This window comes from Crocuta crocuta, unplaced genomic scaffold, assembly GCF_008692635.1.
Source record: "Crocuta crocuta isolate KB4526 unplaced genomic scaffold, BGI_CrCroc_1.0 scaffold108, whole genome shotgun sequence".
Lineage (NCBI taxonomy): Eukaryota > Metazoa > Chordata > Mammalia > Carnivora > Hyaenidae > Crocuta > Crocuta crocuta.
This window is the reverse complement of record NW_027532825.1, coordinates 9,787,336-9,859,424: the sequence shown is the minus strand read 5'-3', so window position 1 is coordinate 9,859,424 and position 72,089 is coordinate 9,787,336. Positions and strand designations below refer to the sequence as shown.

Genomic DNA, 72,089 nt, shown 5'->3' with positions numbered 1-72,089 from the left:
GCACAAGGGGATGGCCCTTGGTGTGTGTGGACCACACGCTGGCCTCCTCCCACAGGTGGCACTCTCTTCATGCTAAGGGGCGGGGGAGGAAAATGGCACTAGCCAGCTCCTTTGTTCCTAGAGAGGGGTCTCTGTGAATGTTGCCTCTCAAGGATGCATTCTGAAGAGCAAATAATGTCTCCATTGTATGCCTCCAGTGCTCTTCAGATCACAGTTCCCACCTTGTCATTCCTGGGGTTGCCTGCCTACCTTCTCTCTAGGGGCAGTGTAGTTCCCTCTAGGGTCTATCCCAACTGAGCCTGCTGACCTTTAAAATTCCAGGCTTTAATCCCCACTGGGTGTAAGAATTCACGAATTTCAGCCCCTCTCATTTTCTAAGCCAATGGCTTTGGGGAAACATTCTCCTTGTGCAATCCCCCGTGGGCTCCTCTGTCTCTCTCGCCCTCCTCCATGACCACGGTTCCTGCCCCCCCACAGCATGCATGATCCGTTTCTCCCCTAAACTGTATCTCCACACTTCCTACCCTCTGGGTAGGCTCCATTCTCCTTTTAGTTGTGGAGTTTGTTTTGTCAGTCTTCAGGTTGATTTCTGGGGTATTTAGGATGATTTGATAGTTACCTAGTTGTGTTTGTAGGATGAGATCATCCTAAGGTCCTCTTAGTCCACTGCAATGTCAGTCTCTGGTTTTTGTATATAGATTTTATATCCTAAAACTTTACTGAATTTATTTTTCAGTTTTAGCAGTCTTTTTTCTCATACCATAGTAGTTTCTTATGGCGTCTCTAGGATTTTCTATAAGTAAGATCATGTCACTGCAGTCAGGGACCATTTTACTTCCTCCTTTCCAGTTTGGATGATTTGTATTTCTTTTATTCATATCTGATTGCTCTGGCTAGAACTTCTAGCACTGTGTAGATTACAAGTGGTAAGAGTGGGCATTCTTGCCTTCTTCCTGATCTTAGAGGAAAAGCTTTCCATTTTTCACCATTGCGTATGATATCAGCTATGGAATTTTCTTATTCACCTTTCATATGTGGAGGTCCTTTGCTCTCCCACAACTTTTCAAACATTTGCTGATATATTTGATCAGCTAGTGCACATTTCCTGGCATACAATCAGCATTCATCACTGCTGAAAGTTTTAATGACTCTCTGTGTTCCACTTATCACCAGTGATGGGGTCCTCGTTGCCAGCTGAAGAGAGTAACCTAACTCCAAAACCCCACTTTTAAAAGTTTATCTATTTATTTTTGAGAGAGAGAGAGAACATAAGGAGGGAGGGACAGAGACAGACAGACAGACAGACAGAATCCAAAACAAGCTCCAGGCTCTGCACTGTCAGCACAGAGCCTGACATGGGACTCAAACTCATGAGCTGTGAGACCATGATCTGAGCTGAAGTTGGACACTTATCCGACTGAGTGACCTAGGTGCCCCCAAAACCCCACTTTATTGTTCACTTTTTTGGTCATTCAGGGCAATAACTCTCACAGGTGGAAGTTCTCCATACAGCAGTCTCTGAGAAAAGTCTAATGGACAGTATGTTTATTAAGAATTGACATGTATGGGGGCGCCTGGGTGGCTTAGTCGGTTAAGCGTCCAACTTTCGCTTAGGTCATGATCTCGCGGTTCGTGGGTTCGAGCCCCGCGTTGGGCTCTGTGCTGACTGCCAGCTCAGAGCCTGGAGCCTCTTTCAGTCTGTGACTCCCTCTCTCTCTGACCCTCCCCTGTTCACGCTGTCTCTCTCTCTCTCCTAGAAATAAATAAAACATTAAAAAAAATTAAAAAAAAAAAAGAATTGACATGTATGGAAGAGGGAGAGAAGTGGATGTAGATAGAAAGATAAATCGAGCTGCAATGCAGACTCAGTAGTCTCGGCCTTTATCCCACAAGGAATAAAATGACCAGTCACAGTTTTCTTGTGTTGAGTCAAGGTGCCTAATCTGTCATTAGATAAAGAGCCGGAAGAGCATGTCTTCAGGCCAGTTGTGTGGGAGCCCGACAGTGACCACAAGAAAGCCTGGTTAGGGACGCGGAGATGTGCCTGCACACGGGGCTCCCTGCCTGGGCAAAGCATGCCTGCAAACGGGGTGCTCTGCCAGGAGGCCTGCACACAATATCCAAGTTTAATGGTCCCCTCGCAAACGAGGGAACATGCCCTCCTTAGAAATAAGGAGGAGGCTGGAATTGTGAGCAGGCCTCTTAGTAAACATGTTGTGGTCGCTTCCTCCCTTTGCTCCCCCCTGTCCTTGAAATGTGTTTGGCTACTTGCCCTTAATTGGTAAAGGAATGCATCTTGTAGATTTCAGTTTGTATCCAGTTACCGGGGTATAAAATAAACCGCAAGAGGGGCTTGCGTAGAATTGTTCCTCCGGCCAGAGTTGTGTCTGTGTCTGTCTTTTGTGTGTGTCTTGTCCTTTGTGTCATTTCGTCCGCAACAAGTTGGCTTTCTGCAGTTCAGGCGATCACTGAAAGGTTTAAAAGCCAAAGTCTGTCTTCTGACAGCATCCCCAGTCCCCAAGCCAACAAGTACTTCCTTGAAGATTTTTGAGTGACACATCCATGCTACCAGACAGGACAGTTACTCCTACAAATGAAAATAGCTGCCAGTCATTCTTCACTTGGAAAGGGCTTGCCATGTTCTTCAATATAGATCATTGAGACTTCATTGTTTCCACAGTTCTTCAATGTCATTTTTTTTTAAATGTTTTTATTTATTTCTAGGAGAAAGAGAGAGACAGCGTGAGCAGGGAAGGGTCAGAGAGAGAGGGAGTCACAGACTGAAACAGGCTTCAGGCTCCGAGCTGGCAGTGAGCACAGAGCCCGACGCGGGGCTCGAACCCACGAACCGCGAGATCATGACCTAAGCGAAAGTCAGACGCTTAACCGACTAAGCCACCCAGGCGCCCCTCTTCAATGTCATTTTAATGTAATTTTAAAATTGAGATTTTGCAGTTTATCTGATGTTGCTTGGGCAGAAAGTGTGATGTTTCATAGCATCGACAGCCTAATCAATGGTGAAACTATTCCAACCTCTGAATTCTTAATTTCAGTTATGTGTCTTTCAGTTCTGGAATTCCCATTTGATTATTCTCTGTAACATCCAGTAGGTGCTGAAATTCATTATGTTGTCATTTAATTTCTTGAGTGCATTAATTACAACTATTTTAGTATTCTTATCTGAGAACTCTAACATTTAAATTTTCCATTCAGATATTTTCTTTTCTTCCTTCTTTTCAGTCAAATCAGTTTATTCTTTATCCCTTCCCCTTCCTTCCAATTTCTTTTTCTTTTTTCCTTTTTTTTTTTTTTTTGGCATGGTGAGTTATTTTTGGTTGACTACTCATTGTATATGGTATATTGTCAAGATAAATTGAGGCTCAATGATATCTTCATCTAACTAGGACTTTCTTTTGCTTTTGGTGAACAGCTGGAGGAATAAAGTTCACATTGATCCCAATAGAGATTGAACTCATTCAAACCCATTTTTTGTCAAGACTGGGCAATTTATGATTCACTGTAGAAGTAGCTACACTTGTGTGATCCCAATGGAATGATCAGATCTCTTCTTCCTTTTTGGGCTTGTACTCGAATGTTTATATCCAAGGCCCCTGAGCCTTTCAGAAATTCTACTCAGCTTCTCTCTCTTGTAAACCATAATTTTCTCAACTTCTAGACTTGCAGCTTTTTAAAAAATCAGTAAAAGCTCCCAGCTAAGAACAAGAAATAAAAAATGGTGCCAAATGTCAGTTTCAACAGCCTCTTTCCCTAATTTATAGAATCTTACCTCCTTCATTCTCACTGACTTGGTAGCTCTTTGATACCTTCAGATGGTGTGTGTGTGTGTGTGTGTGCGCGTGCGTGCGCGCATACATGTTTACTTCTGTTTGGCTTTTCTACACGTTGTCAGAAAGAGGGTGGGTTTACTGCACGATAGTTCATCATTGTCAAAAGCGCAATTCCAAGCTTTTGCTATATTGAGTTTATGTTTTTAGTAATTGTTTTATAGCACAAAACAGCCCCAAGGAGTTTCCTTCCATTCTTTGAGTTACATTTCTATCTCCTGGACTGGGTTTGTCTTTGGTAAGGAAGAGTTGAGTTTTATCTTATTATTTTCTGTACTAGGTTTACAGTTACTGTTCTGTTTCTTTTATCTTAATTATATCTCTCTGACCTCTCTCTGACATCCTATTCCCTCTGTCATAATGTGAGTGATTTCTTTATTTTCTTCCCATTGTGGGGAACACCTTGTGTTCTCTTAAAATTTCAATTTGGGGGCGCCTGGGTGGCTTAGTCGGTTGGGCATCCGACTTTCGCTTAGGTCATGATCTCGCGGTTTGTGGGTTCGAGCCCCGCGTCGGGCTCTGTGCTGACTGTCAGCTCGGAGCCTGGAGCCTATTTCAGAGTCTGTATCTCCCTCTCTCTCTGACCCTCCCCTGCTCACGCTATCTCTGTCTCTCTCTCTCTCCTAGAAATAAATTTTAAAAAATTAAAAATAAATAAAATTTCAATTTGAAGCCTGACCAGTTCATGTTTTACTTGCTTTTTTTAAAGTGAGAAGTAGCAAGATATGGAGAAGAGTATAGAAGCAATCCTGTGCAGCCTTTGTTTAAATTCCTCATCTCTTAACTCATTCATTCATTTGATTTTTTTTTTCATTATTAATTATGTACCAGGCACTAATCTAAGTGCTTGGGATTTATCAGTGAACAAAGCATACAAAAATATCTGTATTTATGTGTTCTGTTTTAGTGGAGGAGAGGACAATAAATACTAAAACTAATAGATAAGCCCATTAGAAGATGATGGGTATGATGAATACATGAACATGGGTAGGAGAAAAGTATTGAAAGTGCAGGGGATGGGAGACTGGCAGTTGCCATTTTGACTTTGGTGATTAGTGTGAGTCTTACCAGGAAGGTGAGATTTGGGCAGACTTGAAGGAGGTGCCTCTTGGGTATTTGAGAGAAGGTATTCCAAGTAGCAGGAGTGGCCACAACTAAATATAGTCAACTGATCTTGCTTTTTTTTATAAGAAGATATATATATTATTTTAGAGAAAGTATTTTAACAGGGGAAAGGGGCAGAGAGAGAGCGCGAGAGAGAGAGAAAGAGAGAGAGAGAATCTTAAGCAGGCTCCACTCGCAGCACAGAGCCTGACTTGGGGCTCAATCCCACGACCCTGGGATAATGACCTGAGCCAAAAATTAAGAGTCAGACGCTCAACCGACTGAGCCACCCAGGCGCCCTGCAACTAGTCTTTGATAAAGGAACAAAGGCAGTGCAATAAAGAAAAGATAGTCTTTTCAACAAATGGTGCTGGCACACCATCCACATGCAACACATTGTATCTACATCTGAACCTTAAGCAATTCACAGATATCAACTAAAAATAGATCACAGACCTAAATGTAAATGTAATCCTATAAAACCAGACAATAACAGGAAAAAAGCTTGATGACCTTAGGTATGGCAATTGCTTTCTAGATAGAACACCAAAGACAGGATCCATGAAACAAATGATTGATAAGCTGGACCTGATTAAAATGAAAAACTTTTGTTCTACAAAAGATGATGCCAAGGAGAGGGGCGCCTGGGTGGCTCAGTCGGCTAAGCATCCGACTTTAGCTCAGGTATGATCTCGTGGCCTGTGAGTTTCAGCCCCGCATCTGGCTCTGTGCTGACAGCTCAGAGTCTGGAGCCTGCTTCAGATTCTGTGTCTCCCTCTTTCTCTGCCCCTCCCCTGCGCTCTCTCTCTCTGTCTCTCTCTCTTTCTCTCTCTCTCTTTCAAAAATAAATAAAAAAACAAAAATAAAAGATGATGCCAAGGAGAAGGAGAAGACAAGCCACAAACTGGGAGAAAATATTTTCAAAAGACTTACCTGGTAAAAGACTGTTAGTCAAAATACACAAAAGCATCTTAAAATTCAACAAAATATAAAGCAAACCTATTAAAAAATGAGCCAGTGACGTTGACAGAAGATAAACAGATGGCAAATAAGCATATGAAAAGATGCCCCACATCGTATTTCATCAGGGAAATGAAAATTAAAACAAGATACCTCTACACGCCTATCAGAAAGGCCAAAATCCAGAACGCTGACAACATCCGATGCTGGCAAGGATGTGGAGTAACGAGGACTCTCATTTGTGGCTGGGGGAAATGCAAAATGGTACAGCTGCTTTGGAAGACATCTTGGTGGTTCCTTTACAAAACTAAACACACATTTGCCATACAATCCAACAGCCGTGTGCCTTGATATTTGTGAAGACAATGGAAAACTTCTATCTGCACAAAAAATGAACACTAATGTTTATAGTAACTTTTTTCTTGGGGCGCCTGGGTGGCTCAGTTGGTTNCTCTCTCTCTCTCTCTCTCCTAGAAATAAATAAAAATATAATAAATAAATAAATAAACATTAAAATTTTTTTAAAAAAAGTAACTTGATTCATAATTACCAAAACTTGGGGGAAAGTAAGATGTCCCTCAGTATATAAATGGATAAACTTTAGTACGTGTATACAATAGAATATTAGTAAGGACTAAAAAGAAATGAGGTTATCAAGACCATGAAAAGACATGGAGGAATGTAATGCATATTACTAAGCAAAAGAAGCCAATCCGAAAAGCATACCGGCCTTATGATTTCTGGAAAAGGCATAACTATGGAGACAGTAAAAAAAAAAAAAATCANAAAGAGAGTTTTTAGAGCAGTGAAAATACTCTGCACGATACTGTAACGATGGATACATGTTGTTGTGTTTGTCAAAACCCATTAAGTATGTAACACCAAGAGCGAACCATACGTAAACTGTGGACCTTGTGTGATTATGATGCATCAGTGTAGGTTCATCCACTGAAACAAAGGTCCCACTTTAGTGGGGGATATTTACAATGAGGGGGCTTGCATGTGCGAGGACAGAGGTTTATGGGAAATCTCTGTAATTTGCCCTGAATTTCGCTGTGAATCTAAAAGTACTATAAAAAATTAAGTACTAATTTAGGAATAGTTAAATGATAAGAAATATTGGTGAATATGTGGATAAATTAGAACCTTCTTACACTGCTAGTGCGAATGTAAAATGCAACAGTTGTTGTGCCCGATTCGCGAATCCCCAGAGACCCCCAAGGAGCCGACACCGATGCAAGTACAAAAGGGTCTTTATTACAAGCTCGAGCAGGGGCTCATCCACCTACCGGTGTAGTGGCAGCAAGGTGAAGCCCCGAACAATAACGAAAAGGGGTTTTAGGGGGTAAGGGTTGGGGGTGTTACAGTGCACACGTTGTGCGTATAGCATCATCACATAAGCACCAATTACAATTGTCNAGCGAAAGTCGGACGCTCAACCGACTAAGCCACCCAGGCGCCCCAGCCCGTGGTTGCTTTTAATGGAGGCCTTAATTTCAAAATGATGTTATTTAGGCTCTTCACAGCCATTTGGAAAAGGGCGTGGCAGTTTATCAAACTGCCAGATACCAGAGTATCATGTGACCTAGTAATTACACTTCCAAGCATATACCCAACAAAAATGAAAAAAATAGGTCCACAGAAAACTTTGTATAAACATGTTCATAGTAACATCTTTCATAGTAGCCTAAAGGTAGAAAGAATCCAAATGTTCACCAACTGATAGATGGATAAATAAAATTCAGTATATTCACACAATGGAATATCATTCACCCATAAAAAGGAATTACGTATTGATTCATGCTACCACATGGGTGTACCTTAAAAGCATTAGCTAAGTGAAAGAAACCAGACACAAAAGGTNTTAGTTTTGAGAGAGAGAGAGAGAGAACATGAGTGAGGGAGAGGCAGAGAGAGAGGGAGACACAGAATCCCAAGCAGGCTCCAGGCTCTGAGCTGTCAGCACAGAGCCTGATGCAGGGCCTGAACCCACAAACCGAGAGATCATGACCTTAGCCAAAGTTGGACACCTAACCAACTGAACCACCCAGGTGCCCCAAGATTTGTATACTTCAAATAGGTACATTGTGTGGTGTGTGAATGTTATCTCAATAAAGCTGCTACCAAAAACAAAAACAAAAAAACTTTCATAACATATTTAAACCAAGTAAACAGAAATACAAATGGCCTAGAGACACCTGTGTGGTTCAGCAGGTTAAGCGTCAGACTCTTAGTTTCAGCTCAGGTCATGACTTCATGGTTCGTGAGTCTGAGCTCCAGGTTGGGCAGTGCAGAGCCTTCTTGGGATTCTCTCTCTCTGCCCTCTCCCCCAACTCGTGCTCACTCTCTCAAAAATAAGTAAATAAAACACAAGAAAACAAAGAAATGCAAGTAGTCTATAATCCTATCACCCCAATAAATCCAGATGACATTTTTTTTAATTTTAAGAGAGAGCACAAGCAGGGGAGAGAGAGAGAGAGAGAGAGAGAGAGAGAATCTCAAGCAGACTCCNTGGGGAGGGGCAGAGAGAGAAGGAGAGAGAGGGAATCCCAAGCAGGCTCCATACTCATCGTGGAGTCCAACAAGGGGCTGAATCCCACGACCCTGAAATTATGACCTAAGCCGAAATCAAGAGTCCGACACTTCATCAACTGAACCACCCAGGTGCTCCACCCCGATGACATTTGTAGAATGAAATAATGTAGGTATGTGATTAGAATATTCAAACAATAAAGGCACAAAACAGTGAGAAGTATGTTACCCTTTTCCCTTTGCCAGCCGAAGTCCTCAAAAGTAACAACTATTAAAATCAATTTTAATCTCCACTAAAGTATTTTGCATATATACCAGCATATCTTTATTTTGCGCTTTGTTGAGGTATAATTTACAAGTAAAAATTATATGTACTTAAGACGTACAACTTGATGCAGTGATTGACATATACACCCACGGTAATCATCACATCCATCACTGACGTAATTACCACAATCTTTGTTTGTTTGTAAGGGAACACCTCAGATCTACCCTCCTAGCAAGTTTCGAATCCGTAATACAGTTTTGTTAACTACAGCCCCGAGGCTGCACGCCGGGTCTCCTGAACTTACTCGTCTTCCATAATTGAAACTTACTACGTTTGACCACAGTCTCCTGTCCCGCCTCCACTTCTCGTCCTTGGCAGGGACCGTTCCACTGTCCGGTTCGATGCGGAGGGCGGTTTCAGGGGCCACGTGGCGTGGACTTACGCGGTATTTGTCCACGGCTGGTGACTCGGCGTGGCATCCACAGGGCTCATCGAAGTTGCTGCAAGTGGCAGGACTTGTTTCTTCCTAGGGCTAATGGTCTGTGTGTGTGGGTGTGTGTTATACATAACAATTANGTGGGGACGGGGGCCCCGGGGGGCTGTGGCAGCTGGCCTCCGCCTCAGTGAAGGCTGCGGGGATTTTCAGTGGCAAAAGCTACAGGGTTGAGGGGAAGGGCTGCACATGGGCCGTGAGGGCGTTGGGGGTCCTCCGGGGAAGGCCCTGGGTGCCCCCCGCCCTGNTTCTACAAGCCTGCCCGTCCGTCCCCGCTTGCGGGAGCCCCGCTGCACCCTCTGAGCCCACCGCACAACTGGTCATTTCGGAAGACTCCCCAGGGTCACGACAGGGTCCCGCCGAGTGCAACGGACGCCTCGCAGAAGCTGAACGGTCCAAGCNGGAAGGCCCTCTTGTTCTCGCCTCGCTGCCGGCTCCTTGGGGGGCTCTGGGGCCTCGCGATTCCGGCACAGCGGAACTCCCGTCCAGGGAGACGCGTCTGCGGATCCCGGGCCCAGACTCGGGGTGCGGGTAAAGTGGTTCCTTTCTGCCCTGTTGTGGCTGCAGCTTCCATAGCCCGGAGCCCCGGCGGTTCGGTCCGCGGGTCGTGCGAGCTCACTGGTTTCCAGGGCACGTGTGCGCCCGCGGACCCTGCTCTGCACACCCTCGTGTTGACCGCACGAGGCCCCCCGACGCTCTTCCCGGTCTTCTCGTCCCCCCTGCTTGCCGGTCTCCCTCCTCCTGTGGCCCTTCTCACCTCCCGCCAGGAAGACACATTTTGTGCGAGTTTTTTCACTCACGCTTTGCAGAAAGCGCAAGGAAGTTTAAAACCTGTACGAGTTGGGGGGCGCCTGGGTGGCTCAGTCGGCTGTGTGTGACCCTTGAATCCAGCTCAGGTCATGACCCCAGGGTCATGGGCTGGAGCCCCGCACTGGGCTCCACTGAGCATGGCGCCTGCTTCTCTCTCTGTGTCTGTCCCTCTCTCCCTCTGCCCTCTTCCTCACTCGCACTCTCTTTCTCTAAAAAACAAAAATAAAAACTGTATGATTTTTTTTAAGCAGAAAATTATTCTATAACAATGTCTGGGTTTGTTCATGTAAAGTCGTTCAAGTTTGTTCCGATCACATAAATAACACCTTCTCATTGCAACAAAATAAAGCAATGTGTCACCATTTAATTAACGAAGATTTAATACACTGCTTACTGTATGCCAAGCTCAGTTCTAGATGCTTTAAATATTGGCTCATTTAATTAAATTCACATAACAGGTTTGTGAATTGGGTCTTATAAGTCCACTTACCAATGAGGAAACTGAGGCACCAGTAAGTTTCACAGCTAAAAGGGAGCTGAGGTGGACTTCGGATCCAGCCTATCTGGCTTCGGAGCCCATGCTCAGATCCACTGTGCTCTGTGGCCCACCCCGGACTCACATGCCCCTAGGGCCACTCAGAACCCTCATGTCCTGCAGCAACCCCAGTGACCTTTTGGTGATTATGCTTTCATGGTTCTTTTGTGCACATATTTATGAACATGTATATTTATAACTATACAATATACATACACATGCATATAAAATCCAGGAGGTTTTTTGTCATTAACTTTTACAAAAGTGAGATTGTATTATATATATATACATACATATACATACATACATATATGTGTATACCCACGCGCGCACACACACACACACACACACACACACACACACACCGTCTGCAGCTTGTGTCTCTGGTTTACCAGCCTCATGGAATTCTTCCGGGTCAACTAGTGTAGCTCTAGCTGATTGTCTCATACCTGTAAAGGATGCCTTGGTCAGATGTATCTCAATTTATGTAACCATTTCCCTACTGACGTGTACTCGCTCCCTTTCTGAGATTCTTAGTACTTACTACGAAGTATGTGAAACAAACATCTGAGTAGTATTTCTTCTTGCATCACTGCTCTTACACCTAGCGTTTGAATTTCCAGGTGTTCGGTGGCTGGGGATTTTTCTTTAACAGACGTTGGTAGATCGTTTTCACAAAAAAAGGCAGAACAGTTCACAGTTTAACCAGCAGCAAAGGAGCCTCCCCTTTTCCTGAGAGTAAAACACCAACTGTAGACAAAATGTCTTTTTTGTTGTTGCAGATATCATCAGTATCATCATGTAATACTTCGTGATTACTTTAATTTGTTTTCCCCTGGCTACTAGGAAGCTTAAAGACCTTTTGTTTTTGTTGCTCTTTCAAGCCATATTTGGAATTATTCTTCTGTGACTTGCCTACTGTCCATCTTTCTATTGAGTCGTGGTTTTGGTGTGCTTAATAATCTGTTAGAGCTGTTTGTACACAAATATACCCTTTAGCTATTATAGTTGACTCTTGAACAGTGTGGGGGGTAGGGGTGCTGATCACCATCCCCAACACAGTTGAAAGTCCACGTATAATTTAGACCCCCCCTCACAAAACCTAAGTACTAATAGCCTACTGTTGACCAGAAACCTTACTGATAACACAGTCAATTAACATACATTTTGCATGTTACATGTATATATATACAGTATATAATACAATAAAGTAAGCCAGAGAAAAGAAAATGTTATAAGCAAGGGGCGCCTGGGTGGCTCAGTCAGTTAAGCATCTGACTCTTGATTTGGGCTCAGGTCATGATCTCACCATTCGTCAGTTCAAGCCCCGCATCGGGCTTTGTGCTGACAGTACAGAGCCTGCTTGGGATTCTCTCTCTCTCTCCCTATCTCTCTGCTCCTCCCCCACTTGTGCTCTCTCTTCCTCTCTCAAAATATGTAAATGAGCTTAAATATTTTTTTAAAAAATCATAAGAGAATACACACTTACAATACACTATACTGTATTTACCAGAAAAAATCTGCATCTCGAGTGGATCTGTGCAGTTCAAACGTGTGTTGCTCGGGGTGAATTGTACAACCATTGCGGAAGTTCTTTCAATCCACAGTTTGTATGCTTCTTTTATATTTGTTACATTTTACATCTTAAATGTCTTAATGTTTATAAAGCCAAAAATATTTTTAATGTTTCAATAGCTTCTGAGTTTCCTGACTCTAGCTTCTGTATACGGTATCTTACATTTTCTTCCAGATTTTAGTGTTTTCTTTTTTACATTTAAGATTTGACTCTGTCCGGAGTTTATTTTTGTATGAGAGAGAGAAATCAAATTTATTCTTTTCCAATGCATAGCCAATTTTGCCAGTATTATTTATTAAATAATCATCATTCCCTGTTGAGTTAAAATGTGTTTATCACAGATCAATTTCCCACAGGCAACGGGATCTATTCGAGAGCATCTTGTCCTACTCAGTTCTGCCCATCTTGTTGCTATTCCTGTGCTAATACCAGGCTGCTTTTATTACAGAGGCTTCACTTATTTTAATATCTTGGATATTAAAGTTTTCTTGGATTTTTTTCTTTCATAGTTTATTGTCAAGTTGGATTCCATGTAACACCCAGTGCTCATCCCCACAAGTGCCCTCCTCCATGCCTATCTCCCCCCTTCCCCTCTCCCCCCTCCCATCAACCCTCACTTTGTTCCCAGCATTCAAGAGTCTCTCATGGTTTGCCTCCCTCCCTCTCCCCCACTATTTTTCCCCTTCTCCTCCCCCATGGTCATCTGTTAAGTTCCTCCTAACCCACCTATACGTGCAAACATATGGTATCTGCCCTTCTCTGCCTGACTTATTTCGCTCAGCATAACACCCTCAAGATCCATCCACGTTGCTACACATGACCAGACTTCATTCTTTCTCATTGCCATGGAGTATTCCATCGTATAGATGAACCACATCTTCTTGATCCATTCGTCCATTGATGGACACTTAGGCTCTTTGCATGATTTGGCTGTTGAGAGTGCTGCTATGAACATTGAGGTCCATGTGCCCCTATGCATCAGCACTTTTTGGCTTTTTTTGAACATTTATTCTTCCATATGAACTTTAAGTTCATTTAGTTCAAAAACTCACACACATATGAGGGTTCTAATTTCTTTTTTATTCTACATTCTTTTTAAAAATTTACTTCCAAGTTAGTTAGCATATAGTGCAACAATGATTTCAGGAGTAGATTCCTTACTGCCCCTCAGCCATTTAGCCCCTCCCCCCTCCCACAACCCCTCCAGTAACCCTATGTAAGTTCTCCATATTTAAAAGTCTCTTATGTTTTGTCCCCCTCCCTGTTTTTATATTATTTTTGTTTCCCTTCCCTTATGTTCATCTGTTTTGTGTCTTAAAGTCCTCATATGAGTGATGCATATGATATTTATCTTTCTCCGACTGACTAATTTTGCTTAGCATGTTACCATCTAGTTCTATCCAGGTAGCTGCAAATGGCAAGNCCATACTGTTTTCCAGAGTGGCTGCTCCATTTGCATTCCCACCAACAGTGCAAAAGTGTTCCTCTTTCTCCACATCCTTGCCAACATCTGTTGTTGCCTGAGTTGTTAACGTTATAGCCGTTCTGACGGGTGTGAGGTGGTATCTCATTGTGGTTTTGATATGTAGTTCCCTGTTGATGAGTGATGTTGGGCATTTTTTCATGTGTCAATTGACCATCGGGTTGTCTTCTTTGGAGAAGTATCTATTCATGTCTTTTGCCCACTTCTTCACTGGATTATTTGTTTTTCCAATGTTGAGTTTGATAAGTTCTTTATAGAGTTTGGATGCTAACCCTTTATCTGATATGTCATTTGCAAATATATTCTCTAGTTTTGCTGATTGTTTCCTTTGCTGTGCAATAGCTTTTTATTTTGATGAGGTCCCAATAGTTCATTTTTCTAATTTCTATTTTATTTTATTTTTTTTTAATGTTTTATTTATTTCTAGGAGAGAGAGAGAGAGACAGCGTGAGCAGGGAAGGGTCAGAGAGAGAGGGAGTCACAGACTGAAACAGGCTCCAGGCTCTGAGCTGGCAGTCAGCACAGAGCCCGACGCGGGGCTCGAAACCACGAACCGCGAGATCATGACGTAAGCGAGAGTCGGACGCTTAACCGACTAAGCCACCCAGGCGCCCCTCTAATTTCTATTTTAATGGGAGAATTCACACTTCATGATATTAAAATATCACATTCAGGAACATGGCACCACTTTTTTTGTGTTCATGTTTTCTTTTGTGCCCTCATTTGGCACTAACCCCCGTATGCCCTCCTACGATGCCATGAAGGGTAGACTTATCCAAATACTCACCTGAGATAACCCTGCAATAGGAGGAATTTGCCAAGTACTTTTGCATCTGTCCATGTGTCCCTAATGGTGACTTTAGCTGATTTTATCATACACTCTCTGCCTCTTCTAAGATGCTTTTACACATTCTCATCTTTTAAATGGCTTCTTGCTCCCAATTCCATTGTGTTTGTATGGAGGCAGCTCTGGGGTGTGTGATTTCCCACATCACCAACAACGCTCTCACTCCAGTTGAGCGTCCTACAAAACCAACCCAATTCTGACACTATCTTCACAGAGATAGCATCAGAATCCATAGGTTAAGGGTTTAGCTTACAAGACTGCCCTCTACTTCGAAGTTTATTTGTTTATTTATTTATTTATGAGAGAGAGAGAGAGAGAGAGAGAGAGAGAGAGAGAAATCCCAAGCAGGCTCCACACAGTCAGCTCAGAGCCCAATGTGGGGCTCAGACTCACAAACAGTGAGATCACTACCTGAGCCAAAATCAAGATTTGGATGCTTAACCAACTGAGCCACCCATGTGCCCCAAGACTGCCCTCCACTTTAGATGCCAATGGAAACTTCCTGAGCTTGTCAATATTGTTTCTGACCAACCAGCTACAAATCAGAGGTTCCCACAACCCTCTTGGGTTCAGTTAATTTGCTAGAATGTCTCACAGAACTCAGAGAAACATTGCACTTACTGGATCATTGGTTTATTATAAAAAGATATAACTTGGGGTGCCTGGGTGGCTCAGGCACGTCGGTTAAGCGTCCGACTTCGGCTCAGGTCATGATCTCATGGTTCGTGGGTTCAAGCCCCGCATCGGGCCCTGTGCTGACAGCTCAGAGCCTGGAGCCTGTTTCAGATTCTGGGTCTCCCTCTCTCTCTGCCCCTCCCCAGCTCGTGCTCTGTCTCTCTCTCTCTCAAAAATAAATAAACGTTAAAAAAAAAAATTTTTTTTTAAGGGTATAACTCAAGGACAGCCCAGTGGAGGAGATGCACAGGGCAAGGCATGTGGAGAGGTGGGGTGGAGCTTCCATGTCCTCTCCCCGTGTGCCATTCTCCCCAAATCTCTGTGTGTTCACCAACCCAGAGTGTCTCTAAACCCTGTCCCCTTGGGTTTTTGTGGAGGCTTCTTTACATAGTCATTATGGGTTAAATTATTGACCATTGGTTATTGACTTAACCTGCAGGCCCTCTCCCCTCCCTGGAGATGCTGGTGGGAGGAGAATGAGTCTGCAAGTTCCAACCATCCAGTCACATGGTTGGTTTTCCTGGCAACCAGCCCCCATCCTTAGGTGGGATCCTAAAGTCACCTCATTAAAGTAACAAGAGATGCCTTTGTCATTCTCAGCATTTAGGAAATTCCAAGAGTTTAGGAAACTGGGAGTCAGGAACTGTGGAGGATAACCAAATATACATTTCTGATTATAAATCACAATATCACACGTTTTTATAGTTTTAGGTGGGGGGTATGCCTTCCTTCTGGCATCTTCTCTAAATCCTTAGAGCTCACCCAGCTCTCTCCTGGTCCTTGCTGTACAGTCAGTGACCTCCAACTCTTTTATTTTTTTTTTAAGTTTTGAGTTTATGTATTTTTAGAGAAAGAGGTGCAGAGAGAGTGGGAGAGAAAGAATCTCAAGCAGGCTTTGCACCATCAGCGCAGAGCCCAACACGGGACTCGATGCCACAAACTGTGAGATAGTGACCTGAGCCAAAATCAAGAGTGGGAAGCTTAACTGATTGAGCCACACAGGCGCTGCATCCCCAACTCTCTTACAGCTTCCTTGCAGTGCATACTGCAAGCCCCATAGTGTAGTTGCTCACATGCCCAGCACTCTCTGGGGAGCAAGGCAGAAGCTCCAGCCTTGTCGTAGGAAGCTACTTCTAAAGGTCCTTGGCCCAGATCCACAAGAGGCTTGGGGAGTGGAATGGCTCTGACCCGGCAGGCCTCCAGAGGGATCCTCCCCCCACCCTCTGGGGTATTATTCCCACTGTGGTCCCCATGGTCCCATGGGAAGTTCTTACCTGGATCTCTGGGATCCTGGTTACTGAGCTGCCACAGGACACTGACAGCTGCCATTCACTGGCTCCAGGGTCCTTACACATCTGTCCCCCAATTTTTTTGACACTAATGCATTTTCTGAGTGCATTTCTGTTTTCCCTAGCGCGTCAAACTTTGGCCTCTTGTCAAGCCTTTTCACTTCTGGATCTGTCACTTGAGAAGTGCGTCAAGCTAAATTAAGAATGTCCTTGCTTTTTCTCAGTGCACACTCTTTACAGAGAGGAGAATGATCTTCTATTGTATCATGTTTTCTGAGACACACATAGCTGATGATCCGAATGGTCCTTGAATCCACGCAAAATACTAAGGACCCACGTGCAAATGGATTAAGGATCTGGGATCACAATCTCCCCATGCTTCCAGATTCCACTCTACCCCAACTTTTGAAAATAAAATAATTCAGCCCCACAAGGGTCCATCAGCTCTGTAGGCTAAGAGGGATTTGGTTTCTATCTACGGTGTGTTCAGAAGAATCCGCAGAATGTCAAGACTCAGATGAATATACTCACCCAAGAAGGAAGAAGCCTTCAGAAGGGGCAGATTTGCAAACAATGGTTCCCTCCCTACCTGCCTGCACTGTCCCAGATGTATGTCAACAGCCTTCCCATTAAGAGTCTTTCTTAATTCTGGAAGTTGGCAGGCTTTCTCCCACCAGTTATCATTTGTTCCTTTTGTGAAGTACAGTATGCTTCCTTTTTTTTTTTTTTAATGTCTAAATCCATGTTCTATTGAAAAAGTTGATAATCATGGCACAGCATTAATAATCTCAGGCTGGTTCCTTAGCTCTTCTGCCCCAGTTTCCTCATCTCTAAAATTAGGATAAAGATAGTACTTCTTTCCTAAGATTATATTAAGGATTAAAAGAGTTAATATATATAAATAATTGGAGCAGTGCGAGGACCATAATCAGTGCTATATAAAAGTGGTTATCCTCATTTTGATTGTCACTGAGTCTCACCCTTACTCTCTTCTTTACTTTTCAGCCTCCTAACCCTCATTTCAATTTCCCTCGGTTCCTGTTGCCAGCATACCTCCTTTGTGGTCTTCAAGGGAGTGGATAGAAAAGAAAGATCTGTTTGTAGAACTGAGAATAACTCATGGTCCTCAGGAGGTCCTTTATATTCAGAAGAGCAGGCATTGCAACCTTTAAAGCCTATCTCAAAGGAATGGACTTGCACCCAAAGCTTATACAGATGAAGCCCCTATCCATGCAATAATGTTTTAAATACCTTCACATACATAACATAAACATAAAGGTTTATGTTACCCTTCACATACTGTTAGCAAGAGAAGCTTCTAAGCAAGAGAGGAAGATGATGGGAGGCTTTCACGGCTCCTCTTAAAGAACAGTTTTCCTATAATCCTCCCGTGGGCATCCAGCATCCCAGTCTTTGGGGCTATACCAGCCCCATGTCAGTAGTGTGTACAGTGTGTGACTGCAGTCCACACCTCACTGGAGATTAGCCATACAACAAAATAAAAACACAAAATAAAACATCCCAGACCCCCAATAAAACAAGCACCCAAATTACTGAACATTTACATAGGAAGTAAGTGTATATCACACTACGTGCCAATCATTAATTCATTTATGATTATACACTCGTGCTTTTGTTTTCAAATTTTTATTTAAATTCTAGTTAGTTAACATACAGTGAAACATTGGTTTTAGAAGTAGAATTCAATGATTCATCATTTACATGTAACACCCAGTGCTCATCACAAGTGCCCTCCTTAATGCCCATCACCCATCTAGCCCATCCCCCACCCACCTCCCCTCCTCAACCCTCAGTTTGTTCTCTATCTTTGAAAGTCCCTTATGGTTTGTTTCTTTCTGTCTGTCTTTTTCCCTCCTCGCATATGTTCATCTGTTTTGTTTCTTAAGTTCCACATATGTGTGAAATCATGTGATATTTGTCTTTCCCTGACTGATTTACTTTGCTTAGCTTAACACAGTCTAGCTTGATCCATATTGTTGCAAATAGCAATATTTCTCTTTTTTTAAGTTTACTTTTATTTATTTTGAGAGGTAACAAGCAGGGAAGGGGCACAGGGAAAGGGAGACAGAATCCCAAGCAGGCTTCATGCTGTCAGCACAGAGCCCAATGCAGGGCTTGAACTCACAAACTGTGTGATCATAACCCAAGCTGAAATCAAGAGTCAGATGCTTAAGCAACTGAGCTACCCAGGCACCCCTGCAAGATTTCATTCTTTTCAATGACTGAGTAATATTCCTGTGTGTGTGTGTGTGTGTGTGTGTGTGTGTGTGTGTGTGTGTACCACATCTTTACCCATTCATCAATCAGTCGGTGGACGTTTGGACTCTCTTCATAGTTTGGCTATTGTTGATAATGTTGTTGTAAACATCAGGGTGCATGTACCTCTTCAAATCTGCATTTTTGTATCCTTTAGGTAAATACCTAGTAGTGCAATTGCTGGGTTGTAGGGTAGCTGTATTTTTAATTTTTTGAGGAAACTCCACACTGTTTTCCAGAGCAGCTGCACCAGTTTGCATTCCCACCAACAGTGCAAGAGGGCTCCCCTTTCTCCATAGCCTCACCAACACCTGTTGTTTCCTGTGCTCTTAATTTTAGCCATTCTGACAGGTGTGAGGTGGTGTCTCATTGGGTACACACATGTTTTAAACAGATATTTTTGAGTGCCTCCTCAAAATAAACTCACCTCAGGGTATCAGGCACTACCCTGGCACAAATGACACACTGAAGCAATAGTAACAAGTGTGGTTCTCTGGGAGAGGCAGTTAAGAGTCTAGAGGGAGCCCCTGAGATTGACCACATTATCACACTAATTAACAGATGCACACTTTCAAGTTTAGATAAGTGCTCCGGCAAAAGAATGTAATATAGAACACCGACGTAGGCTTAGAGGAGATGATAGCTTTCTCCGAGGAAGAGATACTTGACATATAAAGAATGTCTGGAGCTACCTTAAGGAAAGAGAAGAAGAAAGAACATTCTATGTAACAAGGCTGAGATGTACAAAGGTCTTGTGGCCGGAGAAAAGATGGCCAGAGAAACAGGCACGAGGCTTCTGTGAGACAAAGATCACTGCCAGAAGACCAGAATCAGGGGGAAGAGCCTGGGTTTGGTCTTAGACGTGAGGTGCCTGAAGGGCCTTTGACACCAAAGGATGACATTCAGTAGGTAGTTGGATATATGTACCCAGAACTCAAAGAAAATGTTTGAGCCTGAGATAGAACTGGATAAAAATAGCTTCGAGATCGCAGTTAAAACTAATGAGCTCGGATAGGGATGTCGAAAAAGAAAGCATATATTGAAGAAAAAAAAAGACCTTGGCCTTGCAAACTCTCGATATAATGGCTGAGTGGAAGATGAGTCCACAAAGTAGGGCTAGGGAGGGGCCGACAGCGGGTAGAGGGGAAAGCAGGAGAATGCGGCAGCCTCGAGGGCAAAGGAAGAGTCACGAGGAAGCCAATGTGGTCAATAGGTTCAGGGACACTGCTGGATCCTGCGGTCAGACAGGGTCTGTCTGAACGGCGTCCGCCATTGGCGCAGGGAACATCAGTGCTGACCTTATCGGAGCCGGCTCAGGGGAGTGACTGGGGAGCAGTAATGTGGGAGCGGGACATCCAGCCTGGAATTCCCAGAGAAACTGGGAATTAAGACGACAGAGGCAGAAAATACAGACTTCTCTTTTTCTCTACAGTAGAGCTTATTTTCTATTGTGAAGTCAATATATGCTCATTGTAGACATCCTAGGAAGTACAGAAAACCAATGAAGAAAAAGGCATATTAACCTATCACCCAATGACAATTATTATTAATATATTTAAAAGACAATTATGGTTAATAATACATTATTTCCTTTTGGTTTTTTATCCTATGCAGAGGTGAGATCACACTATCCAGAAAGGCAAGATCTGAGATTGCACATTTAACGCGTTGCAAATGTTATGATTCATTCAGAGGGGGGGAAATGTATGGTGTCTTACCTCTGAAGTTGAAGACCCCCTCTGGCTCCCTAATGTCATGATTTAAATGAAAACGCAATATCAGACATTCAACTACTTTCTAGAAGAAAACAGTGCTCTCAATTTTTACTGCCTAACGAAGCAAAATATTCACAGATAGAAAATACAGACATTTCTTTCAAGAAGGCTGGTTACGAAATAAAAGTAAAATGTGGTGGTGGGATAAATAAGGATTTGTGATTGAGAGGTTTTGTTTTGTTTTGCCTGTTCTTTAATGTTCTTTGTTTTTGTTTTTGTTTTTGTTTTTTGAGAAAGAGAGAGCGCGAGCACACAAGCGCGACAGAGAGAGAAGAGGATTGAGGATCCAAAGTGGGGCTCGAACCCATGAACCATGAGATCATGACCTGAGCCAGAGTCAGATGCTTAACCAACTGAGCCACCCAGGCGCCCCAGTTTTGTTTTGCCCTTTCAATTGTGAAGAACTCATATACACAAAAGAACATCTGTAATGTGTGTGTGTATTTTACAGAATAAAATAGAGGTGCCTGGGGAGCTCAGTCAGTTAAATGTCCAGTTCCTGATTTCAGCTCAGGTTAAGATCCCAGAATTGTGGGATCAAAGCCCACATCAGCACAGAGTCTGCTTAAGAGTCTCTTTTTCTCTCCCTGTGCCCCTCTCCCTTGCTCTCTCTCTAAAATCAAATAATAATAATAATAATAATTTTAAAAAGAATAGAATAAACAAACACCCACGGACCCACACCCACCTTCAGAAAAAGAACATTATCAGAATTTAGAAGCCTGTGTTTTTCCTCCCTAGTCACACCCTGCTGGAGGGAAGGTAACATTAAAGACCGAAGAGACTTGAGCACATTTCAATGATGTTGGTAAAGGTCTAGTTGGGAAGAGCTGGTTGGATATGCAGAGGGAAAACAGGTATTTTTTTTTTAAGTTTATTTATTTTGAGAGAGAGAGAGAGAGCAGGATACGGGCAGAGAGAGAATTCTAGCAGGTTCCACACTGACAGTGTGGATCTCGACACGGGTCTTGAACTCATGAACCATGAGATCATGACCTGAGGCAAAACCAAAAGTTGGATGCGTAACTGACTGAGCCACCCAGGCTCCAGGAAAAGGGGTATTTGGTAGTGTGATGGCAGGAGCAAGTAGGGCCCCAGGCCCGGGAGAAGGGGTGGCCAGCTGCAGGGCAGGAGCACTCTGATGGCTGTGGGAGCGCTTGGGTCCCGCAGGTTGGGTACCAGGCAGCTGAAGGAGCTCCTGTCTGGTGGCTTCAGGGTTCCCAGTCAGATGAGGAGTGGGCTCATCTGAAATGAAAAGCCTTCTCAGGAGGATGAGGGGCGATTTGAGATAGTCATTGTTGAGAGCAAGAGAGTGAGTAGATGGGAGCAATGTAATAGCATTACTGGTCAGTGTTGGGGCATCTTTGAGGCAGTTCGAGGCTGCTCGGGGAGGCTGAGGAAGTCTTCTGGAAGGATCATACTTGCAGAGCTTGCAAACGCTAAGGGAGGAAGGAGAAGGAGGCGGAGAAAGCATCCCAGGGGCTGGGCCGGATGCTCAACCAACTGAGCCACCCAGGCACCCAGGAGTGTTGCCTTTTTAAAGACCATCTGGCTCTCCCCTCCTTCATTCGGGTGTCGGTTTATTTTCACCCAGATTGCCGGGCAGGGCTGCGGGCAGAGGTGCCCATTCCCTTTGAGCCGCTGTCTTCCGCTGCCCATCCACCCTATTGTGCCAGCCCTCTGTTCACTCCCGCTCCCTCTGGGTCTCTCTAGCTACGTTCTTCTTTCTTGACAAACTGCCCGTAGATACACCGGTCACGTTGGTTGAAGTGTGTTTAATTATATGGATGTCATGAGTTAAATGCCAGGCTAACGGTTTCCTATATCTGCCCCCCCACAGACCCTGCGCCAGAACTGGGCCCACAGGGCTGTGCAGCAGGAGGGAAACTGAAGTGACACTGTACTAAGAAATGAGGGAAAGGACAGTATTATGAAGCATTCGCCAAGGTGTTTCCTGTGCGTCCCTGTGCTCTCTCATCCCTGACCTCTAGACGGGGGTCTAGACAGGGCCTCTGTTGCTACAGGGCAGAGTCGTCACCACAGAAACAGCAAGGCAAGGCATCAGATTCTTTTTTTTTTTCTTCAATTTTTTTAAAGCTTATTTATTTATGTTTAAGAGAGAGAGAGAGCAGGAGAGGGTCAGAGAGAGAGAGAATCCCAAGCAGGCTCCGAGCTGTCAGCACAGAGTCCAACAAAGTTGACACTCAACTGACTAAGCCACCCAGGTGCCCAGAAATTTTTTATTGGGGTGGGGCAGAGGGGCAGAGAGAGAGGGAGGGAGAGAATCCTAAGCGGGCTTCATGTTCAGTGCAGAGCCCATCAAGGGGCTCTATCTCAGGAACCGTGAGACCATGACCCAAGCCAAAATCAGCAGACGCTTAAGTGGCTGAGCCACCCAGGCACCCCTAAGGCATCAGATTCTTAATTCTAGTCTTAGAGTAACTTGTATGCTTTCTGTAACAGTTGAAAACTGCCTTTTTGATGCCTCTTTTCTTCTAACATTGGGATAAATCTCTAAAGCCCTGATTCTTTCTACTGTTTCCTGCTCTTTCAACCAGGCCCGGCTGAGACAGAAATCTAACCAGCATGTACACTGTCTGCTTCCTCATTAGTACATGTGCGGCTGTGCAATAGGCCAGACTATTTTTACTCCTTTTCTCTTTACTTTTGCACTTAAACATTTGTTTTCTGACCACGATCGTCCATAATGCACCTTCCAGGGTTCTCCACGGTAAAGGATATGAATGCACCAAGTTCTGAGTCTATTAGAACATCTGTTTGTCAAATAAACCATGCCCACCTCTACCCCTCCACCTATCACACTGAGGCATTTTTGCCCAGGAAACACCCTCCCACTACCCGAACATCTAACCACAGCTAGGACTACATTGCTGTGGTCCTGCCTAACTTGTGTAACTGTGCTTTTCATCCCTTTCTTTTCTGGGAGTCCTATAAGCATAGTGTCCAGACATACCTAGACTTTTTTTCTCTTTTTATTTTTTTAATGTTTATTAATTTTTGAGAGAGTGAGAGAGACAGAGTACACACAGGGGAAGGGCAGAGAGAGAGGGAGACACAGAAGCCAAAGCAGGCTCCAGGCTCCGAGCTGTCAGCACAGAGTGTGATTCAGGGCTCGAACTCATGATCTGTGAGGTCATGACCTGAGCTGAAGCCAGGCACTCATCCAACTGAGCCATCCAGGCACCCTAGAATTTTTCTGCTAGCGTTTGAGTTTGCAAAAAGTATGCATTAGTCAGGATAAGTCAGGTTATGCTACAGTAACAACAACAACAAAAAAACCTTAGAGACTTATAATGCTAAAGATTTATTTTTGACTCACATGACCTGTCTATTATGACAGGTTGCTGTGGGTTTGCTCTGTGTCATCTTCACTCTGGGACCAGGCTAGCGGAGCCGCTTCGGCCTGAAGTACTGGCAGTTGTGATGGTAGAGAGAAGAGAGACATGGAGAATCACACACTGGCTCTTACAGCTTCTGCTTAGAAGTAACGCACATTTCTTCTGCCCGTGTTTCATTCTTCACCACAAGTCACGTGGCCACTCCAGGCTTCCACCGCGGGAGTATCTAATGTGCCAGAAAAGCACATAAAGAAGGAAAGCTAAAATATTTGGCCAAGAATAAGACAATCTATCAGAGTCCTCTGTAGTTCAGGATGACATATTGCTCGTATAACAAGGCCATCACGCATCCTTATCTACTTGCTGAGAAAACCGTTTCCATCATTCACTGTAATTGAAACCACAGCCCGGATCATGAAATACTGGACACAATAATGTACATATAATTAGCTGTCCAACGTTGGGGAGAAGGAGGAGGTGATCCAAGAAACAGCACAAGCCACGTGAAATCAAGATGCTGGTCTCATCCCGGTTCCCTTCTGGGAACACTCTAGATCTGGGAACACTGATCCACGGCCACCTGTCTAGGCCTACAGCTGACGAACCAACGCCCCCAGCATCACACGGCGGGGAGCCCTGAGGCATATGCAAGCAGATGCTTTTGGCAGTTAAAGTTGCTATAGCTGTCCTGGCCGAGACACAGATGAAAGAGGAACACAAGCTGTGATGGCGGAGCAACATGCCCTTCCTGCTGCCCCAGAGCCCGTGTGCAGCTCTGCCTGTTTTGAAGTCAGCCTTAAGTGGAACTGGAAGGGTCTCATTTCCCAATAATCTCGTACCAGCCTCGGCTGCCCCATCAGCGTCGACAGCCACACGAAGGGGGTAGCTTTTCCCCTGGAACGTACCGGCCTCGGAATGCTGGCTCTTGACAGTGTCCTCCCGAGGCTGGACACCAGCACCTTAGGGTTCACAACCCGCTGCTCCTGGCTCAACAACCAAATGGGGAACATACCAACTTTATAAATAGCTAAGCTTATAATTTATTATCTAAAGAAGAATAGACTGAAAAGGTTTGCTAAGAATGAATCATAGAACTTGAAATATTTCTTTATGGACCCTTAGCTGGTTTTATTATGTTGACGGGCTTATAAAGGAATTCTATAAAAATTCCTTTTAAAAATGCTTTTGGGGCACCTGGGTGGCCCAGTGGTTTCAGTGTCCGGCTTCAGCTCAGGTCATGATCTTGCTGTTTGTGAGTTCAATCCCCGCTTCGGGCTCTGTACTGATAATTCGGAGCCTGGAGCCTGCTTGGGATTCTATGTCTCCCTCTCTCTCTGCCTCTTCCGCACTCGCGCTCTGTCTCTCTCTCTCTCAGGAATAAATAAACATTAAAGAAAAATGTATGTTAAAGCAAATTTATAAAAACTCCTTTTTTATTGATTCTTTAACCATTTGAAATGACTTAAGGAAAATAAATATTCTGGTACATATTACCTTACTTTAATCTGCTTCTCCACATATCTGTTTCTCTGTCACCAATATTTTTCTGAAATACTTACTTTTTAATGATTTAAATGTTTTTCACAAAATTAGCAGTAAACTTCAAATGCACATTTTTATAAAAGGTTAATAAATTTAAAATCATTCACATCCCTATTTGATTCTTCTCTGCATACAATAATATGTATTTTAATTGAGAAGTAATAGCTTTACGGGTATTAATATGCCAAATGAGTACCAAAGAAACTTAAATGGAGAATATGTTCATTTCAAATTTTTCATGTTGAAATGTTTAAATAGGGACAGCTGGGTGGTTCAGTTGATGAAGCATCCAACTCTTGATTTCGTCTCAGGTCATGACAGTTGTGAGAGCCTGCTTGGGATTCTCTCTCTCCTTCTCTGTCTGCATGTCCCCCACTTATATGTACTTCTTCTCTGCTCTCTCTCTCAAAAATAAATAAACTTTAAAAAGAGAAATATGTAAATATTTCAGCCTAAACAGTCATATAGGTCTTGACTTTTGCTTCCATATGAAGTATCTTTCATTAAAATTTTTATTTTGTGGTGTGCCTGGGTGGCTCAGTTGATTAAGTGTCTGACCCTTGATGTCGGCTCAGCTCATGATCTCATGGTTCATAAGTTCGAGCCCCCATTGGGCTCTGCACTGACAGCATGGAGCCTGCTTGTGATTCTCTGTCCCCCACCTCTCAGTCCCTCTCCCATTCACACTTTCTCTCTCGAAATAAATAAATAAATTTTTTTATTTTGCATTTTTAAATAATAGTGAAATACACATAAAATATATCATCTTAGCCATTTATAACTGTAAAGAACATTCATATTGTGGCATTAAGTACATTCGGGGCACACTGTTGTGTGACCATCGCCATCAACAGAACTCAACTCATTTCAGCATGCAAAACTGAAACTATGTACTGTTCTGCAAACAGCTCCCCATTCTTCCTTTCCCCAAATCCTTAGCAACCACCATTCTACTTTCTGGTTCTACACATCTGACTCCTCTAGATAATATCACACAAGCAGGATTATACAGTATTTGTCTTCTTGGGACAGGCTTACTTTGCTTAGCTTTATATCCTCCAAGTTCATCCATGTTGGAGCAAGTGTCAGAATTTCTTTCGTTTCAAAAATGGAATGATAGTCCATCGCATACATGTTCCACAGTTTGTTTACCCATTCATCTGTCAGTGGACATATGAATTGCTCCTGCTTTTTGGCTATTGTGAATAATAATGCTGCTATGAGCATGACAGTGAAATCTTTTTAAGTCCCTGCTTTAAATTCCTTGGGATGTACACCCAGAGCTAGAATTGCTGGGCCATATGGTAGTTCACCTTTTCATTTTGGGGGGAACCGCCACATTGTTTTCCACGGTGGCTGCACCATTTTGCATTCCTGCCAGCAGTGGACAAAGCTTCCAGTCTCTCCACAGCCGTGCCAACACCTATAATTTTCTGGATTTTTCTTCTTTTCTGTTTTTCATAGCTGTCCTAATGGGTGTGAGGTGGTATCTCATCGTGTTTCGGTTGGCACTCCCTAATGATGCGTGATGATGATCATCTTTTCATGGTCTTATCTGGCATTTGTGCATCTTTGGAGAAATGTCCATTCAAATTTTTTACCCATTTTTTTTTAAAGATTATTTTTAGAGAGACAGAGACAGTGGAAACAGGGAAGGGGTAGAGAGAGAAGGAGTGAGAGACTCCACAGCAGACTCCACACTGTCAGCACAGACCCTGGTGTGGGACTGGAACTCCTGAAACCACAAGATGCTGACCTGAGCTGAAACCAAGAATCGGACGCTGAACCCATAGAGCCACCCAGGTGCCCCTACTCGTTTTTCAATTGGGTTGGTTGTTTGTGTTATTCTTGTTGACTTGTAAGAGTGCAAGTGTAGTTTTCAGACTACAATTTAGATTACATTAAAATCTAAAACCTCAAATGCTGAGATTTGGGGGGCTACATTTGCTTAATACTCTGAACAAACTGCAAACCAACCTCGGGTTACTATGTTACAAAAAGTTGAATACCACTTGTACAACACTGAACTTGATTTACAAATAATCCTTCAAAGGCTCAAACATCTCTAGACTCCAGTTGATGACAGGCAGCAAAGAGATTAAAAATTTGAATTGCTCCCCAACAAATAAGAGCCTTGGGCAAGATGGCTTCCCTGGGGAATTCTACCAGACATTAATTACAGAATTAATATGCATTCTTCTCAAGCTATTCCAAAAAATAGAAATCAAAGGAAAATTTCCAGACTCATTTTATGAAGCCAGCATCACTTTGATTCCCAAGCCAGATAGAGACCCAGCAAAAAAGAGAACTACAGGCCAATATCTTTGATGAATACGGACGCAAAAATCCTCAACAAGNCTGGGTGTTATATGTAAACCAACTTGACAAAAACTATTTGTAAAAAAAAAAGTTTTTTTAATTAAAAAAAAAAACCCAAAACCATTCAAGTCAAGTGTGGCCTGTAAAGAAATTTAATGGGACCTGGCCAATGATAGATTACAGGGAACTCAAAGTCACTCTACCCATCCTTGCCATGGTACTCAATATAGTATTTTTTTTTTCATTTATTTATTTTTGAGAGACAGAGCATGAGCGGAGAGAGGGAGAGGGAGACACAGAATCTAAAGCGGGCTCTGGGCTAAAACTCGTGAACCACAAGATCATGACCTGAGCCGAAGTCGGCTGTGTAACTGACTGAGCTCCTCAGGAGCCCCCCAGTATAGTCCTTTTTTTTTTTAACTTTTAAAAAAATGTTTATTTCTGAGAGAGAGAGAGAGAGAGAGAGAGAGACGGCGTGAACAGGGGAGGGTCAGAGAGAGAAGGAGATACAGAATCTGAAACAGACTCCAGGCTCTGAGCTAGTTGTCAGTACAGAGCCTGAGGCAGGGCTAGAAACCACAAACCATGAGATCATGACCTGAGCCGAAGTCGGACGCTTAACCAACTGAGCCACCCAGGTGGCCCCAATATAGTCCTGTTTGAAAATCTCACGATACGCAAGACATCGCTGTGTACAGGGTCTATCTACTGCCTTCTCCAGCATTCCATTAGGACTTGAATCCCAAGACCAATTCACTTTCACGTGGGATGGGAGACAATGGACTTTCCAGGGGTTGCCCCAAGAGTGCTTCTACCGTACCACAATTTGTCAAGGCATGATAGCCAGGGATTTGGAAAAATTGAGATTTCCAGAGAAAATGGTGCTTTATTGTTCTATCGATGTCATGTTAACCTGTGATATATTCTTTGTCTCCTGTAGCCGCGTCCTTACGGGCAGACTTAAAGTAATGAGAATGGGAGGTAAACACCAACATGATCCAGGGGCAAGGTCAATAGTAAAAGTTGTGATGGTAAAAGACAAAAATGATGCCATAAGCAATCATTGATAAGATACCGCAAGCCTCTCCAGTCTCTAAAATGGTAAGGAATTACAGGCTTTTGTGGCTGGGTGGGTTATTAGAAACTTTTTATTCCCCATCTAGCACAGATACTAAGACCTTTGTATGTCTTGGTTAAGAAGGGAATCCATTTTTTAAAAATTTATTGTCAAGTTGGCTAATATACAGTGTATACAGTGGGCTCTTGTATTTGGGGGTAGATTCCTGTGATTCATTGCTTTTATATAATACCCAGTGCTTGTCCCAACAAGTGCCCTCTTCAATGCCCATCACCCATTTTCCCCTCTCCCCCAACCCCTCAATCAACCCTCAGTTTGTTCTCTGTATTTAAGAGTCTCTTATGGTTTGCCTCCCTCTCTGTTTGAAACTATTTTTTCCCCTTCCCTTCCCCCATGGTCTTCTATTCTCAAGTTCCACACATGAGTGAAACATATATCTGTTTTTCTCTGACTGACTTATTTCACGTAGCATAGTACCCTCCATTTCCATTCATGCTGCTACANCCAAATCCCCGTCCGCGCGCCCCGCTGAAGTTGCCTTATACACAGCGTCCCAGGCAACCCCCTCGGGCGATTCCAGGCCCCCTGCGGAGCTCTGGGGGCGGAGTCAGAATCGCTGCTTCCTTCTCTGGGTCGGGCTGGTGCGCATGCGCGGGGCTTGCCTGCCGGGTGCTCTGAGCCGGATTCCGCTGGAGTGAGGAAGACCGGGTCCCTCTATGGCTCGTCACCCGAAATACGAACTCGCAGGCAAATTTCCCAGTTTTTAGCTCTTTGCCTTCCCTCCCAGAGCCCCAGGCAGCCAGGAGCGCGGACGCCCGGGGTCCANGTAAGGTTTCCAATGGCTTCAGATCTTTTCTGTGTGATGTATGGGCGCGAGTGCAATTTCGGAGCTCCTTACTTCTCTGCCATCTTGCCCCCTCCTCCCCCATCTTCTTTATCCATTCGTCCATTGATGGACATTTAGGCTCTTCCCATAATTTGGCTATTTTTTAATATGCTCCTAAAAAATTGGGGTACATGTGCCCCTATAAATCATCACTCCTGTATCCTTTGGATAAATTCCTAGTAGTGCTATTGCTGGGACATAGGAAAATTTTTAATTTTTTGAGGAACCTCCACACTGTTTTTCAGAGTGGCTACACCAGTTTGCATTCCCACCAACAATGCAAGAGGGTTCCGACTTTTCCACATCCTCACCAGCATCTATTGTTTCCTGAGATGCTCATTTTAGCTGCTCTGACAGGTGTGAGGTGGTATCTCGGTGTGGTTTTGATTTGTATTTCCCCGATGAGTGATGTTGATCATCTTTTCATGTGTCTGTTGGCCATCTGGATGTCTTCTTTGGAAAAGTGTCTATTCATGTCTTCTGCCCATTTCTTCATGGAGTTATTTGGTTTTCAGGTGTGGAGTTTGGATACTAACCCTTTATTTGATATGTCATTTGCAAATATCTTCTCCCATTCCATCAGTTGCTTTTTAGTTTTGTTGATTGTTTCCTTTGCTGTGCAGAAGCTCTTTATCTTGATAAGGCCCCAATAGTTCATTTTTGCTTTTACTTCCCTTACCTCCAGAGATGTTGAGCAAGAAATTGCTGCAGCTGAGGTCAAAGAGGTTGTTGCCTGCTTTCTCCTGTAGGGTTTTAATGGTTTCCTGTCTCACATTTAGATGTTTCATCCATTTTGAGTTTCCCTTTATGTATGGTGTAAGAAAGTAAAAAGAGAAGCCATGGGGTTTGGGGTGCTAACTAACCAGAGGCTTTAACACCCAAAACAGTAGTAAAACAAGTAGAGATCCTTGTTATATTAATGCCAGATGTGAGTTGTGAATTAGATGCAAGTTCATTTCCAGGTGGAGTTGGCAGGAGCTTGTGGCCATGACTAGATGGAAAATCAACTATAGATCTTTCCAGACGTTCAGTAAGAATCTGTTCTCCTTATAAGATGACCCCATTGGAAACACTAGTTTTATTACCAAGGCTGTGAATGGAATGTTCTATTTGATAGAGATGCATGTAGGCTCACATATGAGTAGACAGTGTTTAGGAATGAAGGTTGACTTTATGAAGCCAATGAAGCCCCATGGTAAAAGTCAGCATAGTACTTTGATTACAGAGTTCCAAAAGGTTCACTTACCAAGTAAGCAAGGAAGGCCACTTCCTGGCAGGCTCAGGAGCCTGAGGGTGTCTTGATTTCCAGAAGAAAGGAGGCAACCCAAATCTATAGGTATTGCAGGTGAGTCTGAAGGCAAGTATTTGGTTTGGCTCTTAGCCTTGGAGGGCTGTTGCTAGAAGCTCAGTCTAAAATTCCTTCTGAGAAGTTCCAGCAAAACAGATCTAAAAGAACCTACGTGGCCAGTCTCTATTCTTCCTGCACTTCCACAAATAATTGGGCTGTTTGTTAAAATTTGACTTGTGTCATAAACCACTTCATCTTAATCTGGCTACCTTTGGAAATGAAGGTGATTTGAGGAAGGGAAAAATGGTTTCAGTGACACACCTTCATGGATGTTCGACTCTCGTTGTCATTAACTGTCCTTGAATGTTTTACCTATAAAACTAAGCTGGATCCTGAGCTCTTCCAGTTTCCCTGCATCTCTGGCTGATTTTCTACCTCATTGCTTACACACTGTAGGCCTGACTTCGAAAGCCCACCTGCAGAACCATCGCCTGTGATGAGACCACTGTTGAACTGAACTGACCTGAATGACCTTGTTATGAAATGTGGAATAAGATCCTGTCTAAGCCTATACACCAGGGATCCAAAATCATGGCTCTAACGAAGGACGGGGACTCAGCTTAGTACTAGGGAGTATCTGCCATTGGATGCAAGGCAGTTTTATTTCTCATATCCTGATCTACAGCCCTTTTCACTTTTTTTAAATTAAATGTTTTTTTTATTTCTGAGAGAGAGCGTGAGCGAGCAGGGGCGGGTCAGAGAGAGGGAGACACAGAATCCAAAACAGGTTCCAGGCTCTGAGCTGGCAGCACAGAGTCCGACACGGGGCTCAAACCCCTGAACCGCGAGATCATGACCTGAGCTGAACCCGGACGCTCAACCAGCTGAGCCCCCCAGGCGCCCCTCTACAGCCCTTTTCAGCAGGAAGTTAGCGAGGGCGGTTCTTGTCTCTGCTTCTCAAGAATAAGGAATGGCAAAAAGCCAGGGAGGTATTGGCTAATCTGTTGCTGCTTGTGTTGCTGCTATGGCCTAGGGAGGCCAGTCCCCTCCCAATGTCTGGCCCGCTGGGACGTCTTGGAAGAATGGCATGTTAAGATTGTATGGGGCGTGAAGATGGGGAGGGGCTGGCGCGTGGGAGTGCTGGGAGTGCTCACTCCGTCGTTGACTCTCCGTCTTGTTCGTACCTGCATGGCGACCGCCCTTGGGGCCACGTGCTGCAGGCCCCATGGGGGGTAACGTGCACCCTGCCCGGAATGCAGGCAATGTGGGGCACAGCAGGTCCCACTTCAGGTGTTGAATAGGAATGACAGGTGGCACCACTTGAGAAAACTATGACCTCCTCTCCGTGCCCCCCTCTAGAAAAGCTGGGGATTAATGGATGGAGAAGAGGGGCGGGAGCACCTGGGCGGCTCAGCCGGTTAAGCGTCCGACTTCGGCTCAGGTCATGATCTCACAGTTCATGGGTACGAACCCCGCAACGGGCTCTGTGCTGACATCCAGCTCAGAGCCTGGAGCCTGTTTCAGATTCTGTGTCTCCTTCTCTCTCTGTCCTCTCTCAGCTTGTGCTCTGTCTCACTCTGTCTCTCAAAAATAAATGTAAAAACAATTTTTAAGAGGGGTGGAACTACATACCACCTGAATCCCCCATCCACCTGACCCCTGCCTGGAGTCAGTAAGTTACCATGAGTAAAGCTCTGTGAAAACGGCATGGGGTGGCTTGCTTAGTTTCTCGGTGTTTTTATTTTTAAAAAATTTTTAAGGTTTAGTTTTGAGAGAGACACACACACACAGAGTAAGTGCGGGAGGGGCAGAGAGAGAGAGAGAGAGACAGAATCTGAAACAGGATACAGGCTCTGAGCTTTCANCCCATAAACTGTGAGATCATGACCTGAGCCAAAGTCGGATGCTTAACCCACAGAGCCACCCAGGCACCCCTTCATTTTTCGGTCTTAAAGGGCATTCTCATTCTGGAGGGCATGTTTCTGACCCTCCTCCACCCTCCAACTACAGTTACAGCTCAAATTTCTAAATCAAATAGCTTTTAGTAGTTTCTAATACCCAGCAGTCTCTCTAACATAATTACATGTCTTTGTGGTTATATTTGGACAGTCTCTACAAGTGTTATTTGTAGAATTCTCTCCAAATAGCTGAGTCCTCCATCTATTTTTAGTTGCTTTCTTAATTTAAATTCAGGACCAAAGCCAGCAGCCAATGTCCTGCTGCAGTATATAGTTTAAGAATGACTTCTAATTATTTGTTGGCTTCTCTTAGGGGAAAAAACCCACCCCAAAACCTTGTGAGGTGTCCCTTATCTAGATTAGTTGGAACTGATGAGAAGCATATGATCCTCATTCCCCGAATCCTTCACTTGGGAGAGGGGCTGGCAGGTGACTGGTAGATACTGTCTTTCTGAGTAGAAGACACTGAACAAGGCAGACCATAGCTGTGGAAGCATATGAGCATCTGGAGACATGGGGAGAAGCTAAGACAGACCCTGGGCATTGAGTAGTGAGCAAAGGCCTTGAAGCCAGAAGACCCCCAGGTGGGGGAAGGTGGGCAAATATCTTCTTTCAGACTTTTTGTTCATCTCTGAGAAGGATTAATAATCTCACTTTTCCAGAGTTGGCCAGGAGTGGAGAGAAAGAGGGATAGGGAGGGAGGGCAGGTGTGGTGGCTGGAGCGAGCATACCCCAATCACTGTGATTGACTGGTGACAATACATCCGGGTCCTGGAGTGTCACCCTGCTCCCCGCAGACGTGGGGGTGGAGCAATTTTCTGAGCACATTGGTGGGTTTTTTTCCCCCAAAAAACTCCTTCTGAGGCATAGCCCATATGTTCTGTGGTTGATTTCTTTTTTTTATTTGTGAACATGTAAACATTTGGGCACCTCCACCACATTACCACGAGCGCACTGTTTGCCTCGTTGGCTGAACACAAGCTGTGGGTTTCAGTGCTCATCTGGTCCCCTTGGCTAGGAAGATGACTTTCATGCCACTTAGAAATGGTTGACATTTAAATCTTAGCAGCATCTATTGGCACACTTTCAGGTGACTTTTGGAAAATTGATTTAAATCCAATTTGTGTGTGTGTGTGTGTGTGTTTTCCCCCTGAAAGGAATCCGAAGACGTGATTAACAGGGGCTACTTTTGCGTGATGGGGACATGGGGGAAAAGAGGTGTGACTGGCAGCCACTAAGATGATGCCACCTCCTGGTACTTAAATTACCTCCTCTTGAATGTAGGTTGCTCTTGCTGACTTGCCTCTAATGAATAGAATTCAGAAGTGGGGGATGTCCATTCCAGGATTAGGTTATAGAAAGACTGGCTTCCATCTTGGGTGTCTTTTGGCCTCTCTCTAGTCTGTTCACTGGAGGGGAGCTGGCTATTATGTTGTGAGCCGCCTTATGCACAGTCTCAGGCGGCAAGGAACCAAGGCGTGCCAGCCTCCAACAACCTATGAGGAGCAGGGGCCGTTGGCTCATTGTCGCCCACAAGCGAGTGTGCTCTGGAGTCCCTCCTTGCATGGAGCAGTTACAGGAGACTGCAGTCCCGTCAACAGCCAGACCTGTAGACCACCAGCTGCACAGTGCCTAGATTTCCAACCCACAGAGACAGGGTAAATGTTTTGTTTCAAAAGCTGCCTCATCTGGGGTTAATGTGTTATGCAGCAAGAGATGGCCAATACAGGAAGAGAGGATGGAGAAGAATTCTACGAAACAGCTTTACTTTTTATTTTATGCCTTCTGTACTGTATGAATTATGTATTTGTATATGTGTATTTGTATTTAAAATACCGGCAACAGGTGCTATTTAGGCAGGTAGATTATGGCAAATCCTGTAAATTGGCTCACTCAACACAAACTTGAACACCCCCCGTTACCTTCCTGCACTACAGAAGCTGGAATTTTTCTTAAAGTAAACCTACATTTCCCAGACCCTCTCGCAGCTGGTCCATATGTGTCCTAGTTTTCACTATGCAGACATCCAGCCTGTGAAAAACCAAGAAGAAAAACCATTTGTACATTTTTGTGACTTGCAATTGCAAACGGAGGCCCCTTCTGCCAAACTTGAGGGTAGACATGCCTATTCTGTACTACCTGGCAGAGCTTCTGTGGTCTAGGTGTGGCTTAGACTCGAACTCTTAGCGTTACAAGTGCCAAGCAATCGGGTGAGGGGACAGTGGAGTTTCTGGAAGAACAGCTCTGATGGAAGGATCAGGCATTGTGTGACGCCTTTGGTCCTGGTGAGTTACATCCAAGACCAGGATATAATTCACCTTAACACTCTTTTCTCCTCTCCAGTTGGCCTTTCCAACTGTTTATTATTACATTATGTTTAGCTAGCTTTTCTTTTTGTATCTTCAAACCTCACATAATACACACAAGCTCTCCTTTTTGGTTCAGTCACCTTTATCTTGACTTCCTTTAAGCTCCCCACAAAACTGTCTTCAACTTTCTTCACTGTTAGCTTCACTGAGACCCTTTTGAGAGAGAAAGAGGCACTAATAATTACTCTGGAGCAAATGGTGTAATCAAGTGAATCTTTGGTCATGCCATGGAAATGGGGTTATATTCCCACCAGATCACTGCACCTGACCTGGAAAATATATTTAGTTTATTTTAAGTTTATTTACTTATCTTGAGAGAGTATACACATGCACAGGGGAGGGGCAGAGAAGGAGGGAGAGACAGAATCCCAAGCAGCTTCTATGCTGTCAGCGGAGCCCCATGCAGGGTTTGAACTCAGGAGCCTTGAGATCACAATCTGAGCCAAGATCAAGAGTCAGATGCCTAACTGATTGAGCCATCCAGGCACCCTATTTCTACTAATAAAAAGTATAAGATCAAAATTGAATTATATAATTTTTCTCTCACCAAGTTAAAGTCCAAAGAAAAATGTAGGAAGTAAACAAAAATGTTAGCATTGGTTACTTCCAGATGGTGAGATGATGAGCAATTCTTATTTCCTTTTTTTTTTTTTAATGTTTTTGAGAGAGACAGAGCATGAGTGGAGGAGGCGCGCGTGCACACACACACACACACACACACACACAAACACACACAGAATCCGAAGCAGGCTCTGGGCTCTGAACTGCCAGCACAGAGCCTGATGTGAGACTCAAACCCACGAACCATGAAATGATGACCTGAGCCGAAGTTGGATGCTTAACCAACTGAGCCATCCAGGTGCCCCTATTTCCTATTTTTCTATTTTTCATGCTTTCCTAATTTTCTCCATTATGAGGGGGTTATTTTTAAACTAGGAAATTTACTGGAAATTTTTATTTTTTTATTTTTTTTAAATGTTTTATTTATTTCTAGGAGAGAGAGAGAGAGACAGCGTGAGCAGGGGAGGGTCAGAGAGAGAGGGAGTCACAGACTGAAACAGGCTCCAGGCTCTGAGCTGGCAGTCAGCACAGAGCCCGACGCGGCGCTCGAACCCACGAACCGCGAGATCATGACCTAAGCGAAAGTCGGACGCTTAACCGACTAAGCCACCCAGGCGCCCCTGGAAATTTTTAAAAAGTACAACCTTACAACTTAAGTAAACAAAAATATAAAAGATAATTTAGAAAACCTTGTATTCAGAAATCAAGCATTTTTCCCTAAAAACTCCTCAGATTATACAAAGTAGCTAATAGATCATTTTAATCTTGACCAAGCTGAAGGAAAAGTCCTGTACAGGCTGTGAGGGGAAAAGAGGGATTTTCTAAGATCCTACTAAAAATCCCCAACTTGGAGGAGGGAGATTAAATATTTGGAAAAATTGAGGGGAAAAAATGTGGGTGGGCCAGTCCCTCAACACAGAATGACCTTGGTGGCAGGATCGAGAAGTAGTAGGCACTGTGTGGTGCTTTTCATTACACAGACCCTGGCTCTGTAAGAGGCCAGATCTGTGGTTGATGCTCCACTATTTCTACAGGTGTGTATAAAGAATATGTAAGGGGCACCTGGGTGGCGTTGGTTAAGCGTCCAACTTGACTCCGTTCATGTTCTCCTGGTTCCTGAGCTTGAGTCCACATAGTATGAGCCCGCTTCAGATCTTCTGTCTCCCCTCTCCCTACGCCTCTCCCCTTTATCTCCCTCTCTCTCAAAAAATTTTTTAAAAAGTTTATTGTGGAACAAAGTTCCCAGGGCACCTACTTTCATTCCCAATGCACCAATCCTCTGGGAAGATGAAGAACTGGGCCCAGTCGGGCTTCTCCCCAAGCTGCAACACACCAAGGAGAAGGGTCGTGGCTGGGGTATCGACGGTGGAGAGTCAATGTGTGCATAATTTGGTGTTGCTGCCTGGGTAGAGGATAGAACAAATGAAACAGAAATCTGTACTTAAAAATGCTTTCAGAAAATTGTTTTTTCTAAAATGGGGCAAGATCATCCTCTTCAGATCAAGAAAAAGTAGACAGTGGGTGCCCAATGCTGTGATGATATTCCGGTGAATTTGCTCAACTACAAGGTTAGGGTCAGAATCACATAACTACGCACATTACCTGTTAAGTTTGAAACCGAAGATAAACTCCGACACCTTTTAAGTGGCATGAAATCCTAATAGGTCTTGGAGCAGCTTTCCCAGCAGCACCGGTCTGTAGGGTGCCAGCTTCAGCGCCGCTGGGCATCTTCTTAGAACATCAGCTCCTAGAGCCCTACCCTGGACATATAGATTTTGGTTCTCTGGATATGGGGCCCAGAAATGTGTTTTTGTTGGTTTGTTTTTAAAGTGTGTTTATTTTGAGAGTGCAGGTGGGGGGAGGGGAGAGAGAGAGAGAAAAGGAGAATCCCAAGCAGGCTCAGCATGGTCAGTGCAGAGCCTGATGCGGGGCTCAAACTCAAAGCCCTGAGATCACGACCTGAGCCAGAATCGTGTCAGACACTTAACTGACTGAGCCCCCCAGGCGCCCCCCAGAAATGTGTGTGTTTAACAAGTCTTCCAGGTGACTCTGATGCATGGTAGAGTGTGTGAAACTCTGCTCTGAAGGTGTGGAGGATTTTTGTTTCGCAACTCCTAAATACCATGCTAAGTTGTCATTTACACAACAAAGTAACAGACAACCGTCTCTTCTTTGTATGGACTCAGGATATTGATTTCTCTTGAGTATTTGAAATGGGGAATTGAATGAAGAAAATTGGTTTTACAGTTTATGTAAGAGCTCAGATCATGTAAGACAAAGAGACGCTTTAAGATTAGCAGTAGCAAGAAGGAGCAGCAAGTCCTTCTTGGGATGGAGCCCAGGGGCCGGTCACCGGCAGGGACCTGGAATTCTAGCAGACCTGTCTACCAGGAATGGAGCTATTGCTTGAGACCCGGGGGTGCGGGGGGTTGGGTTGGTGTCCAAGATGCTGCCCGAGTTGGACAGAGAGCCAGCGAGCGCGGGAGAAATACTCTGCTTCCTGGTGTTCCATCCTTTTAATTCCGTGCCCTACTCTCCCATTAGCCAAACCTCGCTAAAAACCAGCTGACTCAATCTGGTACAGTCTCTTGCAGGGGAAAGCCCCTCTATGGATCAGAGTTAGTAGAAGGGTGAGGAAGGAATCTGAGGGCCAGCAGGCCCCAGACTGCTGCAGGCTGCTCTTCATCCAGTGGACCAAATGATAAATCAGAATAAAGGGGGTGGGGGGCACCTGGGTGGCTCAGTGGGTTAAGCATCTGACTTTGGTTCACGTCATAATCTCACACGCTCGTGAGTTTGAGGCCCGCATCTGGCTCTCTGCTGTCAGCCCAGAGCCCACTTTGGATCTTCTGTCCCCTCCCCCGCTCCTCCCCTGCTTGCGAAAGCTCTTTTTCTCTCTCAAACGTTAAAAGCTTGTTTAAAAGAATAACAGAAGCTGCATAAAAAGTCCTTAGCAAGGTCTTCATCATGGACTTTAAGATCAGTGCCGTCACACAGGGCTTCATGCTTAAAAGTCCATGGAGTTTGACACTTGACTGTTGCCATTTTGGAATTCTTGTTTTTGGAACAAAGAGCTGCACGTGTTCATTTTGCACTGGGCCCTCCAAATTCTATAGCTGGCGTTGATGGACAGTAAACGTTAAAGTATTTAAACCTAGAGTAATCATCTTTATAATACAGAGTCTTACAGAAAAGCCTTATGATATTAAAAATAACAATCATGGGGGCACCTGGGTGGCTCAATCAGTTAAGCAGCCAACTTCGGCTCAGGTCAGGATATCACGGTTCGTGAGTTCGAGCCCCACATCGGGCTCTGTGCTGACAGTTCAGAGCCTGGAGTCTGCTTTGGATTCTAGGTCTCTCTCTGTTTCTGTCGTTCCCCTGCTGGTGCTCTATCTCTCCGTCTGTCTCTCAAAAATGAAAAAAAAAAAAAAAACCACATTAAAAGGTTTTTAAAAATGGACAAAAGTTCTAGTCCTATATCCCAACAAAAGCTTGGAGTGGATATCGGAAGGAAGTCTAAGTGGGTGAATTTCCTTACCTTCCACAGGGAGAAGTAAAGAGAATTTGCTCTGCTTATGAAGTTGAGTGAGGTTGACTTTAAATATTCACATTTAGGCATGTTACTTAAAGTTGAAATAAGATCATTCTTAATATCTTTCAGACTACCACAGGGAGAAGAGCGAGGTGAACTCCAGGAAAACACGGGCCATGTAGTGAAGATGGGCTGAATGTACACTCACGCAGATATCTGTGAAATTATAGTCAGAACACGTAGAGGTGGTATGACTCACGTATTGGGTCACAGATTGAAGCCAAGGAATGAGTGTCTACTAGAGAGCCCATTAAATTAGGTACATGAGGTCTACAATAAATGCTTTAAAACAAGAGCAGCCAAAATTTTAAGTAACAGGATAGGCACAATATATCAGGGAATTGCAAACAAAAGCATGGGTCATATGATGACGATCAAGTTAAAGTTAAGCAAAGAATTTTAAACCTGCCAAGCAGTCGCGTTATATGGATAGGTCAAAAAGTTACAGAACCATGAGATCATGATCTGAGCTGAAATGGGACACTCAACCGAGTGAGCCACCAGGTGCTTTAAAATTCTAAAAACTCATGATTTTGAGGAAGCTCACATAGGATCGTCTGATCTGGGCTATTGCAGCAGATTGAGAGAAATCCTTGTCACTTAAAAATGTATAGAAGTTCAACTTTTATGAAAATCAAACGTAAAAATATCCGGATTACCTTTAAGATAAGAATTGTTGAAAATCTATTATAACCTAATGATAGAGCTGTAAATCTCATTCCATCGTTGACAGATTATACAAATTATTACAGCTGGATAATATAATTAATAAATATATATATTCTATCCTTTATTTTGAAAATTACATGCCTCTTGTCGACGGCCATACCACCCTGAACGTGCCTGATCTTGAAAATTATATGCCTCCTTTAAGGAAACTTATTAGCCAATCTTCTGATTGGGTCCAACGAGTCAACATTGTAGAGATGTCACCTGTTCCCAAATCTATCAACAAATTAAATGCAGTCATGAACAAAAGTTATTTTTGTGATTTGATGAAATAATTTGTTTCAATGTTTATTTTTGAGAGAGAGCTGAGAGCATCAACAGGGGGAGGGACAGAGAGGATCCAAAGTGGTCTCTGAGCTGACAGCAACAAGCCCAATGCAGGGCTTAAACTCATGACTTGTGAGATGAAGTCAGACGCCCAACTGACTGAGCCACCTGGGTGTCCTGATGAAATAACTTAAAAGGTCATAGGAAAAGGGGCTTAGTCGGTTAAGCGTCCGACTTTTGCTTAGGTCATGATCTCGCGGTTCGTGAGTTCGAGCCCCGCATTGGGCTCTGTGCTGACAGCCAGCTCAGAGCCTGGAGACTGTTTCAGAGTCTGTGGCTCCCTCTCTCTCTGACCCTCCCCTGCTCACGCTGTCTCTCTCTCTCTCTCTCTCTCCTAGAAATAAATAAAACATTAAAGGAAAACGCATAGGAAAGAACATGTAACAGAATAGCTGGGAGAAAATCTAGAAATAAAAAATCAGGTAGATTTTTCCCTTGCACATGAAAACACCTGAAACTAGTGCAGATAAAGGGTGAGACAGTGAATGAATCCCAGGATACCCGCATAGGAGGGTTATTTGTAAATTGCAAAAAACAAAGCTTAATTCTTACCTCCTCAAAGCAAACAAAAATCCAAATGGATCAAAGTGTGTGTTATAAAACATAAAATCACTGGAACACCTGGGTAGCTCAGTCAGTTAAGTGTCCAACTTTTAATTTCAGCTCTGGTTCTGATCAAGCCCCCTGTGGAGCTCTGCTGTGCTGACAGTGCAGAGCCTGCTTTGGATTCTCTCTCTCCTACTACCCCTCTTCTAGCTCTTGGATATGCTCTCTCTCAAACAAACAAACTGAAACCACCATATATATAAATAATGACCTTATGTCATGTTGCATTATTTTCATGGTTTGTGTGTTTCTTTTTTAAATTATTGTCAAGTTGGTTTCCATATAACACCCAGTGCTCATACCTACAAGTGCCCTCCTCCATGCCCATCTCCCCCTCCCCCCCCATCAGCCCTGTTTGTTCTCAGCATTCAAGAGTCTCTCATGGTTTGCCTCCCTCTCTCTCCCCCACTATTTTTCCCCTCCTTCTCTCCCATGGTCCTCCATTAAGTTCCTCATGATCCACCTATACATGAAAACATATGGTATCTGTCTTTCTCTGCCTGACATATTTCGCTCAGCATAACACCCTCAAGGTCCATCCACGTTGCTACACAGGCCAGATTTCATTCTTTCTCATTGCCATGTAGTTTTCCATGGTATAGATGAACCACATCTTCTTGATCCATTTGTCCGTTGATGGACACTTANGAGTTTATTTTTGTGTATGGTGTGAGAAAATGATCTAGTTTCATTCTCCTGCATGTTGCTGTCCAGTTCTCCCAGCACCATCTGTTAAAGAGGCTGTCTTTTTTCCATTGGATACTCTCCTGCTTTGTCAAAGATTAGTTAGCTGTACATTTGTGGGCCCAATTCTGAGTTCTCTATTGTATTCCACTGGTCTGTGTGTCTGTTTTTGTGCCAATACCATACTGTCTTGATGATGACAGCTTTGTAGTAGAGGAAGTCCGGGATTGTGATGCCTCCCATTTTGGTTTTCTTCTTAAATATTACTTTGGCTATTTGGGGGTCTTTTGTGGTTCCATACATACTTTAGGATAGTTTGTTCTACTTTTGAGAAGAATGCTGGTGCAATTTTGATTGGGATTGCATTGAATGTGTAGATTGCTTTGGGTAGTAATGACATTTAAATTATATTTATTCTTCCAATCCTTGAGCATGGAATGTTTTTCCATTTCTTTGTGTCTTCTTCAATTTCCTTCATGAGTTTTCCATAGTTTCATCATACAGATTGTTGGGCCGGCTGAGAGGTGGGGCAGAGACACCACAGAATGGCAGAACTTCATAGGATGGCTGACTTTCTTAAGATGGCTGACCTTGCCGCCACTACATCAGTGGCCGTTACTACATCGGTGGTACACAGAAATTTGAACCTTCCAACCCTGGACTTTCCAGTCAAGAGACTGCCCCTGTTATCTGAACCCCCACTAACAGGCTATAAAACCTCACCACCACCCAACCAGGCCACGACTTCCCCGACTCCCCTCTCTCTGGAGTCGCGGAACCTTGCCCAGGGATGCAGACAATAAAACTGTCCCTGTAAATTCTCTCGCCTTGGCCGAGGGTGCAGGCAATAAAACTCCTTCTGCAGAACCTTTTGCCTTTAGTCTTTTTTCACTCAAAAACCTTACACAGATCTCCTATATCTTTGGTTAGGTTTATTCCTAGGTATTTTATGGTTTTTTGTGCAATTGTGAATGGGATCAGTTTCTTGATTTCTCTTTCTGTTGCTTCATTGTTGGTGTATAAAAATGCAACCGATTCTTGTACGTTGATTTTGTACCCTGAAACATTGCCGAATTCATGGATCAGTTCTAGTAGGCTTCTGGTGGAGTCTGTCGGGTTTTCTATGTAGAGAATCTTGTCATCTNATCTGGTCCAATGTGTCATTCAAGTCCATTGTGTCTTTAGTGATTTTCTGTCTAGTTGATCTATCTATTGCTGTAAGTGGAGTATTAAAGTCCCCTGCTATTAACACATTCTTATCCATAAGACTGTTTCTGTTTGTGATTGTTTTATGTATTCAGGTGCTTCCATATTGGGCGCGTAGACAATTACAATTGTTAGCTCTTCCTGATGGATAGACCCTGTAATTATTATATAATGCCCTTCTTCATCCCTCATTACTGCCTTTACTTTAAAGTCCAGTTTGTCTGATATACGTATAGCTACTCTGGCTTTCTTTTGACTTCCAGTAGCAGGATAGATATTTCTCCATCCCCTTACTTTCAATCTGAAGGTGTCCTCAGGTCTAAAATGAGTCTCTTGTAGACAGCAAATAGATGGATTTTGTTTTTTTAATCCATTCTGCTACCTCATGTCTTTTGATTGGAGCATTTCGTCCATTTCCATTCCAGTGTTATTATTGAAAAATATGGATTTAGAGCCATCGTGTCCTTTGTGGGATTTATGCTTGTGGTGATGTCTCTGGTATCTTGCATTCCTTGCAAGATTTCTCTCATAGAGTCCCCACGGATTTCTTGTAGGGCTGGTTTAGTGGTGACGAACTCTTTCAACTTTTGTTTATTTGGGAAGACCTTTATCTCTCCTTCTATTCTGAATGACAGGCTTGCTGGATAGAAGGTTCTTGGCTGCATATTTTTTCTGTTCATCCCATTGAAGATTTCCTGCCATTCTTTTCTGGCCTGCCAGGTTTTGGTAGATAGGTCTGTCACCACTCTGATGGGTCCCCTTTGTGTGTTAGGGCCCTTTTATCCCTAGCTGCTTTCTGAATTCTCTCTTTGTCCTTATATTTTGCCATAGTTTCACTATGATATATCGTGCAGAAGATCAATTCAAGTTATGTCTGAGGGGAGTTCTCTGTGCCTCTTGGATTTCAATGTCTGTTTCCTTCCCCAGATTGGGGAAGTTCTCTGCTATAATTTATTCCAGGACTCCTGGGCCTTTCCCTCTCTTCCTCTTCTGGAATTCCTGTGATATGGATATTATTTTGTTTGATTGTATCGCTGAGCTCTCAAACTCTCCTTTCATTTTCCTAGATCAGTTTTTCTCTTTTTCTCAGCTTCCTCTTTTTCTATAATTGTGTCTTCTAAATCACTTATTCTCCTTTTTGCTTCTTCAATCCATACATTGGATGCCTCCATTTTATTTTCCATCTCATTTATAGCATTTTTTAAAATTCATCACAACTATTTTTAAGCTCCATAGTCTTTGTAGCAATAGTTTCTCTGATGTCTTCCATGCCTTTTTCAAACCCAGCAATTAATTTTATGATTATTTTTCTAAATCCTTGTTCAGTTATGTTGCTCATATCTGCTTTGAGCAGTTCTTTAGCTGTCAATTCTTCCTGGAATATCTTTGGAGGAGAGTTCTTTTGTTTTGTCATTTTGGTTAGGTTTCTGTCTCTTGTTAGTTTTTTTTTTTTTAATGTTTTATTTATTTCTAGGAGAGAGAGAGAGAGAGACAGCGTGAGCAGGGGAGGGTCAGAGAGAGAGGGAGTCACAGACTGAAACAGGCTCCAGGCTCTGAGCTGGCAGTCAGCACAGAGCCTGACGCGGGGCTCGAACCCACGAACCGCGAGATCATGACCTAAGCGAAAGTCGGCCGCTTAACCAACTAAGCCACCCAGGCGCCCCTATCTCTTGTTAGTTTTAAAAGCTTGTTATGCACTCTGCACCTGTGAGTGCTGCTGTAGCAAAGAAGGCTCTTTGTCCAGGTCTTGTCCGTTCAGAAAGTATTCTTTGAATGGTATCTCTTGGTCTCCCTTGTTGAAGCCTTGGTTATTTCATTTTCCTACTTGCAGTGGTATTTAGGACTCTCCACCATGTGTACTTTGGCTTGTTTCTTGAGGTAGCCCTGAAAAAAAAAAAGCAGACAAACACACAGTGTACAAAGGCACACAGATGCACAGATAAATCCAACAAACATGCAAACCGAAAGGGAAAAAGAAAAAAACGTAAGGGACACATACAAAAGAAAGAAAGAAAGAAAGAAAAAGTAAAGAGGAAGGAGGGAAGATGAATAATAAAAATAAAAATACATTTAAAAAAAGAAGAAAAGAAAAAACCCCCAATAGACAAAGGACAGTCTAAAGCATAGAACCAGAATTCCCAGCTACAAATAAAGAGCCAGGAGTGTGCTGTGCTGATGGAAGAGCATGTACATACAGAGAAATGACAGGGCAAGGAGGAAGCGAAATTGGAAATGAAATGAGCAGGCAGAGAGACTAAGAGGTTTAATTCAGAGAGAGAAAGAGGGGAATATGGTTGGAGAGGAGGCATAAGAAATGACAATAATGATACACAGAGAAACTGTATAGTCTGATTACTCCAGAGAGAGAGAGAGAGAGAGAGATACAAAGGTAGCGGTGGAGGTGTAGAATTTACATCTAGAGAATGGATTAAATGTGACTGTGTAAGCAAGCCAGTGACCAGAGTTAATCAGGGCAGTGCATCCATGTTGGTCTTGCCCGGCTTCTGTGTAAAAAAAAAAAGAAAAGAAAAAAAAAAAAAGACGAGGGCAGCTCTCTAGCGGGGATGGGCGTGGTTTGGTCAGTGGGTCCCGTGGGGGTCCTGCCTTGGCGGTTGTGGGGAGAAGAGTGGCGGAGCCCCAGTCCCTTCTTGAACCAAGCGCTGCAACTCTTTTGGGTGTGATCTCTCCGTGCGGGGGGCGTAGCCACGGTGGGCCGTGCTCTGTATCCCAGCCAGGCCTCATTTCCAGATCTCAGTCCGCGCGCCCCATTGAAATTGCCCAAAATATAAACTCGCCGGCGAGTCCCTCAGAGCAGTTTCAAGCCACTCGCCTTCCCCCTGGGGATCGAGCAGGAAGCCGCTGCTCGCGTCCCCTCCGGGTCGAGCTGGCGAGCGAGGAGCAGTGTCTCCCGGGTCGCCTGAGACGAGTGATCCCGCCTAGGGTCGGTTGGGAAGCAGGAAACCGGGTCCCTCTGAGTCCCGGGCAGAGGTTTTTCTCTTCGCCAGTGACAGGGACAGTGTGTTGAGCAGTTTCGGCCACTCTTTCCCCCCAACCCCCAGACTCACCAAGGTTCCCTGCAAAGGGGGATCCCGCCTTCCCTCCATGTCTCCAGTCCTGGCCCGATTTTATCTTCCCCAGTTCGCACTCACGCTATAGGGTTTTCTCAGCGGACTCTGTCTCCTTTTCCTCCCAAACTCCTGGATTCTGTAAGGGCTCCTATGGCTTCAGGCCTTCCCCGTGTGAGAGATGGGGGCGAGTGAGATGTTCGGAGCTCCCTGCTTCTCCGCCATCTTGCCTCCTCCCTATGGTCTGTGTTTTATGGCTTGTTTACACGTCCATTTAATCCACTTAGGATCTAGTTTATCTCAGCGATAGCTATTCCTGTTATTAGAACTTTATAATGTATTCTAGTCTGCTACAGACAGTTCATCCTCACTACTTTCTTTTTCAAACATTCTCCAAATTTTCTCAGAGGCTTAGTCTTCTATATTCATTTTAGAATTAATTTTCATCTAGCATTCCCAATAATCTTTTGGGGTTTTGACTGTAGTTATGTTAAATATACACACCCTTGTGGGAAGGATTGCTCTTTATAAGTTTGTGGCTTCTATCCAGAAATCCAAGAGGTCTCCATTCATTCAATGATCTAGAAGTCTCTGTAGCAATCCTTTATATTTCATTTTACATCTTCGCGTAAATATCTTATAGTTGCTTATAAATGTATAGTTTACGTTACTATCATAGTTTCGTTGTTCCTTGTGGTTGAATTGCAGACGCTCGGGTTAATCATCCTCCTCAGTTTGTTGCTCTGCACCAGCTTCTTGCCCATTGTCGTGCTCATGTGTTTATTCCTCAGTTATTAGTCGCTGTACCACTGGGCAAGTGTCCAATCATCGGACCGGGGAGTGCTCCCGGCATGGCGGCCCCTTCCTGATGTCCTCCCCTCCCACTCTGCTGTGTGCGACTTAGCAGATGCATCCACACAGGACGTGGGTCCTCTGTCTCTGCAGTTCCTTCTTCTCCAGGATCTTGGATCCTCAATTACTAGAGGGCTGAGTAACGCTGGCCCCCAGCGCTGATCTCCCCTGTCCAGTGTTGGGCTGTGTTGGGTCTTTGTGCCCCACACTGTGACTTGGCAGACGCTCTGCGGGTGAAAACTCAGGCTTCCCTCTGTGAGTTTCCCTTCTCTCTCCTACGTCCTGAGTACTTCACTGCTCTGCCGTGTCTTCAGACTGTTTTGTTCGGAGGTGTCTGGGCTGCTGTTGCTTTCTGTCTTTCATTGTTGGGTAACTCAGGTAAGAGCTACTCTGCATAGCCAAGTACAAGGCCCTCTGGTTAACTTTTAATTAGCTAAACTGCACTGTATCCCTGGGGGGTGGGGGAGGGTCACAACTGTGCTCATATTTTTATCAAGTGGGAAATTCAAGTTAAGGAAATTCCCCTAAGCCACGAAGCCCAGAGAGCGTGCCAAGATTGCATAACCAGGCAGACATCTGTTTTAAGAACTTGGGATTTTGGAGGATATTTCTTAATTGAAAATCTAGCATTGTGGGGTGGGTTTCTACTCTCTTCTCCCCAGAGCAAATCCACTTTTCTGGCCGTGGCCCAGGCAGGGACTAAGGCTTGGATGACAGGGGCCTCTGTTCTAAAACTCAAGTTGAAGAAAAGGGACGTTCTTTTCCACATAATAATCGCAGAAACTATGCATAGGACATGGTCATGAAATGCCAAATTGTCTCTTCCCTTCTATGATAGATGGCCACGCCTGTGACCCTGAAGGGGTTAGCTTTAGCGAATTTGCTGGAAATTTTGCTGCTATAAACCAATTGTTGGGCCTGGTAAGACAAGTTGGAGTAGAGAAGTGTGTCCATATTTCCTCAGCTGTACAAGCTCTGCCTGGGCTGGAAGAAGCCAACTGAATTCTAAGAAAAGGCCCGTGTGCACCTTCTGTATTCTGTATACACCTACCTGGCGTTGGTGACCCTGGGGCTTCAGACATCCTGGCTTCCAGTCAAACCATCTCCTGAGTGCATGTGACTGGCAGGCTGCTGAGTTTTTCAGTCTATCTCATGAAGGCAGGCTTTCCTTTCCCCAAATGGGGAGCTATGCAAATGTGGAGAGGGTGTGCAGGAGATTTGCAGCAGTGAATGTCTGCGGGAGTAGTGTTTGCCATCAGAAATTTCCAAGGAGTCTTGAGTGCCCAGTCTTAGAGAGATCGTGAGATTGAGAGATTGAGAGAGCGAGAGCGAGAGAGATGGAGAGAGCGAGTGAGAGAGAGATGGAGAGAGAGAGGGAGAGAGAGGTCGAGAGAGGGAGAGAGAGATCGAGAGAGGGAGAGAGAGATCGAGAGAGAGGGAGAGAGAGGGAGCGAGAGCTCGAGAGAGGGAGAGAAAGAGGGAGAGAGAGAGAGATCGAGAGATCGAGAGAGGGAGAGAGAGATCGAGAGAGGGAGAGAGAGGGAGAGAAAGAGAGAGAGAGAGAGATCGAGAGAGGGAGAGATTGAGAGAGGGAGAGAGAGCTCGAGAGAGAGGGAGGGAGAGGGAGGGAGATCGAGAGAGGCGGAGGGAGATCGAGAGAGGTGGAGAGAGAGAATCCCAAGCAGCCTCCAGTCTCAGCACGAAGCCTGATGCAGGGCTCAATCCCATGACCTTAGCTGAAATCAAGAGTCAGATGCTGAATCGACTGAGCCACTCAGGTGCTCCCTGTCAGTTACATTTTCAAAAAGAATATGGGTCTTTTAGGAAACCCTGCTTATTATACTTTTGTTGCTATTCTCAAAATTATTCTTGGAAAGTTAGTAGTGGGTACATCATCTTTGCTTTTTAATACTCTTCTTAAATAAACAACTAATAACATATATGCTTGGGGAAGAAAATTTGACAGCTCATCAGAGAGGAGGAATACTGATTTTTTAAAAACAATTTTTTCTCGGGGCACCTGGGTGGCTCGGTTTTGTGATATAGTTTATTAGGATGTATTTAAGAACCATATCAATATACAAACTGAGGGATCACAAGATTACTTTTAAAATTGCTTATAGAGTTATTTGGTAACCATTGAGTTGCTTTTTTTAAAAAATATTTGAGAGAAAGAGAGAGACAGAGAAACAGAGTGAGTGGGGGGAGGGGGGAGAGAGAGAGAGAGAGAGAATCCAAAGCAGCTGCAGGCTCTGAGCTGTCAGCACAGAGCCCAACCTGGAGCTCAAACCCATGAACTATGAGATCATGAGCTGAACGGAAGTCAGCTATTTAATCAACTGAGCCACCCAGGCACCCCCACTGATTTGCTTTCTTATGTCAGGTGTGACACTGGATAGTAAAAATTGGTGAAAAATCGCCCCAGATTTCCAGGGCCCGCTGCTGTGTGAGGGATAGTGCTATGGCAGAGTGTACAGCAATGGGGAAGGGCCATGAGAGAAGTCGCTGCAAAACAGTCTTGTGCTTGGGCTCCAAAGCCAGGTGGACTGAGACTCCGTTGCTTTGTCCAACAAGGGGGAGCGCTAAGCGTCTCCCTGGGCTGTAGCAGTGTGTCCGTGAGCTGGTGCGTGCAGACTCTGTGCGCTGCCTGGTGTGCGACGGGCGGTCTGTGCGTGGAGCTGATAATAAAAATGAGAATTAGTATCATTCACTGACCCTTCTTAGAGAAAAGGCGCTTTCTTGGAAGAAGAGATGATTAGGCTGCGAATTAAAAGTGGGAAGAACTTCACCAAGCAAAATAGGAGGCTGGGGCCTTCCAGGCAGCAAGGACTGCAGAGAGTAAACAGTGAGAATGTTCCAGATGCGGGCAGCGTGCTCACAGCACAGAGAGGAGTGAGGACGGCCCTATCGTGCCGAAAATTGCTAAGGAACTTGAACTTGTATTCTTCAAATCAATGAGCCCCAGAGTAAGGTGTGTGACCTCTTGGAAGTTACCTCAAATGATTCATTTACTGGTTTGCTGGAATATAAAATTAGAAGTTTTGTATTTTTTTAGAATTTCATTCTTTAGAATTTTTACAGGTTGCATGTTTGATGAACGTACTGCTTTCGCACAGTAGGACATCGGTGCAGTTTATAAGTAGACCTATATTGGGGGGGCCTCTAGACCCGGTGTGCAGGGAGGGGGTGTGCACACAAACGCTGTGAGACGCTGGTGAGCAGTTCTAGGCAGGAAGGAGGGTGTGCAGCCCTGGTTCTCGGATGGGCCTCGGAGGAGCACAGATGGAACGTAACAAAGATAACGGCTGGCCAGTCGAGAAGAGTCGCAACAGCCCCACCTTATTTCCAGATTCCCATCAGACTAATCTTTGAATCGTCACGATTCATGAACAAGAAGAAGAAAGTCCCTGGAATGTTCATGAAATCCCCAAATTGTAAACTCGTCTGTTTTTCTTAACAACAAATTCTGTGTGTTTAAATAATAACGAGTGACCATAATAAGTGGTAATTTTTTTTTTTTTTCTGTGACGGGGTTATGTACTTGGTCTTAATTTTCTGCTAAAAACTATAGTAACATGAATATTTTTAAATTGCTGACCAATATAGTGTAACAAGAGGGTATATGTAATATATGTAAAAATGATCTCCACCTGATACATCTGATGATAAAAACATAAGATGGGAATGTGGACACAAAAGCCAACCAAAAATAGTCTTTAAATCTTGAAATACCATACTTAGTATTTATCCATTTACCCACTTTTTATTTTTTTAAACACTTTTTAAAAAAATGTTTGCTTGCTTATTTTGGGAGCGAGAGAACAGGGAGGGACAGAGAGAGGAGGAGAGAGAGAATTCTAAGTAGGCTCTATGCTGTCAGTGCAGAGCCCAACACGGGGCTCGAACCCCCAAGCCATGAGATGGTGAGCTGAGTTGAAATTAAAAGTTGGATGCGTAACTGACTGAGCCACGCAGGGACCCCATTTTCCCACGTTTTAAATTGTAGTTGACAGACCGGGTTCTAATTAGTGTCAGGTCAGGTGCCCATTGCTTAAGTGAAAACTTTAAAACCACACAGCACCAATTGCCCTATTGTAGAGTCTTGATCTTTGTTTCATGACAAGTATCCCAGAAGCAGAAGAATGTCTTTCATTTCACATCGACATTAGTTGAACTTTCAAGAGTGCATCCAAAAACGTCTTCAAACTGGGCATTGGGTCATTGCTGCTTCACACAAGCTTATTCCCTTTTGCTGATGGAATCATCGTCTCTTTGCCCTGACTTGGGATTTGCTACCAAATCTATAATCTACATTGCTTTGCTGATTCCGTTTTCCATCCATTTCTAATTCGCCACTGGGGTATTCCACAATGGCATTCATATTTTCTTCTCTTTGTATTTCTTCTGTCAGAGTAGTTACAATGTACTGTAGCCAATAGCACGGAAACACTGGAAAACTGTGAACATGTCCGGGGAGGATTCAAATAACAGGCCTTTGGATCTCTTAGCAAGGTTGATGCTACTAGACAGAATCATGTGTTGAAATTATCAAATCAAAGGACTTATTTTACTTCTTGTTACTTCTTGGAATCCCACTCACAGGATTTATATGACATATACCATGTGTATAAATTTATTACCATTGTTTACATGAATCACTCATTGTCACAGACAGTACCTCAGACACGCTTGTAACATGACAATAGCTACAAGTCAGGCTGTGTGATTAGATGTGAACTTGCCTGCTCTATGCTCCAGCCCCAGTGCCTGGAAATGCTGTCCTTACCATTTGATTCCCTCATTGGGGTTTCCTGCTATGACACCTCTGTGTTGAGTATTAATCTGTAAGTGTCACTGAATTATAATATTTTTCCATTTTTCCCAATTTCGTGAATATTTCCCCCCTCAGGCTTTGTGAAAACAAATGTTGCAGTCAGTACAGAGAAGAAATTCCTGCATGGAAACACTAAATCCAAGTACAAAATCACAAAAAACTGAACTAGAAAGAAGGGCTGGATCTGAGCATCTTTTAGAGGTATGAGGCAAGAGCATTTAGCCTCTGCTCGGAGTGTGAAGAGTGAGGGGTGCATCGGTGGCTCAGCTGATTAAGCATCTGACTCTTGATTTCAGCTCAGGTCATGATCTCATGGTTCATGGGATCAAACGCTGTGTCGGGCAGCACGCCATCAGTGTGAAGGTTGCTTGGGATTCTCTCTCTCTCTCTCTCTCTCTCTCTCTCTCCCCCCCCTGTCCTCTCCCTCTTCATCTTCATCTCCCCTCCTTCATTTTCTCATTCTCCAAACAAATAATCATTTAAAAAAAAAATGTGAAGAGTAAGAAAGAGACTGTTGAGAATGACTAGAACAATCTATTTCTGTACAGACAGGGCTTATCTATCTTGGGCAATGCTCAAGAGAAATGTGATTAATTAACGTCCTGGTCATCTATTTCTGTGTCATTAATCATCCCAAAACTTAGTAGATTTCAATAGGGAAATGAAAACCAAAACCACAATGAGCTGTCAGTCCACACCCATTAGGGTGGCTAATCATAAAAAGCGAACAGAAAATAACAAGTGTTGGCAAGGATGTGCTGAAATTGGAACACTTGAGTATTGTTGGTGGGAATGTAAAAAAAAATTAAGACTACCACATGATCTGGCAATACCACTTTGGAATATGTAATGGCTTTAAAGTAGAGACTTGACCAGATAGATGCTTTCACACCCATGTTTATAACCGCATTATTCATAACTGCCAAAAGGTGGAAACAACCCAGATGTTTCTTGACAAGTGAGTGGATAAAGAAAATACAGTGTAAACATGGAATGGAATAACATTCAGCCTTAAAAAAGAAGGAAATTCTGAAACACGTGACAGAATAGGTAGACCTTGAGGACATTGTGCTAAACGAAATAAGCCAGTCACGAAAGGGCAGCAACTGTAGGATTCCACTTACACGAAGTGCCCAGAACCATCGATTTCAGAGACTGAAAGTTAGATGGCGACTCCCCAGGGCTGGGGGCAGTGGGGAGTTGCAGTTTAATGGGTGCAGAATTTCCAACAGGAAGACAAAAAAGTTCTTGATGGTTGCACAATAGCGTGAATATACTTCATGCCACGGAACCCTACGCTTAAATGTACTAAATGGCAAAATGAAGCTCACCAGCGATGTTTGCGAACATGAACGTAATCCGAGATTACTGGGGCTGGCGTAGGAAGTCCATAGGTTTGGAAAAGTCCGGGAAGCCTTTTAGAATCCAGAAATGTTAAGTTTATTTTACCACACTCACGCAAAAGAAGAGAGTGGACTGCTATTCTTGACCAGAGTGATGACCCAGCAATGGGGCGCAGCCGTGGCCTGTGTCGGTCCCAAGTGATGAAGAATTTACAGGTGCAGCTGTGGTTCCTAGCGCAGGTTTCTCCCAGGTGCCGGAGGGGAAGGTGTGTGCCAGGCTGGCTGTGCAAGCAGGATAGACTGTTTCCCCATCTGGATGGGGTGCCCCCCCCAGGAGCCTCCAGGGCTCCCCTGTGCCCTCCAAGGGGACAGGCCACCGTGAGAGGAGCGGTCAGGCTCTAAACTCCCCCGGATTCGAACCGCAGACTGCCAGTTCCCAGGCTGCTGGCCCTGGGAGCATTCCTTAACCACTGTGCCTCACCCGCCACCTCTAACAGGATCTTTGTGAAGCTTAAGTGACAAAATGTATGTGTGATGCTTAACATACATTTCGGTCTACAACCTAATAATTGCTTAAGAAGTATAATTCTCACTACTTTAAAAAGAAAGAAAGAAACCTAGGGGCTGAAAACAGTAGCAATCATTTTATTATCTCTGATGGTACTGGGAGTTGCCTGGGGTCGGCAAGGCCGTTCTTGTGTGGGATTGCATTTGGGGGTGGCTGGGGTGGGAGTCACCGCAAAGCCTTCCTCACTCGCATGCACGAGGGGTGATGCTGGCTGTCTGCTGGGACCTCGGCTGGGGTTGTCACCCGGACCACTTATTCAGAGCCTCTTCATGCGTGTGGCCCGGGCTCGCTCAGAGCACGTAAGGTAGCATTCTAAGAGAACAACGTGGAAGTGCATGGCATTTCTAGGGCCTGGCCTTGGTCCCCTCTGGCAGCCTCTAGTGGGTGAGGCAGTTATCTAGTAAGGAAGGTATGTGACAGACACACTGGTAGCCCTTGTGGAAACTTTTAGTAGTAAGTCTTTTTTTCCCTTCCTCTATTAAAAAAAATTTTTTTAAATGTTTATCTTAAAGAGGGAGGGGGGAGAGAGAGGGAAGGGCATAGAGACAGACAGACAGACAGACACACACACACACACACACACACACACACACACAGAACCTGAAGCAGGCTCCAGACCAGCTCAGAGCCTGATGCGGGGCTTGAACTCACAAACCATGAGATCATGACCTGATCCAAAGTTGGATGCTTAACCGCTTGAGCCACCCAGGCCCCCCTCCTTACTCTATTTTTAAGTCCCCTCATCCATGAAGTGCTTGAAGGCAGAGACCCAGTCGTTTTCCCAGATTACAAATTGTCCCAAGGAGGACACCAGGGACCATTCCTATTCTGTGTATTTCCGTGTGCCTGTGTTCTGTCAGCGGTGGTGATGTGTACATGAGAGGAGATACTGCAAACGTACCGCAACTTAGCATTTCTGCAGCCAGAGCAAACAAAAGACCTTAGATAGACACACGCCCTTCCATGTGCTGAGACCAAAGAACTGCCGTGAATACTTTCCTGAAAATCATTGTAAAATGCTCTTCCATCCAACATTCTTATTTATGATCAACATATCGGAAGGAACATTTTCCCCCCTCTACTATTTGTCTTTATGGATCTTCTGTAGATCTCTTTTAAGAGGAGATCACGGTCCCTATCGTGGTCTTGTCTGGCGGATGACATTTTCTAGACCATCTTCTTTAAAAGAGGACAGAAACGTGGTTCTACTTTTTCAAATGTAGCTGAAAATTAAAATCATTTTTTATCACCGATCCTAGTAATTTTCCCAACACTGGTCACAAGATCCACAGATTGAGAAAATAAAATCACGCCTTTCCAAAGAAGGCAAGCCAAGTTTTGCCGCCTTCTTAAAAAAAGTACATCACCCACAAACCTGATGATACGGCAAATCCACAGCTTGACTTGGCTCTGAGAAAATACCATGGAAGATTCATTCTAAGAGTCTGTCTTGACCTTGGTAAGACCACCAAGTCACAGGGGCACCTCCACATATCAAAACAGGAGCTGTAGAAGTATTTGCTTGTGGTGTCATTAATACACTAGCCAGTGCAGAGTTCTTCCCAGGTCAGCGTGAACTTGGCATTGAACTGTTGTTAGAAGAACCAGCAAGACTGGTTTACTTCTTAGTCAAGTAAAAACGCTGAGGGACCAACTATAAATGAGAAGATGTAAAACCATAAGGAGTATTTACTTTCAAGGAGCAGAAGGTCGAAGAGGTAGACCCTCTTCACTGATACAAGGAAACTGAGGACTGTCAGAATACTATCGTGCTCCTGCTGATCCTTTTAAAATTTTGTATAAATTATTTCTTAGTCACCCAAGTAATATATAAAAACATTCCTTTTGTTTTTATTTATTTGGGAGAAACTGGGGGGTGGGGAGGGAAAGGGAGAGAATCCCAAGCAGGTTCTACACTGTCAGTGCAGAGCAGGACACAGAGCTCGAACTCATGAACCCTGAGATCATGACTTGAGCTGAAATCAAGAGTCAGATGCTTAACTGAGCACCCCCCCCAACTGCCCCAATATATAATTACATTCTTATACAAAGAATATAGACAAAGCCAAAAGATCACTTTCCCAGTAATTTCCCAGTGCCTCTCTCCACCTGAGAGGCAGCTTTTTGCTGTTATTTCTGGGCATTTACCACTTCTGCGCCTACCTAAAAAAAAAAACCCAAAAAACAAAAACAAAAACAGAAACATGATTGCTTTGCTTTATCTTGCACGAGTAGAACCATTCCATATGTACTGCTTTGCAACTAGTTTATTTACGCTTTATAATATATCCTAGAGATTGGTCTACTGTAGAGATCAGTCTATTTTTTTAGTACCGGGGCTGTTTTGTAGAGTTCCAGAGCATGAACCAGGGATCAGGACAGCCTTTGCTGATGGACATTCACAGTGACCATCACTGACCGTGACTTTTTGTGCACAAGTGTGAGAATTTCTCTAGGATAGGCATCTACAAGTTGAATTAACTGCGATGAGACTGTATTTTTAATTTTAGTTAATGTTGCCAAATTACCTTCCAAAAAACTGTGACCAATTTACACCTCCAACCTACAGTATATAAATGTATCTGTTCTCAGTACCTTGCCAACAGCCTGGGCACATTTCATTGCATCTCCGTACATATTAGCAAGGTTGGGCTTTTTCTGTCATTGTGCCATTTGTCTTGCTTTTTGGTGAATTGCTTCTAAGTCTCTTTCTTACTTGGGTTGTTTGATTCTCTTAAAATTCATCTTCGTTGATTATATGCTCTATATATTTAGAGGACTCTCTAAACTTTCGGAAGGCAGGAATCATGCTTTATTCCTTTTTAAGGACCTATCACTGTACGAAGTTATTTTTATGATGTTTCCAAAATTAAAGACTGTTTTTGGGTAAGCCTCCACTACTCGTGAGCTAGCAAAGCAAAAAAAAAAAAAGTAGACATAACATAGTAACTACTCTAAAAGTCAGTATCCTGAGAGGACCAGAGCTGTGCAAAAATATCTGGTCAGGAGGTGAAACCGATGTAGCACGTTTTCATGAGGAAATCCGCATGTGCTCTTTATTAGAAATTCAGGCAGTAAGAAGGGGGAAAACCCAAAAGCAAGGGGTGTTCAAGGACAGATGGAGTTTGGTTTGCACCCTCAGGAAAGCTCAGGATGAATGGACGGGCTGACGGAAGGGCTTTAAGTCCCCATCGTCGAGTCCATGCCATCCCCGTAGGCTGTGTCAGCAAGATTCCTCAGTAGTTCTCACCGCCCACTGCTCAGAAAGGTTTCTGTTGGACCATGGACACCATCTTCACACAGCTGTGTGAGAGGCTGGTTCTGCCGTCAGTTCCCGAGGACAGCCTACCTTCCTGTCCGTCTCCCCCAGTGCGCGCTTCCTGCCCTAGGAAGGCTTCCAGAAGGCTTCCCTGGTCTTTCCAAACCAAGCCATTTCTAGGCCAGTCCCACCAACCATTGAAGACTATGTTCATGCCCCCAAACATTGCTGGCGAGGGAACGGGTTGGAAGTCCTTCTGGAGGGCAGTCTGGTAATAGGTTTCCGAAATCTTAAAAAAAACAGGCATGTTGTAGGAGCTGAGAATTTGTTGTCATAGCACAATGTCACAAAGGTCTATATCCCACCGGAGTAGGTAAGACGCCAGTGATTGGTCTTTCTGCAATGATGTTATTTGTTTCTTTCTGTTTAGTCTTTACCTTGAACTGTATAAAGAAGGAAAGAATACCAAAATGTTGATGAAGTTGGATACCGAGATTCCAACTTAAGGTGACTTTTTAAAAAATGATGCANGTTGATTTTGTACCCTGCAACTTTGTTGAAATCATGGAGCAGTTCTAGTAGGCTTCTGATGGAGTCTGTCGGGTTTTCGATGTAGAGTATCATGTCATCTGCGAAGAGTGAAAGTTTGACCTCCTCTTTGCCAATTCTGATGCCTTTGATTTCCTTTTGTTGTCTGATGGCTGATGCTAGGACTTCCAGCACCATGTTAAACAGCAGTGGTGAGAGTGGACATCCCTGTCGTGTTCCTGATCTCAGGGGGAAAGCTCTCAGTGTTTTCCCGTTGAGGATGATGTTAGCTGAGGGTTTCTCATAGATGGCTTTTATGATGTTTAAGTAGGTTCCTTCTATCCTGACTTACTCAAGGGTCTTTATTAAGGGGGGTACTGTATTTTGTCAAATGCTTTTTCTGCATCTATCGACAGGATCGTATGGTTTTTATGTTTTTTTTTTCTTAATGTGATGTATCACATTGATTGATTTGTGAACACTGAACCAGCCCTGTAACCCAGGAATGAATCGCACTTGATCTTGGTGTATAATTATTTTTATGTGCTGTTGCATTCGATTTGCAAGTATCTTGTTGAGGATTTTTGCATCTGTATTCATCAAGGATATTGGCCTGTAGTTCTCTTTTTTTTTACTTGGTCTCTGTCTGGCTTGGAAGTCAAAGTGATGCTTACTTTGTAGAATGAGTCCAGAAGTTTTCCTTCGATTTCTATTTTTTGGCATAGCTTGAGAAAAATGGGTATTAACTCTGTTTTAAATGTCTGGTAGAATTCCCCAGGGAAGCGATCTAGCCTAGGACTCCTGTTTCTTGGGAGATTTTTGATAACTGATTCAATTTTTTCACTAGTTATTGGTCTGTTCAGATTTTCTATCTCTTCCCATGTAAACTTTGGTAGTGCATGTGTGTTTAGGAATTTGTCCATTTTTTCTTAGTTGTCCAGTTTGTTGGCATATAATTTTTCATAGTATTCCCTGGTAATTGCTTGTATTTCTGAGGAATTGGTTGCAATAAGTCGATTTTCATTCATGATTTTGTCTCTTGGGTGCTCTCTCTTTTCTTTTTGAGAAGGCTGGCTAGAGGTTTGTCAATTTTATTTTCTCAAAAAACCAACTCATATGTTCAACTGGCTTATTTATATTCTATATTATTTCTGTCTTGACTTTTATTTCTCTTCTCCTACTGGGTTTGGGGCGCTCTTGTTGCTCTGCTTCTAGTTCCTTTAGGTGTGCTCTTAGATTTTGCAGTTGCGCTTTTTCAAATTTCTTGAAATAGGCCTGGAATGCATTGTACTTTCCTCTTAGGACTGCCTTTGCCGCAATCCATAGAGTTTGGATTGTTGTATTTTCATTTTCATTTGTTTCCATATATTTCTAAATTTCTTCTCTAATTGCCTGATTGGCCCATTCATTCATTAGTAGGGTGTTCTTTAACCTCCATGTTTTTGGAGGTTTTCCAGACTTCTTCCTGTGGTTGATTGCAAGTTTCATAGCATTGTGATCTGAAAGTGTGCATGGTATCATCTCAAGTCTTTTATATTTATTGAGGGCTGCTTTAAGTCCCAGTATGTGATCTATCTTGGAAAATGTGCCATGCGCACTTGAGAAGAAAGTGAATTTCATGGCCTCAGGCTGTAGAGTTCTAAATATATCTGTCAAATCCATCTGGTCCAATGTGTCATTCAAGTCCATTGTGTCTAGTGATTTTCTGTCTAGTTGATCTATCCATTGCTGTAAGTGGAGTATTAAAGTCCCCTGCTATTAGCACAGTCTTATCCATAAGACTGTTTCTGTTTGTGATTGTTTTATGTATTCAGGTGCTTCCATATTCAGTGCGTAGACAATTATAATTATTACCTCTTCCTGATGGATAGACCCTGTAATTATTATATAACGCCCTTCTTCATCCCTTGTTACTGTCTTTAAAGTCCAGTTTGTCTGATATACGTATAGCTACTCTGGCTTTCTTTTGACTTCCAGTAGCAGGATAGATATTTCTCCATCCCTTTACTTTCAATCTGAAGGTGTCCTCAGGTCTAAAATGAGTCTCTTGTAGACAGCAAATAGATGGATTTTGTTTTTTTAATCCATTCTGCTACCCTATGTCTTTTGATTGGAGTATTTCGTCTATTTACATTCAGTGCTATTATAGAAAAATATGGATTTAAGGTCATTGTGTGCTTTGTAGGATTCACGCTTGTGGTGGTGTCTCTGGTACCTTGCATTCTTTGCAACATTTCCCTCAGAAAGTCCTCCTCAGGATTTCTTGTAGGGCTGGTTTAGTGGTGACGAATTCTTTCAATTTCTGTTTATTTGGAAAGACTTTTATCTCTTCTTCTATTCTAATGACAGGCTTGCTGGATAGAGGATTCTTGGCTGCATATTTTTTCTGTTCATCACATTGAAGATCTCCTGCCATGCCTTTCTGGCCTGCCACGTTTCAGTAGATAGGTCTGTCACCACTCTGATAGGTCTCCTGTTGTTGTTAGGACCCTTTCATCCCTAGCTGCTTTCAGAATTCTCTCTTTGTCCTTATATTTTGCCAGAGTTTCACTATATGTTGTGCAAAAGATCAATTAAGTTACGTCTGAGGGGTATTTTCTGTGCCTCTTGGATTTCAATGTCTGTTTCCTTCCCCAGATTGGGAAGTTCTCCGCTATAACTTATTCAAGGACTCCTTCAGCATCTTTCCCTCTCTCTTCCTCTTCTGGAATTCCTATGATACAGATATTGTTCCATTTGATTGTATCACTCAGCTCTCGAACTCTCCTTTCAATTTCCCGGCTCAGTTTATCTCTCTTTTTCTTGGCTTCCTTTTTCTATAATTGTGTCTTCTAATTCACTTATTCTCNTTAGGACCCTTTCATCCCTAGCTGCTTTCAGAATTCTCTCTTTGTCCTTATATTTTGCCAGAGTTTCACTATATGTTGTGCAAAAGATCAATTAAGTTACGTCTGAGGGGTATTTTCTGTGCCTCTTGGATTTCAATGTCTGTTTCCTTCCCCAGATTGGGAAGTTCTCCGCTATAACTTATTCAAGGACTCCTTCAGCATCTTTCCCTCTCTCTTCCTCTTCTGGAATTCCTATGATACAGATATTGTTCCATTTGATTGTATCACTCAGCTCTCGAACTCTCCTTTCAATTTCCCGGCTCAGTTTATCTCTCTTTTTCTTGGCTTCCTTTTTCTATAATTGTGTCTTCTAATTCACTTATTCTCTCTGCCTCTTCAATCTGTGCATTGGATGTCTCCATTTTATTATGCATCTCATTCATAGCATTTTTAAATTCATCACAACTATTTTTAAGCTCCATAGTCTTTGTAGCAATAGTTTCTCTGATGTCTTCCATGCCTTTATCAAGCCCAGCGATTAATTTTATGACTATTGTTCTAAATTCTTGTTCAGTTATGTTGCTATATTTGTTTTGAGCAGTTCTTTAGCTGGAATTTCTTCCTGGAATTTCTTTAGAGGAGATTTCTTCCGATTCCTCATTTTTGCTAGCTTTCTGTCTCTTGTTAGTTTTAAAAGCTTGTTATGCACTCTGTACCTGCGAGTACTGCTGTATTAAAGAAGGCTCTTCGACTATCCAGGGCCTGTCTCTTCATGAAGTGTTCTTTGAATGGTGTCTCTTGGTATCTCTTGGTGAGCCTTTCATTATTTTATTTTTTCTACTCATAGTGGTAGTTAGGACTCTCCACCATGTGTACTTTGGTTTGTTTCTTGAGGGAACCCTGGAAAGGAAAACAGACCGACAAACACACAGGGAACAAAGGCACACAAATGGAATGGACAAATCCAAGAAACACGCAAATGGAAGGGGAAAGAAAAGGGGGGGAAAGAAAGGAAAAAAAGAGGAAGGAGGAAAAATAATAAAAAAGAAGGAAGGGAAAGAAAAAAGAAAAAAACCCAAAAGACAAAGGACAGTCTTAAAGCATAAAACCAGAATTCCCAGCTACAAATAAAGAGCCGGGTATATGCAGTGCTGATGGAAGAGCATATACAAAGAGAGTGAGTGGGGAGGAAGCGAAATTGGAAGAGAAATGACCAGGTAGATAAACTAAGAGAGAGAAAGAGGAGAATATGGTAAGAGGCGAGGAGAAAGGAACAAAGATAATGTTACTCAGAGAAACTATATAGTATGATTACTCTAGAGAGAGAGAGAGAGAGAGAGAGAGAGAGATACAAAGGTAGTGGTGGAGGTGTAGGATATACATCTAGAGAATGGATTAAATGTGACTGTTTAAGCAAACCAATGACCAGAGTGCCCAGTCCAGCAGAGGGGGAGGGATATGAATGAGACAAGGGAAAATATACCTGAATAGAAAGAATTGATGTAGAAGTAATCATGGCAGTGCATCCATGTTGGTCTTGCCCCGGGTTCCGGTGTTAAAAAAAAAGGGGGGGCAGCTCTCTATGGGGCAGCGGGATGGGCGTGGTTGGTGGAGGCCAGTCGCAGCCTTCACTGTGGTCCCAAGGGCTGCTCGCTGAGGTCCCACCTTGGAGGTTCTGGGGAGAAAAATGGCGGCGCCCCAGTCCCTCCTCGACGCAAGCATTGCAACTCACTCTTTTGGGTCCGATCTCGCGGTGTCTCGGGCACAGCCAGGTGGGCAGGGCCCTGTGTCCTAAGCCAGGCCTCGTTTCCAGATCTTAGTCTGCGTGCGCCATTGATCCCACCCGAGAGAGAAACCCGCAGGCCGAGTCCCTCGAGCGGCCTCAGGCCCGGCGCCCCCCCAGCGGGGGCCTAGCCGAGCCAGGAGAGCGGCGGGCCGCTTCCCCTCCGGGCGAGCTGGCGGGCAGAGGCGTAGTTTCCATGTCGTCTGGGACCGGGGCGTCCAGCTCCCGGTCAGCTGCGCAGCTGGAACCCGGATCCCCTGCGTCCCGAGCCGAGGTTTTTCTCTTCTCAGGGGCAAGGACAGTTCCTTGCAGTTTCAGCTGCTCTTTCTTTTCCCCTCGACTCAGCGTGGCTCCCCGCCAAGGGGGTCCCCTCCCTCCGTCCGTGTCTCCGGTCCCGGCCCGTTTTAATCGTCCCCAGTTCGAACTCACGCCATAAGGCGGTGTCTCGGCGGACTCCGTCTCCTTTTCCGCCCAGACTCCTGGGTTCTGTAAGGGTTCCGGTGGCTTCGGGCCTTCCCCGAGCGAGATAGGGGGCGAGCGCCACGGACGAGCGCCCTGCTTCTCCGCCATCTTGCCTCCTCCCCCGCAAAGTCTTTTTTTCTTTCCACCTCAAATTTGAAGCAGTTTAATCTCCCGGTTCCCACCCTTCTTGCTTCCGTCATGGGCTTAAAACTGATTCCTCTGCCTTGACCAAGAGCCCACTGGCCCGATAACCCTTGACGCTGTCCCCCTTGCCGGGTCCTGGGGGCCCCCGTCCCCCTGTCCCCCGCGGGTCTCGTGGGCCACGCTGGCGGGGTGGAGGCCGTGCCCGCTGGGCTTGCCCCCTCAGCCCGGGAAGTGTGAGGTGGTCACCTGCCGTCCGGGAATTCTAGCGGTAGGGTGATCAGACCACCGGCTTTCTCCGGTTCTTGCCGAGTGGGTGTTCTGGCTCATGCTGTCGGCGTTACCATTCAGAGGGGGATGTCGGCCTTCGAAAGGTGAGCATGGGTGCCTTGGAGATGCGTATCGTGGGGTTTGTGTCGTTTCGTCACACATCCTTAAATGACCCCAGAAGTTCTCCTTTTAACGTGAACTGATAGTGGAAGTGAGCAATATGTTTCCCTTATATATACTTCCTTTAATTGAAACATTTTTGTTTATTTATTTTTGAGAGCAAGGTTGAGACTGTGTGTGAGAGGAAGAGGGGCAGAGAGAGGGGGAGACACAGAATCCGAAGCAGGCTCCAGGCTCTGAGCTGTCAGCACAGAGCCCGATGCGGGACTCGAACTCACAAACTGCAAGATCATGACCTGAGCCTAAGTCCATCACTTCACCGACTGAGCCACCCAGGCACCCCCGTAAGTTCTTTATGTACATTGCATACTAACTCTTTATTAGATCTGTCATTTGCAGATATCTTCTCCCGTTTTGTAGGTTGCCATTGAATTTTGTTGATTGTTTCTTTCACTGTGCAGAAATATTTTTTAATGTTTTTATTTTATTTTTGAGAAGGAGCATGCACAAGCGGGGGAGGGGCAGAGACAGCCGGAGACGCAGAATCGGAAGCAGGCTCCAGGATCTGAGCTGTTAGCACAGAGCCTGACTTGGGGCTCAAACTCAAACTGTGAGATCATGACCTGAGGCTGAAGTCAGATGCTTAATCGACCGAGCCACCCAGGTGCCCCAATACATTTTCTTTTTCATTTCATTCCTATTTTAAAAAACCACGACCAATTACAGCTGACTGGTAGGCATGTGGCGATGTGGGGCTGGCGGGGGGCAAGCGTGCCTCTCACATCTTTTCTCTCACGTCCCAGGCCTTGATGAACGTGCATGTCACCAGCCATGTCAGCCATGAACTTGTTTCCAAGGATCTATGTTGCTTCCTAAATATACTGAATTCTCCATTTATAAATACTCTCAAGTGGGACATCTTCATGATACGTGGAGTGTCAGACTGAGTTAGACCACGGCTTCCCCCAAGTGGGAAGAAACTCCTGTGTAGGGTGGGGAGCCCCCCACGACGGGTGCCGAGGGAGTCCCACGTCCCAGACGCCGGTCTCGTGCCTGCCTCGTTACCACTGACCTCGGGGGTGTGTAGGGGTCATCCTGGTCTAGTCCTTCCTAAAATACTTTCTCCAGAATGTAGGTCAGTCTGACCATGTCATTCCCCGACCCAAATCCTTCAGTGACCCCCCCCACCCCCTGAGCACTTAGGAATGAAGTTCAGACCCCTCCGTGTGGCCCCTGTGGTCTTCACTTTCACCTTCTCACCTCACATGGTGCATTTCCGTTACAGGACGGACCTCGTTTCCTCTCACACAAGCTGCTGCCTCTACTTGAAGTCTCACCCCTTTATTTGGTACGTAATACTTGCTGAATGAAGGGATAAATCAATGGCTAATCTATAGGTATCTTTCCAGAACTGGCTTGGGTGGTTTTCCCCAGCCCCTATGCAGGTGGATGACTTACTTACACTCCTGTAGATGCCATGCGTTTCCTGTTTTGTTAGCAATCTGCTTGCACTGTGGTGCTGGTGTTTACCTGTTGTCCCTCAGCCCCACGTCTGCCTTCTGCCCTTTGTTGGGGCTCGAAGTCTGCAAACTATATTCCCTGGGCTCGATTTTGGGCCACACTTTACATCCTGCCAATAGAAAGCACAACGGGGGGGTGGGGGGGTGGAGGTGCCTGGGTGGCTCGATCAGTTAAGCATCTGACTCTCGATCTTGCTTCAGGTCATGATCACACTTCGTGAGTTCCAACCCCGCCCCCCATCAGGCTCTGTGCTGACAGTGAGGAGCCTGCTTGAGGTTCTCTGTCTCTCCCCTGCTCTCTCTCACTCTCAAAAATAAACAAACTTAAATAAAAACAAAACTAGAACACAACTCGGAGATCAAACAGCAAGAGGAAGAGAATCTTCTGACCTCTGGCTCCAATGCCGTGGGGGTCGCCGGCGTGGCTGGCGTTTGTCGTGGCTGCCTGTGCGGCCACTGCAGTGGTAGTGGGTTGGGGTGATGTCGGATGCCAGGAGCACCTTGCGGCAGCCCCACCCCAGGTCAGCGCGCCATCGCTTGGGCACATCCAGACCAACTACAGAGTCAGCAAGGTGGCGGGCATACCGTCTGGGGGAGCGCACGCTGCCCAGAGAGGCTCGTGTCTCCTCTCTGGGCGTCCCCTGCCTCCCTTTTCCCCTCCAGTCTCCTCCCTTCTTCCCTTTGCTCTTTTAGCCTTCAGGGCATCTTTGTCCCACGCTTCCCTGGGTTAAAATTCCTGTTTGAAATCAGTCAGGAGGGTTTCTCTGTACCTGACCAGTTTCCATCTGAGAGAGGCTCTGGTTAGTTTCTTGAGGGCAGGGACTGGCTTCATCTTTTACGTAAGTGCTTCTGCCCAGTGTAGTACACAGAACATGAGTCTTGCAAGTAAGGATGTAGACTGTGGAAAATTCTTGGGGAGTGTATGGTTCTTTTGGAAATTTGGACAGGTTACTTAAATGTATAAAAAATACATTCACTTGAACACCTCCCCCTAACCACAGTCACCTCCTCACTCTCTGTGCAGTTTGCATAGGACGGACGCCCATCCAGTGGCTCCATGCGTGCATATAAACCAGTCTGTGCTGATCATTGTCCATAAAGAGAATGTTCTGGAACTGTTAGACGACGAGCTCTCTGCTCTCTGAATCTCAGATGGACTCTAAATGTATTTCTGCTTGGGGGTGTGTGGGGGGGGACCTTAGCTCAAACCTCCAGAGGTCAGCATGTCTCGTCCATGCAGGAACCTTGCCATTTGTCACTGGAAAAAAAAGAAAAACCGGTTTCCATTATTTTTGTGGCCGCAAAGAAAAATTGTCTTCATAAAACCTTAGCTGTGGCTCCTTCCAGTGACCAGGCTGCTGACGTTATTAAAGTCATTTTTCTGTATTAAAGGAATATAAGAAGTTGTAGGCACTTTGGGAAGAAAACTGCCGTCTGTTTGCAGTGACCTTGAAGGAGTACCTTTCCACGTGTGACGGGTACAGCCTTGAACACAGGGTCACGCATGTTAGGTGGCAGGGAATCGGGGAGTTCAGGTATGCATGTGGTTGCTATCAGGTAATGAAGAAAGTGAGCTCAAAACCAACTGGTAGTTTAGTTGCTTTGGGGGGTCTCCCATATTGTGCATCAAACAGAGGGGCGCCCTGGGAAACTGTCAGTCTTCTTCGTCCTTGGACGAGACCGAATCCTCCTCCGGCTGTCTGGCTCTGCCTCTGAATCTGCTTAGCAAACGAGGGCACTCGCAAGGGACAAGCGCTTCGCTAAGATGCATTGAACACAAACCAAGAAATACAGATTCAGAACCTGTTACTTGGAAAATACTTTGATAGAACATTCTTCAGCTCTCACTCTTTTATTTTACTCGTGTGGCAGGATGGCACGTTGGTAGAGATGAAGAAAAAGGCCCAGCATGGAGACGTAGAGCCTGGAGTGGCGAGTCACACAGCCCTGCTGACAACTTCGGATTCTGACGCTTTCCCTGGGGTAAGGCCTTTTACCTTTTTGGGTCTCAGGCTTTGTAAAATGAGGATCAAAGCACTTATCTCGTGGGTTATTACAGCGATGATAGGAGATAATCCATACGCGTGGAAGAGAGAAATGAGTGGGAAGAAACAGTTACGCCTTGACGGTACAGCCTAGAATAAAGGGTCATCTAAAGTCACATAGAACACACGGCCCGCGATCTGTGGCGCTGTTGTCGTCTTGTCCGTCCACAGGGTCTCAGTAACCTATTTATTAAGCCGTGAAGCTGTGAAAAACATTTTAAATAGGCCCTGAGGGGTGAGGAGAGAGAGAGAGAGAGAGAGAGAGAGACACACACACACACACACACACACACACACACACACACACACACACACACACACACACACACACACACACACACACAGAGTCTTTGTCTTTCAGAGTTCCCAGCCTATCAAGCAGATGGACATTTTGATGACATCCTATGCTGTGCCAGAGACACAAGATGACAGCTGAACACAGAAAGGGGAGAGGCATGGGGCGCCCGGGGGGCTCAGTTGGTTGAGCATCTGACCTCAGCTCAGGTCATGATCTTGCGGTTTATGAGTTTGAGTCCTGCATCGGGCTGTGTGCTGACAGCTCAGAGCCTGGAGCTGCTTCGGATCCTGTGTCTCCCTCTCTCTCTGCCCCTGTCCCGCTCATGTTCTGTCTGTCTCTCTCAAAAATGAATAAGCATTAAAATATTTTTTAAAAAGAAAGGGGAGAGGCAAATTCTGACTTATTTGGACTTTGAAAAGCCAGAGGTTCTAGAAAATGGCTCACTTTTGAGGAATGTGACAGCCCCTTATCATTACTGCTCCATCATCCGGGAGTCCCAGCTCATGAAATGCTGTTCCCTTCATTGTAGACCATCGATCTCTTCGACCTCCCAGTTCTAAGAGCAATGTTCTTTTCTCCTAGCTTCCTTCTCCACCTTCCTCTTCTTCCTCCTGCACCTCCGTTTCCTGCTGTAACCTCTCCATGGCACAGAAGGGATCACGCCCGATTTCTCTGCACTATCTCAAAACCACAATGGCAACAGCGCTGTACTTGACCACTTGAGCAGGGCAGACAGGGAGAGGAGTGAAGACCGGCCCGGGATTAGTCTTCTACATGCTAGGGGCTCGTGCGTCCTCGGCTGCGTTGCCTTCAGCTCCTGGATTTGGGCTGAGTAGAGGGGAGTTGATAGAGTCAACTCTGTTTCCTCACTTGTCAGCAGACATAGTTGAGCGTCTTTCATTTTTTTTAAACGTTCATTTATTTTTGAGAGAGACAGAGCATGAGCGGGGGAGGGTCAGAGAGAGGGGGAGACACAGAATCCGAAGCAGGTACCAGGCTCTGAGCTGTCAGCACAGAGCCTGATGTGGGGTTTGAATTCATAGACCATGAGATCATGACCTGAGCTGAAGTCGGCCGCTTAACCAACTGAGCCACCCAGGGTGCCCCGTTGGGTGTCTTTCATATCAAGCCCACTTAAGTAGGCACCGAGGATAGACCTAGAATGAAGAGGGCAGCCCTTGCTCTCTGGGGACTCACAGTCTAATGGGAATCAAGTGGGTGATTAACTCCAAGACTTCACTAGTCTTTGGAGAAGCCCAGGTTGCCCTGGAGGCACGTACTGGGGAAGCGAGCCGTCCCCGGAGACGGGCGCCGCCACGCAGGGGAAGGGCTGTTTAAGTGGAAGGAGGCGCAGGAATTAGCGAGGCGGCATCTGGGGACAATCACTTCCTACCTGCCACCACGTCCTCCTCCAGTATTAAGAAGTCGAGCCCAGATGCTATCCTCGCTCATGGAGAGCCGTCCCCCCGCCCCTCGCTCTTCAGCGGACACGACTCACAACCAAGAAAAGCAGAACGTGAGAAGGCAGCGCCAAGTGCTGGCTCACATCCTGGGGGGCTGCCCGGACTCACAGCCAGGCGCGTCGGTCTGTTTCTCTGGATTGTGCAAGGGGAGTCGATGGTGGGTGCCACCTCCTTCGGGGAGTCCACCTTGTGTCCTCGGGCTGCAGGAGGGTCTTCTCTTCAGACTGGCCTCACCACAGCGCCTGCAGCCCAGGCACGACGCCGGCCTTCTTCTAATTCCATGACCCTTACACTAAAGTCTCCATTTTTAAAAAATGTTTATTTTTGAGAGACAGGGAGACAAAGCACAAGCGGAGGGAGGGGCAGAGAGGGAGGGAGACACAGAATGTGAAGCAGCTCCCGGCTCCGAGCTGTCGGCACAGAGCCCGACGCGGGCCTCACCAGCTGTGAGATCCTGACCGGATCCGAAGTTGGACATGTAAGTGACGGAGCCACCCCGGTGCCACTAAATTCTCCATGTTGACTGAGCTTAGGGTTGTGACTAATGCAGGTATGTTAACGTTTGGAGGGGGTAAAAGTATGTATCGTGAACCTAAATCTTAGTACAAGCCTTTTTCAAAATTGAAGCTAAAAAAAAAAATCTTAAAAGCAGCTACCCGTATTAAAATGAACTTCAAATTAAGGTAATATCATCAGCAAATACTTCACTGAGCGCTTGAGAGCACCTCTTCTAGATTATTGGAATTCAAAATTTATGTCATGTCCTTTTACACACTATATTAAATTTTTTTTAATTTATTAATTTTGAGAGCTAGGTAGAGAGCAAGCGGAGGGGCAGAGAGAAAGGGAGATAGAAGCCTAAGCAGGCTCCACACTGTCAGCAGAGAGCCCAGTGTGGGGCGCGAACTCACAAACCGCGAGATCGTGGCCTGAGCCGATGTCAGGAGTCGGATGCTGAACCGCCTGAGCTGCCCAGGTGCCCCTGCGCTGTTTACGTAGACGATTCCTGCTGTACTTTCATCTATACGTTTTGGTGGAGAAGCCTAGCGCCAAGCAGTCAGAGGGGAAGCACAATCATGGTAAGTAACCATGGAGACGGGAGAAAGCCCTGTGACCTTGAAAAGCGCCCCAGCATGGGAGTGGGCTTGGGGGGGGTGCCCGCTGTTTGAGACGTGCAGGCAGAGCCCCCCGGGCAGAGGGCAGCCCCTCGTGACCTGGGGAATCACTACGCTGCATTTGTTGGCTGGGGCCGCCGAGCACAATACCGCGGGCTGGCGGGCTTGCCCCACAGCAGGGTCTCTTCGCGGTTCTGGAGCGAGGGGTCCGAGACCATGGGGCCAGCAGGTTTGGGGTCCTGAGGCCTCTCCTTTGGCTCAGATGGCCGCCCTCCTGCTGGACCCTACGTGGCCCTTCCTCTGAGTGTGTGCGCGTGGCTGTGTCCAAACTTCGTCCCCTTCTAAGGACGCGAGTCACCTTGGCTTAGGGCCGCCCACAGGACTCCGCTCTTCCTTCATTACCTCTTCAAAGGCCTCTTGCCGAGTCTGGTCCTATCCTGAGGTCCTGCGGGTGGAACTTCCAGCCCAGAACGTTTAGGGGACACGCCTGGCCCATAACACACGTGGGAATGTTGTGCTCCTTTTCCTTTTGAGGGGAAAAAACCCAAACACGTAAGTAACACTGGCAGTTCTACAAGAACTGGCATGATTGTAAGCCAAAGGATGTACGTGAATCTGGCAAAAAATGAAAGGAGGCTGCAGTGTGGTCAGAAGGGAGAGAAAGTGGGTCCTGCCCAGCAGGGAGGGTGGGAGTGAGGACCCTGTAGTGACACCGAATTAATGAGCCAGCCAAGGACGTGGGCATTCAGACGCACGACAGATGGGCATTGGATCTGAGTGTAAAAATAACAGAGCGTGAGAGCAACCAATTAAACGTGCTGTTTCTAGAGGGATTTGGAGATGCTTAGAGTGGACGGGGGCTTAGAATCGGCTACTGTAACCGGCAGCCCAGAGGCGAGGCCACGGGTCTGACTGGCGGTCACCTGCCTTGGCTAGAACCTGTCCCGCCTCCAGGCAGTGGCCTCCAAGGGGGCACGCTCTGTTGCTAGACACCTGAGAGGTTAGAAAGTTCTCGAATGTACATTTTTTTTTTTTAAATTAACGTTTATTATTTTTGAGAGCGAGCGAGCACAAGTGGCAAAGGGGCAGAGAGAGAGACACACACACAGAGAATCGGAAGCAGGCTCCAGGCTCTGAGCTGTCTGCCAGAGCCCGGCATGGGGCTCGAACCCACCAACAGGGAGTTCGTGACCTAAGCCAAAGTTAGATGCTTACCTGACTGAGCCACCCAGGCGCCCAACACTTTTTTTTAAAACATAATTCCTGGTCTTTTTAAAAAAAATTTATTTTGAGGGACAGAGACCGCACGAGTGGGGGCGGGGGGAGAGGGAGAGAGAATCCCAAGCAGGCTCTGTGCTGCCAGTGTGGAGCCCAGCCTGGGGCTTGAACCCACGTGATTGTGACCTGAGGTGAAACCAAGAGTTGGACACTTAACCAGCTGAGTCACCTAGTTGCCCCAATAGGTTGTTGTAATTGTTGGAGGGAGTGGGGGAGAGGGGGAGAGACAGAGAATCTTGAGCAGCCTCAAAACTCCGTGCAGAGCCTCACATGGGGCTCGATCTCGTGACCCTGGGATCAGGACCTGAGCTGCAATCGAGATTTGGACACCCAGCTGACTGAGCCGCCCAGGGGCCTGCACCTTTCATGACGTAACTAACTTTAACCTCAGCACTTGGGCTCCTAAAGCAACGGCAACAGAGCTGCTCTTCCCCTTGTGTGTGACCTACTTCTAAACCTTGCAAACCCCTCAGATTTTGGGTCTTTGAGGCAACGTGCGATCCGTTTCCTTTGCCTGTTTCTTAAGTGGTAGGATTTCAAATTCTGTCCTCTCCACTTTGTCAGGACCTCTGCTAAAAAATGTCCCCAACAAAGGGCTGTCGTGTGCGGCATGGAGGCTGCTTCCTGTGACCAGGACTGACAGTCCCCCAGAATTCTGCATTTGGTGGTTTTAGTAGCCGCCAATGTCCCGTGTTTGTGGTCAAGCAGCAGAAACCGCGGTTAATTTTGGGTAAGCGCTTGCTGCATCAGCTGTCTCGCGCCGCACAACGGACTCCCCCCAAATGTAGCCACTTTATAAAACCAACCGATGTTCGCGATCCCCGTTTCTGAGGGTCAGGAATCTAACGGTGGGTTGGTGTGGTGGCTCCTGCAGGCAGTGTGGCCTGGGGCCGCGGACACGGATGTGGCAGGGAGAGTCGCTTCCGAGCGCCCTCACGCCGCACCCCTGGCAGGAGGTCGGCAGCCTCTCCCAGGACGCAGACCCGTCACAGGCTGGCGTTCTGTCCCTGCCTCCTCCGCTCTGCGTTCCACGGGGGCTCACAGGGCTCCAGCCCAGGCCGCTCCGCCTCGGAGGGTCCCGTTTCCCGGGAGCCTCCCTCTCGGCCTCCGGGCGGGCAGGACCCCACCACGACCCCGCCCGCTCTGAGGCGGGGAGACTCTCCTCTGTCCTTAGGGCACCAGAACTCGCTACCAGGGAGCCTTTCACAGTGGCAAGAGCGAACATTTATTCAGTCAACAAACACAGAGCGCCTGCAGGGCCAGACCCCGCTGGTCCTCAGGACACAGAAGGCGGTGCGTCAACGTGAAACAGCAGGATGCCGGCCGCTCGTGGGACTCCTC

General features: G+C 45.0%; 1 protein-coding gene across 1 annotated transcript in view; it reads right to left on the bottom strand.

Moving 5' to 3' along the window:
- Positions 1-71,949: 71,949 nt before the first annotated feature.
- The window catches only part of VPS41 (VPS41 subunit of HOPS complex), a 184,738-nt gene continuing 184,598 nt past the window's right edge, over positions 71,950-72,089 (bottom strand). The window contains exon 29 of the mRNA XM_077781123.1: positions 71,950-72,089. This exon is cut by the window's right edge and continues 470 nt beyond it. The gene's annotated coding sequence lies outside the window, so the exon portion shown is untranslated.